This window comes from Quercus lobata, chromosome 8, assembly GCF_001633185.2.
Source record: "Quercus lobata isolate SW786 chromosome 8, ValleyOak3.0 Primary Assembly, whole genome shotgun sequence".
Classification (NCBI taxonomy): domain Eukaryota; kingdom Viridiplantae; phylum Streptophyta; class Magnoliopsida; order Fagales; family Fagaceae; genus Quercus; species Quercus lobata.
In genome coordinates, this window is record NC_044911.1 from 12,080,218 (window position 1) to 12,152,306 (window position 72,089).

A 72,089-nucleotide genomic window follows, 5' to 3' on the forward strand; every position below is an offset into this window, starting at 1 on the left:
TGAGAGTTTGGAAATACTTTAAATACTAGTTGGTCTTTGTAGTAATTTAATACCCAAAGATCTTCTGCCCGAAATTTAGGAAAATTGGCTTCATGGACTATGGGACTTGGATCACAGTCCTATTGGCCTCTAATTCAATTGCTTCTTAATCTTAGACTCCATGATTTTTTGTGAGTTCCGCTAAGGATGCTATGTTATTCATCTATGTGCAATTTCATAGCAGATAATTTTTGGTGTATAAAGTATAAAACGAATTTACGTATTGGTGTTAAATTCTATCTTCTTAAACTCAATCTACTTGCTATAAACAGGCTTGTGTGTGATGCATCATTTGTCACAATTCGATGATATGTTTGACTATAAGGGGTGGACATTCACCTTCATTAGGGTGGCAAAAATGAACCAAAACCCATTAACCCGTCCATGATCCACCTATATTCTAAGTAAATCTTAGCCACCCAATTAAGGAAAAATTGGTTAAATAGGTAAAGATTTATTGGGTGCCCGTGGGTATTAATGGGTAAATTAGTTGGATACCCATCTTTTTTCACCTATGCTAATATTAGTTCAAAAAAAATAAATAACTAAATAAATAAAACTCATGAAATCCAACATTTACATATCTAAACATAAGAGATTGACAATTTTTTAGAAAAATTTTATAACAGGAGATTGACAATTTTGAACAAGAATGAGAGAATTTTGTTGATCTAAATTTGTATATTTACATATTTACAACCAAATCTAAATAGTCCCTTAGTGATTTTCACAATTAAATTGTACTCAGAGAGATTTGGGTGGAACTTGGTGGCACTTCCCTCGATGAGGCCTTGAAGGCGGAGCTTGGTGGCGTTGTCTTCAATCCTTCATCAGATCAATAAAATCTATATCTCCTCCTTCAAGCTCCTCCCTCTCCTCCTTCAACCACTTCACCTTCAACTCCAATGACTTGTACATAAAATTTAAAATAACAACAAAACTCTCATACTTTCGATGCCTAGATCTTCAATGGAAATGAAAAAAGAAAATTATCCAATTACTAAAATTACATAATTGGCCTGGGAGGAGGAGCCTAATGTACTCATGAGTTTAATGGTGGTGGTTAACGTGGTCAATGGAAAAAACTTTGGACATTAGAAATCAAAAGTGTATAAAAAACTTGAGAAAAATACAAATACTAAAAGAGAGTGGCTTAACAAAGGAGAAAGAGGAAATGAAGCTAAAAAGTGAAAAATTGAAAGTGTATCGAGAATTAATCTAACAGGGCCTTGTTTGGTTCCGGAAAAAGTGTGGGATAAATCTATATTTCCAATACTTTCTTTATGATTGTATCTCATTGGTTTCGTAAAATTACTGAGGTATCCCAATTTTAGGTTTATAAATTATTACCACTAAAATCTGAATCTATGAGATTAAATGGGTTGGGTAAGGTTTATATACTATATATTTAAATTGGTAATAGATAGATAAATGGGAAATTTTGTAATTATATACTCAACTTATTTATGATCTAATTTGAAACTCATCCAATCTAGCCAACCCAACCAATTGCCACCTCTGATAGACAAACATGAGTCTCCAAATTAAAACTTTATTAGAACTAGTCGCTAATCTGTGTGATGCATGAGGAAGCTATCGAATGTAATATTCAAAAGATAATATCATGCACTTGAAAAGTTGTCAAATTAAAAAATGTTAAGGATACAATCTTTTTCACACTTTGCAAAGGTAAAAAGTTGTGATCAGAGAAATATCAAATTCATGTAAAGCTACCACTAACATTGCTTCTCTTATGCACCAATCACAAGTTCAGAAGTTTTATATCTTGAAACTTATTGATTGATTTATGTCTACTGCAGCAACTATGCTCAAAAGGAAAACAAATAAACGACAATTCATCCTCATGTTCTCCAAAACAAAAATCACATATAGAACTTGTCGCATAGCATAACACGCAAGCTGTAGTATCATAATAGGTCCAAAGTGATCTTTTGCCACATAGCATTTAGTCCACACTAGCACTTTCCATGACCCGAATGCCTTAAATGACCCCCCTCACATTCTTCTCATATTCCTCCTCTCATTCTCACTCTCCCTTTCTCTTAGGACACATTTATTATAGTTCACAATAATGAAATTGATTCTATCATTAGTGATGGCTTCCATTGCTTCAATGTTTGCACTGCCCATGATCTTTATCTCCTAGCAATCATCATTAGCCTTAGCATTCTTCAAAGTTCTCTAAATAGTTATCATTCAATATTGTTTTTCAAGCCCAATTAGAAATTGTGCAGAGATTTATCATTCAAGGTTATCTCAACAACTATAGCTTATCACATTCCTTTTGATATATATTGAAGTTATAAATTAATCTAGTTCATCCCCCACCCCTACCATATAAATGAAGCAGCCTAAACTTTATCAATATACTAGCTACCTATTTAGTCTCAACGCCTCTGCATACCCAAAACCTACTACTTTCCCTCACCATACCTAATTCTATCCCCATTTAATATCTATAAACATGTGTGATTTCCCTTAACCTGAGACCTGCAATTTTTAGATTGCAAATGTAGCAACCTCAACCTATAACTCCAATTAAACCTTATCCTTGTTTATTACCCTAACACACAGCATTAAATCCATCTATTTTCTTCTCCACATCCAAACCTATATTGGTTATTGACCCAAAACACCTGCTGCAAAATTTGTCTAAAAATTCTAAAACTTAAGAGTAAAATCACTATAACAACATATAAAATTAAGTAAAGAACCATTCCTGAGAGACGCATTTGGCTTACCCTTTTTTGAATAATGAAGACATTAGAGGATTGGACAAAGTCTACAAATTAGGCGTAGATATATTTACTGTGCAACACCTTTGAATTGTAAAGGAAAATTATAATATTAAACTTAAATTTGGCTTACATGACAGTTAACTAGCAACATCCTAAATTTAACTAATAAGTCAAATAACCACTAGACATCATTGAAACAATATCAATTCTAAACCAATCTACCAATCAATTAAATAGCCATACAAATTTAATTAAGGAAAAATCCATATACAAAACACAACCACAACAGAATCATAACCATAAGCAATAATTTAAGAATACCAAAACAAATACTAACCGTATAAGTTGTTCAAAAACCAACAACCACATTTAAATTGTGAGCAAAAAAATAAACAATGAATCAAAGTGCACCTACAAAGCATTAAGAAACCTCTCAAATTCCATAGTGGAGGAATTTATGAAAATCAAATAGTGGAAGAAAGATTCGTCAAAAATAAATCAAGAACCTACAACAATGGTTGAAGCAAAGGAAACCTAGAGGGAAAAATTGGAAAATAACGCCAATTCTCAAACAATTTCGTTAGTTAGTAATGTTTCCAAACTATTTAGGAAACTAACATCTCGAGTGTAAGGAAATCGATTTTGCTCTTAGAACTCGACCCTAACTGACTCAATTTCTTTGAGAACTTGAGCCTAAGAAAGACGGTTTCTGCGTTCTGCAAATCCTTCTTTGTCCTTTATTTTTCTGCGATCTGCGAGTTCTTCTTCTTCCTTCATTTTTCTTTCTTGAAGGACCAAATCAAAGATTCAGAAAAATGCATAAAACCCAATGTCCGAGTTCAGAGAGTAGAGGTTGTTGTCTGGGTTCAATACAAATCATGGGTTGCTTCGCCTGGAGCTTCGCTGCTGCTGCCTCCTCAAACCTTTGCCGTCGCTCCTGGTTTTATTTGGGTTCATGGAACTTCTTTGTGGTTTTTCAATTTGGGTTTTCTGATTTGTTGTTCGTGATTTGGTTTTTCTAATCATGTATTTCTGATTTGTTGTTTGTGATTTGGTTTTTCTAATTTGTTCTTCATGGTTTTTTGGTTTGAAACCTCTTTATGGAACTCGAGTCTTTAAAACTTGAGTTCTAGTGATTGAAATCGAGTCCCTAGAACTCAATTTACTACACCAAAATCAAGTCCAATGAGCTCAAGATGTTAGTTTCCTAAATAATTTGGAAACGGTGCTAACTAATGAAATTGTTTGATTCTGTATGGGTTGAATCCCCAGTCTTCTCCTCCTCCATGCAAAGAACTCCTATGTATGGTAGCAACTTTTATCATTGTCAGAAAGCACTCAAGTGGATAGAAATGTAAATCCCTACACTATATTTAATAAACCCCACACAAACAACATCTCCTTACTTGTTCAACACTTAAAAAAAATTAAAAAAGGACGAAGATTGCATCTTTATCTATTGGTACCATTCACTCCTCTGTATGGTAGCAACTTTTATCATTGCCCTTAGCTTTTATCAAGTTCAGCTTTTATCATTTTGAACAACTTCTACCAGAAGACATTATGATGCTTTGTCAAGCCCATGCATTCTACTATGTTGTCGGCAAAATAATTGCTTGTTAAATATGTTGAATTGTAGTTTGAGTTTCGGGTGCTATAAATAGAAGACCAGTGTATGAAGGAGGGATATAGAGCCTTAGAGTTTCAGAACTCCTTTCCTTCCTCCTTATGTAAAATTCTCATGTCATATGTAACAATCTTTTTCAATCTAATAATATTAGTGAGTTTGTTGTATATAGTATCTTGTTCTATTCCACACCTTCCAGTAATATTGTATGTATTGTTAGCTCTCTACATTCTCAACCAACTTCCATAATAATCTTCTTACACCCCCTTTGAATCTCTGTGTATTTCTCTATATTTTGTGTGGAAAACAACTCTTTCAGTTGAAAACTATTATGGCTACTACATCTTCTGCAGTGAGTGATACCTCTAAATTCCCTTTTGATCCTTCCCTTCGTAAATCTACAGGAAATAGACTAGAATATTTATATGAAATCTCCCATGTCCCAGAAGAAAGTAAAATCCCTATTACTGATTTCCCTATTGTAAATCCCTACACTATATTTAATAAACCCCAATCCTCTTTCAAAAAAACCATAAAAAAATATATTGGTCCTTCTCATCATTCTATTGTAAAATAATATGTTCAAGCCTCTAAGTTTGACTAGTTCAATATTCCAGCCAATGATGGTGAAAACTTCATTACTCTTTCCCTTCCCAGGGAATTTGTTAGCTCATGGCAAAAGCAAGGGTATACTCATCTCCACTTTAGTGCTGTAAAGTTGGCATTAAATTTCCATGGAAGAAAGAGACACCCTGCAGTCTTTAGAATGGCACTTCTTAACTCCAGATTTTTGGAGTATCAACATGCAATTATTGGTACTATCCAGGCAACTCTGAATGTTGGAACTATTTTTGTCACACTATTCCCAAATTTCAATATGCCTTTAAAAGATCTCCATCTTTGTGATGCTCTTAAAGTTCAAGTTCAGATTACTGGAGCTTCTCAAGTACAAGACATTTATGCAACTACACTCCATTATCAACTTGCTTATAGGCCCCAAAATCATGCTTTTGACGTAGAAGTCCCAGAAATTGCTCAAACTGATGATGCATTGCTTATTCAAGTTGATCCGGGATTAACTCTGATGTGTACATTTGTCCCTAGACAACTTACAAGGGACCAGATGACCTCCCTCTTCCTAGAATCATGGATCACGAAGTACGATTCACTTCATCAAGCAGTTCAGCCGATCCAGTCCAATAATCCTTTCTTTATCAGAAAAGAAAATGGAGAAATAGAGACAAGATTCCTGAAGGCTCCACCAAAAAAGAAGGATATAACGGTCTTTCTAACCCAAATGGCAATGTTGCAGCCCGTACCATATGTTGCTAAAAAAGGTCTTGTAATTAAAGCATTCTGTGAAGATGGAAAACCTTGTTATGAAGGAAAATCATCCTTTGGCCATATATGGTGGGATATTTGTGATTGTGATGAATGCAAAGAAGAATCAATTGATGATGATGATCAACCGAGAAGAAGAAACAAAAAATCTCTCCAGAAAAGCTTGAAAGAAAGATATGAAGCTGGTGATCCTGAAGTAGATCTCTTGGGAGAACCTTCTGGAAAATTTAACTATTATGTCTTTTATCCCAAAACCAAAAAACAAAAACCCCAGTCTTATCCTCCTCCATGCAAAGAACCCAAGCCTAAACAAGATCCTAACCATGAGCCCAAACCTCCATTAATTTTGTGTTCTTAGATCTGGATTTGTGTTCTTGTTCAAGACACACTTAGATCTCAATTAATGTAATTTTTTGTTTTTATTTCTGTTTTTAATTTTTTTTTTTTTTTTTATAATTTAGATGCTGATGTGGAAAGCCACGTGGTTTATGTGGCATTATTTTAATGTTCTTAACTTAAGCCGTTTGCTAGCTGTGCAAGTTCCCTTTCTAATGTAACGGGAAGGACGAAAATGATAAGCGTTTTTCAGGATAGGAAATAAAAACGGTCAAAAAAAAAGTTAGGGACCAAAGTGGGAATCACGTGAAAATGTAGGAATGAAAATGGGTTTTATGCCTTTAATTAACCGAGGTGTAGATGTAAGATTTCAAAATATGTGGTGGGTGGAGTATCAACGTGTAATGGTAGGATATGCGGTGGGAAAGAAATATTAAGAGGGCAATGATATTGCTAATCACCAATGACTTTTTGTTATTTGAAAAATGAAAGAATAACTAAAATACTTTTTGTAGTGGGCTTGAATTTGACTGTCTAATCTATATATTACTAAAAGCTGAAGCGTAGCGTTTAATGCTACTGCTCTCACATTGCACCACATCAGCTGCCACGTCATTCCTTTTTTTCTTTTCTATTTTAAAATATAATTTGTCCTACAATTTTAAAATGATTTTTACAATTTTCAGCCCTATAAATGCAGCCCACTACTTATTTATTTACTTCCACTATCACTATATAATAAATTCAGCCCACTACTTATTTATTTACTTCCACTATCACCCTATAATAAATCTATATGATTAATCCAGCTCACCTCTTATTAAATTAGTTTCACTATCAAGCCCAACCCAAAGTCTTTTCAGTTCAGGTTTAGGATTTTGTGTGAGCCTTTTCAGCTTAAAAAATTTAAAAAAAAAAAAAAAAAAAAAAAAAAAAAAAAAAAACAACGTTGAAGCCTTTCAAGCTTTAGGATTTTTTTTTTTTTTTCAACTTTCTTATAATTGTTTTTAACATTTATTTTTTAATATTTACACTTCTCCAACCTTTCTCTCTCCCTTACCATTTCATCTCTCCACTACTTCTTCAATCTTTCTCCCTCCCTTTCCTTTTCATCTCCTCACTACCCTCTACATTAATATCATTCTTCCTTTTTCCCTTCATCTTCCTTTATTTTTGTCTCTTCTTATTCATATCCTCTTACTATAAATTTTTCACTATCTCTTCTATTCTATGCATAGTTTTCCCTCACAGAAAAAAAAGGTTCCCTCTCTCTCTCTCTCTCTCTCTCTCTCTCTAAATTTTGTGGTGATTTTTTTATTTTTCTTGCATCTCTACTTTAAGTTGATAAGTTTTTATATTCTTTAAAACTCTATTTTTGGTTAATGAGATTTAGTTTAGTTTTTTAAATTGTGATTTAGTTTAGTTTTTTAAATTGTTGTTGTTATTTTTTATATTTTTTATTCTCTTTGATTGTTAAATGTTATCTTATTGCGTTCTAAAGAATTAAATATAGCATATAAAAATATAATATTATTCTATTACATAGCATGATTTGGATAATTTGGTATTTATTCTGTTACATAGCATGATTTTTTATAGTGGTCAATTTAGATGTTAAACTATGAGACTTTACTAATTTTTGTTTATTTTCTAATCATTTGTGGTGGATAAAGTACTCTTAATAGTTGTATTAAAAGTACTCTATAATGCCATTTATTTAAAGAAAAGCAAATGTTAGCCAAACGAAAATAATCGGATAGGTGACAAATTTTAACTTTTGCAAATTTATTTTTATTATTATTATTATTTTACAACAATGCATGTATAGAAATTTAATTCTTAGATTTTGCTAATAATTGTTTATTTGATAATATGTTTTGGGTGGCCGAAATTATAATTTCTACAAAGAAAATAACCTTAATAGATTGTCAAAAACAAAATTTTATCCTAATATTGGTTCAATTAATCATTGTTAAGTTTTTTTTTTTTTTTTTTTTAGTTTACATTTTTTTGGTGTTTTGGATTGTTCCTATATTACATTTATGATTGTTCCTATAATAAATGAAAATATAATTATGAAATACATTACTCATTATTAGATTAGTTTAAATTGTAAAAAAAAATTTAATAAAACCACCATAAAAATAATTATCACGCGCAACGCGCGGGTTTGCGGCTAGTATAAAAAATTAAAGTTAAGGTTTAATGTTTTACTATTATTTAATTTAATTTTTTAGTTAAAATGATTAGTTATAAAATTATTTATTTATTTATATTTTATAATTATTAATTAATTATTTATGATATTATCAGTTTGACTATCGGTTCGACCATAAAACCGAGAACCACTCTCTATTCTGGTTCTTTGATCGTACCGGCATTTAAAACCATGGAATTAATCAAAAATAGATGTATATCAAATTAAATCAATCTATAACATTATACGGTTAACAAAAATACACAATTAAGTAAGACAATAAGCAAGAAACTTGTATATATATATATATATATATATTTGATGATCAAAATGAGAAACATGTATCATTTAAAATATATATATATATATTTATATATATCAGAAACATGTTATGACATGTTACCTTTCCTAGTCCATTATTACTTGACTAACAACTGAAAGTTCCTTTAGTTAAAGCCCCTTTTTCAGTTTGGCTCAAGCATTTGGTAGAACACTTTGAGGATGATGGGGTTGGCCTCTCAAAATTTCAACACCCCAAGAAAAATGATTTAGAAAGTAAATTCAACATAACAATCATCCACATCACAACAAACAGTAACAAAATGTGTAAAAAAAAAAAAAAAACATCAAGCAAAAGAATAGAGCACAAAAGAAACTAGGATTTAGAGATACATCAATTGAATCATGCAGCTTCTGTTAGTATTTCTATACTGTGAGGAGAGGAAGCCAGTAAGGAAGGAAGATAGAGGCTGGTGTGAACTAAATGTGAAACGTAGAATCGAAGGTGGGGAAGGGGAAGGAACTAAATTTGAAATGGTGAAACAAAATGTGGGGAGACAGGAATTTGAAACCGTGCAACAAAAGAAAAGGAAAAACAGAAAGTTGAAACCGTGAAAACAAAGGGTTTCACAAAGGGTTTCGGTTGAAAAGGTTTTGAATTTGGGCTTTTATGGTGGAATTAAAGTTATAAGAAGTGAGATTTATGGTGGAGATAGAGCTGAGAATTATTTTATATTTATTAGTATTTTAAAATTGATAAAAACAATTTTAAAATTGTAGGACAAATTCAAAAAAGAAGATGGAAATGACATGGCTGCTAACGTGGCTCAACGTGAGTGTAGCAACATTAAATGCTACGCTTTAGCTTTTAGTATTATATATAAATATAAATTTTGGTATCCTTCAATATCTCAACTAATAGTGCCATGAAATTACCTAATTTTAGATTTTATTTATAAGAGCATTTATATATCCTTCGGAAGGTGTAATACATTTCTAAAAGGCTAATGGTATTTAAAATACTGCCACTACTAATGAAACTAAATCATGTCAAAGTTGTGTTATCCCTATCACACAATATACATGTGAACTTTGAATGGTTTGAAACTGGATTAAAGTAATAGACTTGTTTTAATCATTTGTTGCTCTAATTTGGGAGAAAGTAACTCTTGTTAAATACATATCAAGTCAGTAGTCTTGTAACAAGCCATGAGTAAATACCATGTGATGGTAAAAAGATGTGACAAGAGATACTTTCTCCTACTTTAGAGGCATAGAATCTAATTAATTGGTTTTATGAGATCTCAAACAACTATGTCCAAACAAGACAAGGAGACATTAGCAATTGTTAATGACCCAAAAGTGGAACTTATAATAATTTTGTCACGTTCAGGTAAATCCCTAAAGCAACGATTTTTAGAAATAAATTTTAGTCATGAAATATGAAACGGAGCCACTGTGTGTGGCATGTAACCACATGACATTGAAGTTTCAGGTAAGGTTCTGCTAAAAAAATGTCAGGTTTTGATGGACAGTTTTGGTCTGAGGAAGTTCATGCATTACTAAAGCCTGAGTTTTTCTGGCACCGACCTCCATAGGTAAAGCAACATGCATTTTGCAAGCAGTTAATCTTATATTGAACTGATCAAAAATCCGTTCTTTCAATACTGTACAAGTGCCTGTATTTTGCAAGCAGTTATCAAGAAAATATATTGGATAATTAAGATTTACAGGAAAAATAATCTGGTGTATTCTGTTGTCTGTGTAAAAGTATAAAAGAACACCACAATTTGTTTGAACTCAGTACTACTTAAAATATAGCTCAAGGAGCTTCTTCAAAGTATCAAATACACTTGTAAATGGATTAAATTCAACAGAGCCCTTCAATTCTAGGTCAGGAAATTGGTTTGTTAGAGCCTGTTGCATTCTAGGCATGGACATCATTGCAGCTAACTGACCATTTGACATTACTTCACAGTCTTGTGGAGTATCCTTGATTTTACTTGGATCATACCCAAAGTTTTCCAAATAAGTTTTGTACTTCTCAATGAATTCAGGTCCAGGGTCAGGTGTCCTTGAGTAGATCTGAAAAATATTGATACCAAAGAATATACTTTAAATAAGGAGATTTTCAATATTGGATACCAACAACATTTATTAACATATTGGTCATAAATATTATGAGATCACACTCTAAAATCAATGAGTATACTTTATTGAAATTTGGATGATCAAAAAGAAAGACAAATTACCTATGGACAGTTCTGAAACAAATTACTGATTACATCCATTAGAACACATCAAGTTGACATGTTTGCTACTCAATTCTATTCTAAAGTTATCATAGTCTAGTAATAGCAATGGCAATAGTTGAAATTGCTCAACATTCTCATCAGAGTTTTCCCTCTATAAATTTACATCAACTACTCTTATAACCTTCGTAACTAGAAAAAAGATTCGACTGACTATGAACGAAGTGACAACAATGCGATACTTGACAAATAAACATGACTAACAAGTTCTTGACATTGTCTTGTCCTAATATATAATTACCTGAATAAAGCCTCTGTCTTTTGCTCCTGAAACAAGAGCAAAGTTGTCATAATCAGTAGCAATCACATCATAAGGCTCCTTGGGGATAAATGGTAGTGTTGGAAAACGAAGATAACATTTCTCTTTTATCATCTCCTGCTTTTCTAGTTCAGTTTCATTTTTCTCCAAATCATCCTCTGGAAGGCATTGAACATTTCCCCTGATGCCAGTAATATACCCATTGGGGCCCCCATGAACACAAAAGGTATCAACTTGGATAAAGGGTGACTCCATATCAAATGTATATACACCCTGTAATTTGATAAATAAATATATTTAGCACCTGAACTTTGTAGGCATAAAGTATTGACTGAAAGACCAGTGTAGTATTTCTATTTTATTTTTTTATTTTTTTTAGTTTTATAAATAGGACAAAGAGAGATCCCTATATATTTTAGAGACCAAAATATAGATACACATTTTGGATTCCAATATAACTCTTTTATTGCATCATCCACAACATGAATCCCTGAGCTGCACTGGACGAACAAGTGGTTGCCACTTGAACTAGCTACAGCCCAACATTTCTTTTGTCAACCAGGAAGTTGGAGATTGTTTTACACGTCTTTTATGCTTTCATACAATAATAAATTTAGATATGAAGGGCCAATTTAAAATGCACTAAAGTGGGGAAGAAAATAGGCTTGCAAACCACTATCTCGATAGATAGATGTCTTCAATGCAAGTCACTATCATATATATCCTTAGCATACCTGAGTGCAGTGACAGTCTTCTTGACCTTGTCCAGCAAATCCACGTTTGAGTGAAGCAACCTCAAACCATCTTCCAGAATATCTAATGGGGTCGAAATCCTTGGCTGTCATACCTCTCATCATCATTAGCCTCCCACTTCTTTCATCAGACCCCTCAACAAGTGGGAGAGTTAATATACCATCTGGTGCACTAGCAAGCTGGCAGATATTGGGGTGATAAGATAGATCTGCCGCAATAACCTGCCCACGAAAAATAGGCTGATATAGAATCAGATCATGTTCATCATATGGAGATATCTGCCTAGTTTATTGCAATAATCTTGTATCTCTAGCTCTTGCAACTTCGCTAGCCCATCTAATTTGGTATGAGATTCCCTATCATTATAGAATCAACCCAACTAGAACATCTTCAAATTTTAAGGTTTATATGAAAACAGTACAGAAAAATACCAATAAAATCAGCACTTAAACCAAACTTGAAGCCAGGCTATCTCTTTTTAACAAGCTTCTGAGTATATTTGGAAGGGAAGGGAGAAAAACTATTGTTACCATAAGTAAATTTTGGCCTATAATCTTTGTAATATGGAGCCCATGACAGTAGTTTGGTCCCTCTCTCTATGCCTCTCTTCTGTGCATAGCAACTTATTACATACCAAGTAGTGAAGGAAATACAGGACTTAAGTTAGGAACTCTGCATCAAAATTCCAATCATTCAATGCTAGCTCATACAGTATCTTGTTTACTAACCTGGTTTGTCTGAGATAGAAATATTAGTGAAGCAGCAAGCCCAGATAGTACATGTTTGGTCACAAGCTTACTTGATAAAGTTGGCTCAGGAGAGAACTTGAACATTGTTTTTCCTCCCATTGCCCTGTTTGGGCAGCAAAATATTGTCGTTTCTGTAAATTTTATGGAAAAGAAATAGAGTATATATATCCTAATTGTTCATGAATCAGAAAGTGGAGAGACAATACATGTAATTATGTACTTGGAACTACATAAAGATGGGGAAACATCATGGTTGGCCTGTTGGAGTTCTTCAGTGTCACATGGGAATTACAAGTAAAAGTATGGAGTACACCCAAAATTTATGTGAAAACTTCACACCTTTAAGTGCCACATAGATGGTGCACTCCAGATATCAATCACATTTGACTTGTCACCATTGATTGTGTCTTAGTCCTACCCGGATATCAAAATCTAGTCCACCAAATTCTAAACTACCTTCAACCTATTCCACTTACATAAAAATCAGAAGATTCACCAGCCATCATTAATTGTTTCCACACCAAAATTCCTAAAAATTGAGACTGGGAAAAAGAAAAAACAAAACAGCATTGAAACATAGTCCATACGTATTGATCATCAATACCCAAAACATTTTCCCACATTTACTAAAACGGATTCACAAAAAAAGATGTCTACCCATTTCACATTGCACCATTCCTAACCATAAAGAGTGTAGAGTTTACAACCTTCAACCTATGTATCTTCATTGTAATCAAATTTGACTTATTTTCACAAATTCTCTCTGTTTCTCTAATTTCCTCATATCCAATTTCACAATCTCTTCTCTCTTACATGAACAAAGCACATAAAAATAAAAACAACCCAGAAAAGAAAAGTATAAAATTAACAAAGAAATCAGGAAGAAGATAAGTTTAGAGCATGAAAGTTGCAATTTTTTAAAGCCAAAACTGTTGGATGATTACCTCGGAATGGGAGAAGAAGAGGAACAACATTGGAGGAGTAGTGGTGATGACTGAAGAAGAACTTGTACCATTTCTTTTATTGTTTTTCTTTTTTAAAGCTTCAGAGTCTTCAACATCTACTGTCACAAACTCATTTTTTCCTCAGTTTCTCAGCCTCTCCGTGTGTGTGTGTGTTGTTGTGGTGCTTGTTTTGTCGGTTCATATGACTCATATCTTTGTGGGGTCACATGTCTAGCTGTACAGTGATCTTACATTATATCCACATCCACTATTAACTACCGTTCATGTGACATTACATTCACTTGCATGGCTTCGTGAAGGTATCCCTAGTCCTAAAAGAATCTCCCGTGTCTTATCAAAAAAAAAAAAAAGAATCTCCCGTGTCTGTGACAGATTGGAAATACTTTAAATATTAGTTGGTATTGGTAGTAATTTAGGGGGTGTTTGGTAGATGTGTTTAAAAACATGTGTTTTATTGTTTGAAAATATGTGTGAAAATACATTTGGGTGAAAAAATATATAGAAATGCGTGTAATGTTGTTTAAAACTGAAAATGTGTGTTTGAATGGGTGTACCAAACACCCCCCTTAATACCCAAAGATCTTCTACCCAAAATTTAGGAAAATTGGCTTCATGGACTATGGGACTTGGATCACAGTCCTATTGGCCACTAATTCAACTACTTCTTAATCTTAAACTCCATGATTTTTTGTGAGTACTGCTAAGGATGCTATGTCATTCATCTATGTGTAATTTCATAGCAAATAATTTTTGGTGTATAAAGTATAAAATGAATTTACGTATTGGTGTTAAATTCTATCTTCTTAAACTCAATCTACTTGCTATAAATAGGTTTGTGTGTGATGCATCATTTGTTACAATTTGATGATATGTTTGACTATAAGGGGTGGACATTCACCTTCATTAGGGTGGCAAAAATGAACCAAAACCCATTAACCCATCCATGATCTGCCTATATTCTAAGTAAATCTTAACCACCAAATTAAGGAAAAATTGGTTAAATAGGTAAAGATTTATTGGGTGCCCATGGGTATTAATGGGTAAATTAGTTGGATACCCATCTTCTTTTTTCACCTATGCTAATATTAGTTTAAAAAAAAATTAAATAACTAAATAAATAAAACTCATGAAATCCAACATATACAGATCTAAACATAGGAGATTGACAATTTTTTTAAAAAAAAAATTTATAACAAGAGATTGATAATTTTGAACCAGAATGAGAGAATTTTGTTGATCTAAATTTGTATATTTACATATTTACAACCAAATCAAAATAGTCCCTTAGTGATTTTACAATTAAATCATACTCAGAGAGATTTGGGTGGAACTTGGTGGCACTTCCCTCAATGCGGCCTTGAAGGCGGAGCTTGGTGGCACTATCTTCAATCCTTCATCAGATCAATAAAATCTCCCTCTCCTCCTTCAACCACTTCACCTTCAACTCCAATGACTTGTACATAAAATCGAAAATAACAACAAAACTCTCATACTTTCGATGCCTAGATCTTCAATGGAAATGAAAAAAGAAAATTATCCAATTACTAAAATTACATAATTGGCCTAGGAGGAGGAGCCTAATGTACTCATGAGTTTAATGGTGGTGGTTAACGTGGTCAATGGAAAAAGCTTTGGACATTAGAAATCAAAAGTGTATAAAAAACTTGAGAAAAATACAAATACTAAAAGAGAGTGGCTCAACAAAGGAGAAAGTGGAAATGAAGCTGAAAAGTGAAAAATTGAAAGTGTATCGAGAATTAATCTAACAGGGCCTTGTTTGGTTCCGGAAAAAGTGTGGGATAAATCTATATTTCCAATACTTTCTTTATGATTGTATCTCATTGGTTTCGTAAAATTACTGAGGTATCCCAATTTTAGGTTTACAAATTATTACCACTAAAATCTGAATCTATGAGATTAAATGGGTTGGGTAAGGTTTATATACTATATATTTAAATTGGTAACAGATAGATAAATGGGAAATTTTGTAATTATATACTTAACTTATTTATGATCTAATTCGAAACTCATCCAATCTAGCCAACCCAACCAATTGCCACCTCTGATAGACAAACACGAGTCTCCAAATTAAAACTTTATTAGAACTAGTCGCTAATCCGTGTGATGCATGAGGAAGCTATCGAATGTAATATTCAAAAGATAATGTCATGCACTTGAAAAGTTGTCAAATTAAACAATGTTAAGGATACAATCTTTTTCACACTTTGCTAAGGTAAAAAGTTGTGATCAGAGAAATATCAAATTCATGTAAAGCTACCACTAACATTGCTTCTCTTATGCACCAATCACAAGTTCAAAAGTTTTATATCTTGAAACTTATTGATTAATTTATGTCTACTGCAGCAACTATGCTCAAAAGGAAAACAGATAAACGACAATTCATCATCATGTTCTCCAAAACAAAAATCACATATAAAACTTGTCGCTTAGCATAACATGCAAACTATAGTATCATAACAGGTCCAAAGTGATCTTTTGCCCCATAGAATTTAATCCGTGTGATGCATGAGGAAGCTATCGAATGTAATATTCAAAAGATAATGTCATGCACTTGAAAAGTTGTCAAATTAAACAATGTTAAGGATACAATCTTTTTCACACTTTGCTAAGGTAAAAAGTTGTGATCGGAGAAATATCAAATTCATGTAAAGCTACCACTAACATTGCTTCTCTTATGCACCAATCACAAGTTCAGAAGTTTTATATCTTGAAACTTATTGATTAATTTATGTCTACTGCAGCAACTATGCTCAAAAGGAAAACAGATAAACGACAATTCATCATCATGTTCTCCAAAACAAAAATCACATATAAAACTTGTCGCTTAGCATAACATGCAAACTGTAGTATCATAACAGGTCCAAAGTGATCTTTTGCCCCATAGAATTTAGTCCACACCAGCACTTTCCAAGACCCATATGCCTTAAATGACCCCCCTCACATTCTTCTCATATTCCTCCTCTCATTCTCACTCTCCCTTTCTCTTAGGACATATTTATTATAGTTCACAATAATGAAATTGATTCTATCATCAGTGATGGCTTCCATTGCTTCAATGTTTGCACTGCCCATGATCTTTATGTCTTAGCAATCATCATTAGCCTTAGCATTCTTCAAAGTTCTCTAAATAGATATCATTCAATATTGTTTTTCAAGCCCAATTAGAAATTGTGCAGAGATTTATCATTCAAGGTTATCTCAACAACTACAGCTTATAACATTCCTTTTGATATATATTGATGTTATAAATTAATCTGATTCATCCCCCACCCCTACCATATAAATGACGCAGCCTAAACTTTATCAATATACTAGCTAGCTATTCAGTCTCAACACCTCTCCATACCCAATACCTACTACTTTCCCTCACCATGCCTAATTCTATCCCCATTTAATATCTCAAAACATGTGTGATTTCCCTTAATCCGAGACCTACAAATTTTAGATTGCAATTGTAGCAACCTCAGCCTATAACTCCAATTAAACCTTATCCTTGTTTATTACCCTAACACATAGCATTAAATCCATCTATTTTCTTCTCCACATCCAAACCTATATTGGTTATTGACCCAAAACACCTGCTGCAAAATTTGTCTAAAAATTCTAAAACTTAAGAGTAAAATCACTATAACAACATATAAAATTAAGTAAAGAACCATTCCTGACAGACGTATTTGGCTTACCCTCTTTTGAATAATTAAGACATTAGAGGATTTGACAAAGTCTACAAATTAGACTTACATATATTTACTGTGCAGCATCTTTGAATTGTAGAGGAAAATTATAATATTAAACTTAAATTTGGCTTACATGACAGTTAGCTAGCAACATCCTAAATTTAACTAATAAGTCAAGTAACCACTGGACATCATTGAAACAATATCAATTCTAAACCAATCTACCAATCAATTAAATAGCCACATAAATTTAATTAAGGAAAAATCCATATACAAAACACAACCACAACAGAATCATAACCATAAGCAATAATTTAAGAATACCAAAACAAATACTAACTATATAAGTTGTTCAAAAACCAACAACCACATTTAAATTGTGAGCAAAAAAATAAACAATGAATCAAAGTGCACTTACAAAGCATTAAGCAACCTTTCAAATTCCATAGTGGAGGAATTTATGAAAATCAAATAGTGGAAGAAAGATTCGTCAAAAATAAATCAAGAACCTACAACAATAGTTGAAGCAAAGGAGACCTAGAGGGAAAATTTGGAAAATAACACCAATTCTCAAACAATTTCGTTAGTTAGCAATGTTTCCAAACTATTTAGGAAACTAACATCTCGAGTCTAACGAAATCGATTTTGCTCTTAGAACTCGACCCTAAAAGACTCGATTTCTTTGAGAACTCGAGCCTAAGAAAGATGATTTCTGCGTTCTGTGAATCCTTCTTCTTCCTTCATTTTTCTGCGTTCTGCGAGTTCTTCTTCTTCCTTCATTTTTCTTTCTTTATGGACCAAATCAAAGATTCAGAAAAATGTATAAAACCCAATGTCCGGGTTCAGAGAGTAGAGGCTGTTGTTTGGGTTCAGTCCAAATCGTGGGGTTGCTCGCCTGGGTTCAGTCCAAACTGTGGGTTACTTCGCCTGGAGCTTAACCATCGCTGCCTCTCCAACCTTCACCGTCACTCCTAGGTTCGATTTGGGTTCGTGGAACTTCTTCGTGGTTTTTCGATTTGGGTTTTCTGATTTGTTGTTCGTGATTTGGTTTTTCTGATCATGTATTTCTGATTTGTTGTTCGTGATTTGGTTTTTCTAATTTGTTCTTTTTGGTTTTCTGGTTTGAAATCTCTTTATGGAACTTGAGTCTTTAAAACATGAGTTCTAGTCATTGAAATCCAGTCCCTAGAACTCAAATTACTACACCAAAATCGAGTCCAATGAGCTCGAGATGTTAGTTTACTAAATAGTTTGGAAACGGTGCTAATTAATGAAATTGTTTGATTCTGTATGGGTTGAATCCCATTATGGGGGGTTCTTCTTCAAGAACAGAAACCCCAGTCTTCTCCTCCTCCATGCAAAGAACTCCTCTGTATGGTAGCAACTTTTATCATTGCCAGAAAGCACTCAAGTGGACAGAAACATAAATCCCCACACTATATTTAATAAACCCCACACAAACAACATCTCCTTACTTGTTCAACACTTAAAAAAAATAATAATAATAAAAAATTAAAAATTAAAAAAGGACAAAGATTGCATCTTTATCTATCGGTACCATTCACTCCTCTATATGGTAGCAAATGTTATCATTGCCCTTAGCTTTTATCAAGTTCAGCTTTTATCATTTCCAACAACTTCTACCAGAAGACATTATGATGCTTTGTCAAGCCCATGATTCTACTGTGTTGTCGGCAAAATAATTGCTTGTAAAATATGTTGAATTGTAGTTTGAGTTCCGGGTGCTATAAATAGAAGACCAGTGTATGAAGGAGGGATATAAAGCCTTAGAGTTTCAGAACTCCTCCTTTCCTTCCTCCTTATGTAAAATTCCCTTGTCATATGTAACAACCCTTTTTGATCTAATAATATCAGTGAGTTTGTTGTATATAGTATCTTGTTCTATTCCACACCTTCCAGTAATATTGTATGTATTGGTAGCTCTCTACATTCTCAACCAACTTACATAATAATCTTCTTACACCCCCTTTGAATCTCTATGTCTTTCTCTATATTTTGTGTATTTCTGTATGTTGAATCTCTGTGTCTTTCTCTATATTTTGTGTGGAAAACAACTCTTTCAGTTGAAAACTATTATGGCTACTACATCTTCTGCAATGAGTGATACCTCCAAATTCCCTTTTGACCCTTCCTTTCGTAAATCTACAGGAAATAGACTAGAATATTTATATGAAACCTCCCATGTCCTAGAAGATAGTAAAATCCCTATTATTGATTTCCCTATTGTAAATCCCTACACTATTTTTAATAAACCCCAATCCTCTTTCAAAAAAGCCATAAAAAAATATATTGGTCCTTCTCATCCTTCTACTGTAAAAGAATATGTTCAAGCCTCTAAGTTTGACCAGTTCAATATTCCAGCTAATGATGGTGAAAACTTCATTACTCTTTCCCTTCCCAGGGAATTTGTTAGCTCATGGCAAAAGCAAGGGTATACTCATCTCCACTTTGGTGCTGTAAGGTTGGCACTAACTTTCCATGGAAGAAAGGGACTCCCTACAGTCTCTAGAATGTCACTTCTTGACTCCAGATTTTTGTAGTATCAACATGCAGTTATTGGTACTGTCTAGACAACTCTGAATGTTGGAACTATTTTTGTCATACTATTCCCAAATTTCAATATGCCTTTAAAAGATTCCCATCTTTGTGATGCTCTTAAAGTTCAAGGTCAAATTATTGGAGCTTCTCAAGTACAAGACATTTATGCAGCTACACTCCATTATCAACTTGCTTATAAGCTCCAAAATCATGCCTTTGACGTAGCAGTCCCAGAAATTGCTCAAACTGATGATGCATTGCTTATTCAAGTTGTCCGGGATTAACTCTGATGTGTACATTTGTCCCTAGACAGCTTACAAAGGACCAGATGACTTCCCTCTTCCCAGAATCATGGATCACGAAGTACGAGTCACTTCATCAAGCAGTTCAGCTGATCCAGTCCAATAATCCTTTCTTTATCAGAAAAGAAAATGGAGAAGTAGAGACAAGATTCCTTAAGGCTCCACCAAAAAAGAATGATATAACAGTCTTTCCAACCCAGATGGCAATGTTGCAGCCCATACCATATGTTGCTGAAAAAGGACTTGTAATTAAAGTATTCTGTGAAGATGGAAAACCTTGTTATGAAGGAAAATCATCCTTTGGCCATATATGGTGGGATATTGTGAATGTGATGAATGCAAAGAAGAATCAATTGATGATGATGATCAACCGAGAAGAAGAAAGAAAAAATCTCTCCAGAAAAGCTTGAAAGAAAGATTTGAAGTTGGTGATCCTGAAGTAGATCTCTTGGGAGAACCTTCTGGAAAATTTGACTATTATGTCTTTTATCCCAGAACCAAAAAAGAGAAACCCTAGTCTTCTCCTCCTCCACGCAAAGAACCCAAGCCTAAACAAGATCCTGACCATGAGCCCAAACCTCCATTGATTCCATATTACCAAAATATCCTCCCTCAATTACATAAATATCATCCTCCTCCTTTCCCACAAACCCTATATGAAATTGAGGGAGGATATTTTGGTAATATGGAACCAATGGACGTTTGGGCTTATGGTTAGGATCTTGTTTAGGCTAGGGTTCTTTGCATGGAGGAGGAGAAGACTGGGGTTTCTATTTTGTGGTTCTGGGATAAAAGACATAATATTCAAATTTTCTAAAAGGTTCTCCCAAGAGATCTACTTTAGGATCACCAGCTTCATATCTTTCTTTCAAGCTTTTCTAGAGAGATTTTTTCTTTCTTCTTCTCAGTTGATCATCATCATCAATTGATTATTCTTTGCATTCATCACAATCACAAATATCCCACCATATATGGCCAGAGGATGATTTTCCTTCATAACAAGGTTTTCCATCTTCACAGAATGCTTTAATTACAAGACCTTTTTCAACAACATATGGTACGAGCTACAACATTGTCATCTAGGTTGGAAAGACTGTTATATCCTTCTTTTCTAGTGGAGTCTTCAGGAATCTTGTCTCTACTTCTCCATTTTCTTTTCTGATAAAGAAAGGATTATTAGACTGGATCAGTTGAACTTCTTGATGAAGTGACTCGTACTTCGTGATCCATGATTCTGGGAAGAGGGAAGTCATCTAGTCCCTTGTAAGCTGTCTAGGGACAAAGATACACATCGGAGTTGATCTTTTCCAGAGACCCATATGCTAAGATCCCAATTGGCTTAAAAATAGCAATTACAATCACAAAGTTTATATTTTTTTTTTTAAAAAAAAAAATCAAAGATTGTTTCTAACATGCACAACTTTCTTTCTTTTTTCTTTTTTTTTTCTTTGTGTATATTATATTCAGGAAAAAAAAAACAAAAAACGAAAAACAAAAACAAAACAAAAAACAGCTTTTCATTGATCTTTTTCACCTGTAGAGGGAATTCTTGAAAGGAAAAAAAAATAATAATAAATATTTTTTTTTTGAAACTCATTATCAAACCTGATTTAGCTACCTTAAATGAGTGAGAACTTGTGTTAACAAAATTTCAGGGCCCGTTTGGTAGAGGAGTTTGAGTAATATTATTTATAGTTTTTTGAAATACGTGTGGATGAAAAAGTGTGTAGAAATGTGTGTAATGTTGTTTAAAAACTGAAAATGAGTTGTTTAACAACTCTACCAAACGGGGCCTCAATATCTTTTTTTTGCCCACAAACTACAAATACTATCCCTTTAAACAAATAGAGAAATAAGGAATTAACCTTGGTTTTAAAACCAGATCGAATCGGCCGATTCGACCGGTGGTTTTAAAAATCAGACTGGATAGGCTAGTTCGACCAATTCAACCGGATCTTATTTGGTTCGGTTATTATTAAAAACCGGAAGTTAAGAAAAAAACAGAAAAAATGGAAACTAGTACAGTCAAACCGGTTTTAAGCTGCTTTGCTCATTACACTTTAGCCACTGTGTTTTTGACAAAAAATAAAAAAAGATAGAGATTTTGTTTCAAATTCGAGAAGAAGAGAGATTTTGACTTTGAAGATGCTGTCAAGTCTAAAGCTGTGAAGCCTAAGGCGCCCACATTGACACCAAAAACTTCAAATTTACTATTTATGAGTTGACACAATTGAGGAAGAATCGAGGAAGCCCAAACCAAGTCCGCTTCAGTTTAAGAGCTTTGCTTGTTGCTCTTGCAGACTTGCACATGCACTGATGCACACATATTGACGAGAGAGAGAGAGAGAGAGAGAGAGAGAGAGAGAGAGAGAGAGTATTGAAGGCAAAGAGATGAAAAATTAGAAAAAAATGAAAGAAGAAACTAGAAGTACAGTGCTTTTAATTAACCGAGGTGTGGATGTAAGATTTCAAAATATGTTGTGGGTGGAGTATCAACGTGTAATGGTAGGAAAGAAATATCAAGAGGGCGATGATATTGCTACTCAACAGTGACTTTTTGTTATTTCAAAAATGAAAGAATAACTAAAATACTTTTTGTAGTGGGCTTGAATTTGGCTGTCTAAAATATAAATTAAAGTTAAGGTTTAATGTTTTACTATTATTTAATTTAATTTTTTAGTTAAAATGATTAGTTATAAAATTATTTATTTATTTATTTATATTTTATTATTATTAATTATTTATTTATGATATTATCAATTTGACTATCAGTTCGACCTCGGTCTAACCATAAAACTGAGAACCACTCTCTATTCCGGTTCTTTGATCGTACCAGTTTCTAAAACCATGGAATTAATCAGAAATAGATGTATATCGAATTAAATCAATCTATAACATTATACAGTTAACAAAAGTACACAATTAAGTAAGACAATAAGCAAGAAACTTGTATATACATATATTTGATGGTCAAAATGAGAAACATGTCTTATTTTTTTATTTTTTTTTTTTAAATCAGAAACATGTTATGACATGTTACCTTTCCTAGTCCATTATTACTTGACTGACAACTGAAAGTTCCCTTTAGTTAAAGCCCCTTTTTCAGTTTGGCTCAAGCATTTGGTCGAACACTTTGAGGGTGATGGGGTTGGCCTCTCAAAATTTCAACACCCTAAGAAAAATGATTTAGAAAGTAAATTCAACATAACAATCATCCACATCACAGCAGATAGTAACAAAATGTGTAAAAAAAAAAAAAAAAACTTCAAGCAAAAGAATAGAGCACAAAAGAAACTAGGATTTAGAGATACATCAACTGAATCATGCAACTTCTGTTAGTATTTATATACTGTGGGGAGAGGAAGTCAGGAAGGAAGGAAGATAGACGCTGGTGTGAACTAAATGTGAAACCGTAGAACAGAAGGTGGGGAAGGGGAAGGAACTAAATTTGAAATGGTGAAACAAAATGTGGGGAGACAGGAATTTGAAACTGTGCAACAAAAGAAAAGGAAAAACAGAAAGTTGAAACCGTGAAAACAAAGGGTTTCACAAAGCATTTCGGTTGAAAAGGTTTTGGATTTGGGCTTTTATGGTGGAATTAAAGTTATAAGAAGTGGGCTTTATGATGGAGATAGGGCTGAGAATTATTTTATATTTATTAGTATTTTAAAATTGATAAAAATTATTTTAAAATTGTAAGACAAATTCAAAAAAGAAGACGAAAATAACATGGCTGCTGATGTGGCTCAACGTGAACGTTGCAACATTAAATGCAGTATTATATTATATAAATATAAATTTTGGTATCCTTCAATATCTCAGCTAATAGTGCCATAAAATCACCTAATTTTAGATTTTATTTATAAGAGCATTTAATATCCTTCGGAAGGTGTTATACATTTCTAAAAGGCTAATGGCATTTAAAATACTGCCACTACTAATGAAACTAAATCATGTCAAAGTTGTGTTATTCCCCTATCACACAATATACATGTGAACTTTGAATGGTTTGACATTGGATCAAAGTAATAGACTTGTTTTAATCATTTGTTGCTCTAATTTGGGAGAAAGTAACTCTTGTTAAATACATATCAAGTCAGTAGTCTTGTAACAAGCCATGAGTAAATACCATGTGATGGTAAAAAGATGTAACAAGAGATACTTTCTCCTACTTTAGAGGCATAGAATCTAATTAATTGGTTTTATGAGATCTCAAACAATTATGTCCAAACAAGACAAGGAGACATTAGCAATTGTTAATGACCCAAAAGTGGAACTTATAATAATTTTGTCACATTCAAGTAAATCCCTAAAGCAACGATTTTTAGAAATAAATTTTAGAGTCATGAAATATGAAACGGAGCCACTGTGTGTGTGTGCATGTAACCAAATGACATTGAAGTTTCAGGTAAAGTTCTGCTAAAAAATGTCAGGTTTTGATGGACAGTTTTGGTCTGAAGAAGTTCATGCATTACTAAAGCCTGAATTTTTCGGGCACCGACCGCCATAGGTAAAGCAACATGCATTTTGCAAGCAGTTAATCTTATATTGAACTGATCATAAATCCGTTATTTCAATACTGTACAAGTGTCTGTATTTTGCAAGCAGTTATCAAGAAAATATATTGAACAATTAAGATTTATAGGAAAAATAATCTGGTGTATTCTGTTGTCTGTGTAAACTGTAAAGTATAAAATAACACCACAATTTGTTTGAACTCAGTGCTACTTAAAATATAGCTCAAGGAGCTTCTTCAAAGTATCAAATACACTTGTAAATGGATTAAATTCAACAGAGCCCTTCAATTCTAGGTCAGGAAATTGGTTTGTTTGAGCCTGTTGCATTCCAGACATTGACATCATTGCAGCTAACTGACTATTTGACATTACTTCACAGTCTTGTGGAGTATACTTGATTATACTTGGATCATACCCAAAGTTTTCCAAATAAGTTTTGTGCTTCTCAATGAATTCAGGTCCAGGGTCAGGTGTCCTTGAGTAGATCTGAAAAGTATTGATACCAAAGAATATACTTTAAATAAGGAGATTTTCAATATCGGATGCCGACAACATTTATTAACATATTGGTCATAAATATAATGAGATCACACTCTAAAATCAATGAGTATACTTTATTGAAATTTGGATGATCAAAAAGAAAGACAAATTACCTATGGACAGTTCTGAAACAAATTACTGATTACATCCATTAGATCCATCAAGTTGACATGTTTGCTACTCAATTCTATTCTAAAGTTATCATAGTCCAGTAATAGCAATGGCAATAGTTGAAATTGCTCAACATTCTCATCAGAGTTTTCCCTCTACAAATTACATCAACTACTCTTATAACATTCATAACTAGAAAAAAGATTCGACTGACTATGAACGAAGTGACAACAATGTGATACTTGACAAATAAACATGACTAACAAGCTCTTGACATTGTCTTGTCCTAATATATAATTACCTGAATAAAGCCTCTGTCTTTTGCTCCTGAAACAAGAGCAAAGTTGTCATAATCAGTAGCAATCACATCATAAGGCTCCTTGGGGATAAATGGTAGTGTCGGAAAACGAAGATAACATCTCTCTTTTATCATCTCCTGCTTTTCTAGTTCAGTTTCATTTTTCTCCAAATTATCCTCTGGAAGGCACTGAACCTTTCCCTTAATGCCAGTAATATACCCATTGGGGCCCCCATGAACACAAAAGGTATCAACTTGGATAAAGGGTGACTCCATATCAAACGTATATACACCCTGTAATTTGATAAATAAGTATATTTAGCACCTGAAATTTGTAGGCATAAAGCATTGACTGAAAGACCAGTGTAGTATTTTTTTTATAGATAGGACAAAGAAAGATCCCTATATATTTTAGAGACCAGAATATACACATTTTGGATTCCAATATAACTCTTTTATTGCATCATCCACAACATGAATCTCTGAGCTGCACTGGACGAACAAGTGGTTGCCACTTGAACTAGCTACAGCCCAACATTTCTTTTGTCAACCAGGAAGTTGGAGATTGTTTTACACGTTTTTTATGCTTTCATACAACGATAAATTTGGATATGAAGGGCCAATTTAAAGTGCACTAAAGTGGGGAAGAAAATAGGCTTAATTTTGTCATGCAAGCCACTATCTCCATAGATAGATGTCTTCAATGCAAGTCACTATCATATCTATCCTTAGCATACCTGAGTGCAGTGACAGTCTTCTTGACCTTGTCCAGCAAATCCACGTTTGAGTGAAGCAACCTCAAACCATCTTCCAGAATATCTAATGGGGTCGAAATCCTTGGCTGTCATACCTCTTATCATCATTAGCCTCTCACTTCTTTCATCAGACCCCTCAACAAGTGGGAGAGTTAAATGTACCATCTGGTGCACTAGCAAGCTGGCAGATATTGGGGTGATAAGATAGATCTGCCGCAATAACCTGCCCACGAAAAATAGGCCGATATAGAATCAGATCATGTTCATCATATGGAGATATCTGCCTAGTTTATTGCAATAATCTTGTATCTCTAGCTCTTGCAACTTCACTAGCCCATCTAATCTGGTATGAGATTCCCTATCATTATAGAATCAACCCAACTAGAACATCTTCAAATTTTAAGGTTTATATGAAAACAGTACAGAAAAATACCAATAAAATCAGCACTTAAACCAAACGTTAAGCCAGACTATCTCTTTTTAACAAGCTTGAGTATATTTGAAGGGAAGGGATAAAAACTATTGCTACCATAAGTAAATTTTGGCCTATAATCTTTGTAATATGGAGCCCATGACAATAGTTTGGTCCCTCTCTCTATGCCTATCTTCTGTGCATAGCAACTTATTACATACCAAGTAGTGAAGGAAATATAGGACTTCATTTAAAGTTAGGAACTCTGCATCAAAATTCCAATCATTCAATGCTAGCGCATACGGTATCTTGTTTACTAACCTGGTTTGTCCGAGATAGAAATATTAGCGAAGCAGCAAGCCCAGATAATACATGTTTGGTCACAAGCTTACTTGATAAAGTTTGCTCAGAAGAGAACTTGAACCTTATTTTTCTTCCCATTGCCCTGTTTGGGCAGCAAAATATTGTCGTTTCTGTAAATTTTATGGAAAAGAATAGAGTATATATATCCTAATTGTTCATGAATCAGAAAGTGGATAGACAATACATGTAATTATGTACTTGGAACTACATAAAGATGGGAAAACATCATGGTTGGCCTGTTGGAGTTCTTCAGTGTCACATGGGAATTACAAGTAAAAGCATGGTGTACACCTAAAATTTATGTGAAAACTTCACACCTTTAAGTGCCTCATAGATGGTGCACTCCAAATATCAGTCACATTTGACTTGTCACCATTGATTGTGTCCTAGTCCTATCCGGATATCAAAATCTAGTCCACCAAATTCTAAACTACCTTCAACCTATTCCACTTACATAAAAATCAGAAGATTCACCAGCCATCATTAATTGTTTCCACACCAAAATACCTAAAAATTGAGACTGGGAAAAAGAAAAAATAAAACAGCATTGAAACGTAGTCCATACGTATTGATCATCAATACCCAAAACATTTTCCCACATTTACTAAAACAGATTCACAAAAAAAGATGTCTACCCATTTCACATTGCACCATTCCTAACCATAAAGAGTGTAGAGTTTACAACCTTCAACCTATTTATCTTCATTGTAATCAAATTTGACTTATTTTCACAAATTCTCTCTGTTTCTCTAATTTCCTCATATCCAATTTCACAATCTCTTCTCTCTTACATGAACAAAGCACATAAAAATAAAAACAACCCAGAAAAGAAAAGTATAAAATTAACAAAGAAATCAGGAAGAAGATAAGTTTAGAGCATGAAAGTTGCAATTTTTTAAAGCCAAAACTGTTAGATGATTACCTCGGAATGGGAGGAGAAGAAGGGGAACAACATTGGAGGAGTAGTGGTGATGACTGAAGAAGAACTTGTACCATTTCTTTTATTGTTTTTCTTTTTTTAAAGCTTCAGAGTCTTCACATCCACTGTCACTAACTCATCTTTTTTCCTCTGTTTCTCTGACTCTCCGTGTGCGTGTGTGTGTGTGTGTTGTTGTGCTTGTTTTGTTGTTCATATGACTCATATCTTTCTGGGGTCATGTCTAGTTGTACAGTGATCTTACATTACATCAACTATTAATAACTACCGTTCAGCTCTTTCTTCAACCAGATACTACAAATCAAAAATGAAATCCTTTGACACATCATCGTCTTGGTCTGACTATTCCTACGTCGGCCAGGCCCTTAAACGAACATACTCATTCAACAAAGTTTGGCTACACGACTCTCAAGGAAAATATTAACATTTTTTGAAAATCTTGTAGTTGAATTTTGTATTTTTTATGTTTTTAATTTGTATGTTAATTTTTACGTCAATCAAATATTATTTATCATTTAATATATAAATTAGTTTTTTATGCATAATTTTATGGTGAAAATATCATTTCGGTTTCTATATTTTAAGATTACAGTCAATTTGGTCCCTACATTTTAATAACAGTTAATTTGGTCCTACTATTAACTTACTAATGAAAAATATCTACATGACAAGAGATTTGCATGACAAAAGATTTGCATTGTTGATGTACACGTGGCTAACATAATACATAAAATTAAATATTTAAAAAGTCACATAAGCATTTCAATTTAAAACAAAATCCATGTCAGAAAAAAAAAAAAAAAAAAAAAAAAACCTGAAAAGATTAATTGAAAGAACAAAAATAAAGAAACTAATTTTTTTTTTTTTTTGTCTTGAATTTCTTTTATTTTCTTCCCCATCCTTGCACTTCCTTAGATACCAAACACAATATCCAGCAACACCACAATCTGAAACCAAACAATATAATCTTCTTTGCCCCTCTCTCTCTCTCATTCTCTCTCACATACACTCAGAAATCCAAATCTATTTCCAATCACATAACCTTCCCCGCCCCTCTCTCTCTCTCTCTCTGCAGAAATCCAAATCTTTATTTCCAATAACCATGGCTGAGCATGGTGGAGCAAGAGGAGACATCAATGGCTTTGTGCAAGGCTTCGGCAGCAGATGCCTCAAGTGGAACTGTGGACGTGGAGAACGCCGCCGTGAGCGACGTGAGGAGGAGAAGTAGGTTTTGTCCATTCCAATAAATCACCAGAATAGATCTACCTCCACTCACTCCGTGATGGGTGATTCGGATTCGAATCTAGGCCTTGCAGATTTGAATGTGTTGCAGTGTTGGTGGATTAGAAATAGCAAAATTGATTTCTAGTGGTTGTGGGGTTTCGGCCTTGGTGGTTCAACTTTCAATGGTTTGGATGTTAATGGTGGCTGTAAATGGTCTAATCTGTGATGGTTTTGATGGCTGCGTGAAGTTGCTAGGAAAATAGATAAAAAGAGAAGAACGTAAAAGAAAATTGGTCTACATAACTTTTTTTTTTTATAATAGAGTTAGGGTCCGTTTGGATACAGCTGAAAACTGAAAACTGAAAAACACTGTAGCGAAATAATTTTTAAATGTGTGAATAGTATCGTGGGACCCATTTTTAATGAAAAAGTTGCTGAAAAGTGAAATTTGTGGGTCCGTGAACAGTACACGATGTGCTGTGATTGGTCCAAAAAAATTTGAAAAGTCAAAGTTTGCGGCTAAAACGCCCAATCCTGCGTCTACGTTTTTTTTTTTTTTTTTTTTTTTTTTCACGCGTTTTGGGTTTGCGGCTACTGTTCATGCACTGTTCAATGAACAGTAGCCGCAAACTTTGACTTTTCAAATTTTTTTGGACCAATCACAACACATCGTGTACTGTTCACGGACCCACAAATTTCACTTTTCAGCAACTTTTTCATTAAAAATGGGTCCCACGATACTATTCACACATTTAAAAATTATTTCGCTACAGTATTTTTCAGTTTTCAGTTTCAGTTTTCAGTTTTCAACTGTGTTGTGTTGCTGGGAATTATGGTTGGTAGCTAAGAAAAGTTTTGAGAATACAGAAGAAAGCATAAAAGAAATTGAGGATTTTATAAAATAAAAAATAAAAAATCATTTTTTCTTTCAATTCATCCTTTCATATTTTTTTTTTTTTTGGTTTGACATGGATTTAAAAAAAAAATTAAAATGCCTAGGTGGTTTTTTAAATATTTAATTTTATATTATTATTTTAATCATGTGTGCGTCAACCATGCAAACCATTTGCCACATAAACATTTTCTGTTAGTGAGTTAACGGTAGGAACCAAATTAACTGCTACTAAAATACAGGGACTAAATTGACAATGACACAAAAATGTAAGGATCAAAATGGTGTTTTCGCCTAATTTTATATTACAAAATTTTGAAATTTAAACATTTAATTAATGATATATTTATGGGATAATTACACTTTACCCACCTGTGGTTTACCTCGAATTCTAAGTGCCTACCCATGGTTTGAACTTTGACACTTTACCCACCTGTGATTATCACCGTTACCCAGTCGTAACCCACCTCTCCAATTTCCGTTACTCTAACACAAAAAAGGTAAAAAACAGAACCCCAAATGGATCAAAACTCATTCTCTCCCAAAACTCACTCACTCTCATCCAACGCAACGAAGATCCACAACAAACAAGGACGAGTACTATACTAGTACCTGCACTTCTTGGCTATTACGATGAGGCCACATGTACCAAAGCCATCGCAACAAACAAGGACGAGTTCTTTGAAGGAAGGGAAATACTCAGCAAGATGTTTCAGATCTTCGTTGGTGACTGACATGCGTTTCAGGTAGACTTTTTTTGAGCCAAGGATAGGCAGAGCTCAAGGCGGCGACCCACGGCGCGAAGTGGGCCCCCCATTCCAGCGGCATGAGGTTGAAGTCGACGAACCTCGATCTGCCCTTGATGGCCACGGCCTGAACCCAGGGGAACCGGGACATGGCCCATCTGGGCGAGACGAAGTAACAGTTCCCGATGAAGAGCTCGGATCGGGTCAGGGCCTCGACTTGACACCACGACTTGCAGACTAATGAGGCGGCGTTGCGGTCCTGCTGGGAGCTAAGGAACTGGAGCACGTTCTTGAGGACGTTCTAAACTCAAATTGACTTCTAATTTAAGCCAAAAAAAATACCCATAAGAAATAAAGAAAAAATAAATTCAAATTATTAACCTTCATACACCATTCAGATGCATTTGAAGTGATTTTTCTTATCAAAATTAGAGGGTTTGAAATTTAAATTTCAAAACAAAAACATGGAGGTGCAAGTTAAGAGATTGGGCCTGATGCTGTGTATATTTGGATTCAAGGTTTAACATCACTTGGAATTTTCCAGTGGGTTTAGGTGGTGCTCAATACTTGGTTCGATTGCATTTATATGATATTGTTAGTCCTGCACTTAACTTGCTGTACTTCAATGTATATCTCAATGGGTACCTTGCTTATGAGGATCTTGATTTGTCAGTACTTACGTCCCATGTGCTTGCATCTCCGATCTATATGGATTTTGTTGTGGATCTTCGTTGCATTGGATGGGAGTGAGTGAGTTTTGGGAGAGAATGAGTTTTGATCCATTTGGGGTTCTGTTTTTTACCTTTTTTGTGTTAGAGTAACGGAAAATGGAGAGGTGGGTTACGGCTGGGTAACGGTGATAATCACAGGTGGGTAAAGTGTCAAAGTTCAAACCACGGGTAGGCACTTAGAATTCGAGGTAAACCACAGGTGGGTAAAGTGTAATTATCCCTATATTTATTGATTTTTTATCATTTAAAAATTTTGTAAGCATGAAGAATGTAAAAGGAAAATGTAATCTAATAATGGATTTATCACATCTAATAAAAATATATTGACTCCTTCTCCAAAAAAAATATATATATATACATATATATATATATATATATATACATACATATATATATATTAATTACAACTAAATTTATAGCCAAATTTTATCCATACTTTATTTATGTACAACTCAAACCTATATAAAAATATAATAGATAGTTGATGAATTTAATGTTAATTATCAAAATAGACACATAAATGGATAAATCAATGATAAAAAACACTTTTTCTATTGTCATTATTAAAAGAAAAAATCTTCCTAACTAAGTTAGAGAAATCTCCTCTTATTACATGTCAGTTTATAAGACTGTTTACATGTATAAGAAATTACGATTTATTAAATTATTTAAGTAAGTCACATGACTATTAAATAAGTCATGTTACTAAAAGTATAAGTGAATAATTTAGGGGGTGTTTGGTAGAGTAGTTTGAGAAAGATTGTTTGTAGTTTTTTGAAATATACGTGAGTGAAAAAATGTAGAGAAATATGTGTAATGTTGTTTAAAATGTAAAAATGTGAGTTTGAGATGATAGACCAAACAAACGCTTCATTTTTAAGTTGTCACCTAATAGGATAGAGGAACTTTCCTCCAACCTAGTTTGAAAGAAAACTTTGTCCTTTACTGAACGGTTTTATAATTTGTTGAGTCACCTCACTACCTCAAATAGCCGTCACAACTACTTTAATTTAGATTTTTATAATGTTTTGTTTTGTTTTCTTTAATTTATTTTAATTCATTTACTTATTTTATTGAGGAGGGGGTGGAATGGTGCTTCTATGCCTCGTAATGATTAGATGCACACTTTTATATGGGAAATATACACTCTTTTAGGTTCAACAAAGTTGTCACGTTTCCAAAGGATTGTGAATTAAAAAATAAAAGTTCCCTTTTAAAATTTTCAATATTGATCCAGTACTAATTTAATACACCGTTTCAAATCCAATGTTTCTTTTGGCACAAACATCCAATTTAAAAAGAACGTGTATATTCCTTGGATCTAACCTAAGACTTCTTCAGTTCTTCCAGTTGATACAAGAAAGATTCTTGAGATCAAATAAGTCTACACATATGTGAAAAATTATTTTTTGCATAGGAAGAAATAAGCCATACTTTTTTTTCTTTTTTCTTTTTTTTTTTTGGAGAAACAAATAAGCCATACTTTAATATTAAATTTGAGATTTCTTTAGAATTGTGCAGTGTCTAAATCAATGAATATTAAAATTGACTTCCAAGCAAAATATTAGGCAATTCTTGAGAAGATGGCATTGGGATTTCTTTAGAATGCATCCCCCTACCTTAAAGACAAAGAATAATATGGAAAGAATAATAGATAAGATTATTTTCAATAACAAAATTTCCTGCTAAGCTGATTAATAACTAAAAGAGACTATCTTCCAGTGATGATAATAATAATAAAAAAAAAAACTAGAAGAGACTGTCCTTTAAACTTCCACCAGTGAGCAAACTGAAAAATGGATCTTCCATTTTATCAGTATTAGTTTCGTTTTCCTTGAAGTCAAATGTGGTAATATTGGTGGCTGATAGTGGAGGATTTTTCACATTTGGGGTTGATGCTGGAGGATTTTTCACCGACACAAATGCTACTTTTCTTGATCCGGACTTAGATTTTAACACATTTGAACTTGTAGAGGTCTTTGTGGCTGTAAGCAAACCATCTTCCGGTGGAAATTTCTTGCTTGGGGCAGCTGCAATGCCTGAACTGTCTCCTACTTCTGTATAGCTTTCATTTGCCTTCCCATCTCCGACTTCTGTACAGCTTTCAACTGCCTTCCCATCATCACTCTCCAGGGAAGAGCCTGTCAGTAAATCAGTCTTGTTCTCCGTGATATGAGATGGATCTTTTTTGTCCATTTGGGCTGCATCAACCCTAATGGGAACAACTTCATCGTCTAAAAAAGAGCCATTCAGGACTTTTGTAAAAAACAATAGCAATAAGATCCCATAAAAAAGCAGATAGCAGGAAACCAGCTGTAGAAAACTAAAAATTATAGACAGAATTACATTCTATTTAGTAGTATATTTATGATAGACTAAATTATGATTCATGATTACAAGTAATAATATTTATCTGGTTCCTACCCTACCAAATGGATAGACACACATGGAGATAGTGTTTGAGTCTGTTGACAATCCAATTGAGCCCTAGGACCTCACTACATTAAATAAACCCAGGGAAACTGTAACCTTGAGTATGTGGAATTCCTTTGGATCTTGTACACAATTTATCAGACCCTGGTAAATCACTCTTCAGCAATAGATATTAAAATTATTCAATGAAGACACATTTCACCCAATGAATATCCAGAGTCAATTATAGCAGGGACAGCCACTGTTTGTGATTACTTGATGAACAAATTCAGCAGCAATATCAATCTTATTACATCAGAATAAAAAAAAACATAACATGTAAATGATATAGATGAACGAACAAAGAATATTCTTGCTCCATAGGAAGTTGTAAGACGTATAGAACATGCAATTACACCTGAAACTAATTTTTCTAGAAAAGAATAAGGAAAGAGGGAGGGGGTGAGGACAAAAATAAAGGAGGGAAGCCATGAAAATGCTTACCTCCAAGAAAAGACTCAATACTTTGATACTTCACAGCAGATGCTCCTAAAGAAATGTCTTCTATGAGATCCCCGTCCTGACTTCCAGTCTTGCTCTTATGTGCCCTCTCAAGTAATACAAACTTATCTGATTTCCATACACACTCTAGGGTAGCAAACTCCTCATTGGTTGGGTAATATTCCCTGAAGACCTGCAAGGGTCATATCAAGACAAGAAAAAAAAATTAAGGTAAGAAAACAAGAAAAGAAATTCATATGCAAAAAGGCATCTTAAAAGAGAAAAAAAAAAAAAAAAATTAACCAGAAGAATTCATAGCACGTACACAGGTACCAACCTCAATTCCTTCTTGGGAAATCTTTACTGATTGCTTCTTCTGGGCAAGAGAAGAAACCATTTTGAATACTGAAACAACATCAAGTAGTATCTGTAAAAGGAACACAAGTAAATTGGAAAACACAGCTTAGTTACACGCTAAGAGCAGGAAGCTCCAATACAAATCTAAGAACTTCAACTCCAAAATAATGAGCCACTGAAATAAAAGACTGCACTAGCTAGACATTTTTAAGGAATTAAACGAGCTACAAGATGGATCTTCTGACATTCCTTGTATATAATTGGAAGGTTACTTTTAAGTGGTCATTCATTCTATAATTTGCTACTGCTAATTCTTAAGTAGTGTCATTTTTGTTGGTCCCTCTCAAGTACACAGGTTGTGTACTTTGATGTGCTCTTTCACTACTTTCAATAAAATTCTTACTTATTCATTAAAAAAGAGAGAGTGAGTGAGAAAGAGATAATATACCCAAATGTATTAGATCGTGTATCCATAAAGATAATAAAAAAAGGATAGTGCCACAATTTCTAGAAAAGAGCCCATCTTTTTTAGTTTTTTTGTTTTTTTTTTTTTTTTTAACTTTTTATAATTCAATAGTTGGAGAAGAGGAGGATTTGAACCCTGGACGTCTCCAATGGAAACACCAGAAGGTACTAGTTGAGTTACAAGGTTCTTGGCAAAAGATCCCATCTATAGATGGGTAACAACTATGTCCAAAGTAGTAACTTCCTTTCTTAGTTGGGTGCAGGGATCCTTGCCTGATAAAAAGCCTAGTTTCATTTAATTTCATTTTCTAACTGCTGCTGGAAGATACTCTGTTTACCCATGACAAGCATCTATGTCTTTTTCTTCACATATAACATCCAAATTTCTTACGTTAGGAATTTGGGTATTCTAGATGGGACTCTTACATAAAACAACTTGATTAACAAGGTTGTATGCCTCAAACCAACACAATGTGGCTTGAATTCTCCAGAGAATTGTCAACTCTGATTCAGTTTTAGATGAAGAATAGAAACTTACTTGTTGAACCAAAACTCGAAGGCGTGCAAGTAGAGCCAAAATGGTCAGAGAAAATCCAATAAAAAAGGATCGAGCAAGCAAGATAGATATCTCACTTAACAATAGTCAAGGATGAAAACATTACATAAATTTTTTTAAATAAATATTATGCAAGTTGGAAACTTACTATTGCATCATCCAGCTAATAAACTGTTTTACAAGTATCAAAGTTATAGAGTGCATGCCAAAACAATGGCACAATTAAAGGTGCCAAAACAAAAGAAAGGGAAAATATTTTTCTTTCATGATGTGTAAAAGGGAAATTAGTTATTTCATTTCTATAGATACTTGATTTTAAATAAATAAAAAGACTTGGAAGTTGAAATAACAGCCAAAAAAGCCCAACTGTGAGTAAAACAGGGCAACTTTCAACAAAGTATTTTCTATTTTATAAACATACAACATGTACAAGTAACTATTTAATCAATAAACAAAGGATACGTAGCTGCTTTCAACATTGGCTCAACCATCTGCAAAAGAAACACAGCCTATATAAGTATATCAATCAAGTAATCCAAGTTAAACTGGTCCATTAATGCACTCATTAAATCGTATGGTTAGTTGCAGCATGAAATACTGTAGAAGCATTATTCAATTTGTTCGCCTCCCAAATAGTTAGAAAGCCAAGGAGCTGACCCCAATTTAGTTAGGAGTAAGGCTTTGTTGGGTTTGCTTCATATTTTTCATATTAAACTGTTATTTGATGTATCAAAACTTCTATTAGACACCATAATTACGTTTTTTGAGGCTAATTTTCACAAGAAATTAATGTAAGCTGATGGCTTGAATGATCATTGAGTGCACTCATAATAGAGTTGCCTAACCATTAAACTTCACAAACTGATGACAATCACATCTTCATATGGTTCAAAAGAAAAGATTTAGATCTTTTCAAACAAAAACACACAATTGGATAATTTGGATTGGGTATTTTATTAATAAACAAAGACAAACATCTAGCATAAAACATTTATTTCAGTAGCTTGAGTATTTGAGAGAGAGAGAGAGAGAGCGTGCTATCCATGTGTCATTATAAGCTTGCTATTAAAAAAGGCAGTAATGAGAATGAACGATAACTGCACAAAACGCTAAGTTCAGAGAAGAAAAGAGGAATTATAAGTGAAAAGCAAGACCAAACCTGTGATAGCAGGCGTGCAGCTCCCAGAAGTCGTTCCATAAAATTATATTTTCCACCATCACATTTTCTTCTCTTTAAACTGTGATAAAAATGAATCAATAACTAGAAACTAACATGTTACCTATATGAGCAAACCTATGAACATTTTCCATTGAAAAGTACATATTCAAAACTTAAATATGGGAGTAAATTTTACTATTAGGCTCAATGGAGCATGAGAAACTTTACCTTTCTAATAGATGCACCTTTTGTTTAGGTCTCTTCCCAGTGATAACCAGAAAGCAAGAACCTACTAACTCCTCCAACTTAGCTGATTGCAAAAGTCTAATATCCCTCCTCACCTGGCATCCAAAACAAGTAAGGTCAAGTGCACAAACCCATTAGAAATCCATTATTGCCCAGGAACCAAAAAGAAATAAAATTTTAATTCCTACATTGTTCATTATATGCTACCTAACAAAAACCCACCAGTAAACTTAACCAATTTACAACAAAGTCACAAAATTTCTTCTAATTTCTTGTCTTTTCATCAGTTTTCACATCAACCAAACAAAGGGTAAGCTTTCTTAAAAGGAAAGTAAAGAATTATGAACCTTCAAAAGATACTGGAAATACAAGCAACGCCTATGCTGGTTCTTGTTCTTATATACCATTCTTTCAAGAATGCCACACTCTACTTGAAGCTGCCCAAGCATAGATGTTAACCTCTGCTCAAGAGTTTCAACTTCTGAATCCATAGAATCCATCTGTACATGATTGTTACACACACATACATTGCTCAGTATTGTAACAAAACCCACCAAAAAAAAAAAAACACAATGTGACTAAAAACATGTCAAAAGCACAAAAGAACTAAGCAACAGTTCAGTCGGGCATTTAATCAAACAGGTTATGTGCAAAAAAAGAAAAAAGAAAAAATCAATGAGGGCTCGGCGAATGGTTTTGCATAGCAATTATGGTTTACCTGATGACCAGAGAGCCACTGACTGACCCCGAAAACGCTATGGTTGATTGAATATCGTAGGGGTTCGAAATTTTTGTTTTTTTAAAAAAAATTAAAATTTTAAAACTCAGCCTCTAAGTTTCACTATTTTTTATTTCAGTCCTCGAAGTTTCAAAACATCCCAATTCAGCAGCAGCAGCAACAGCGGCTATGGAAGGAAGCACAAAGATTTTCGATGATAACAAATACGGAAAATAGCTCCCTGGAGCCGCCGTAGTCGATTTGTCTTTGGGTTTCCGAAAATACCTCTCTCTCTCTCTCTCTCTCTCAATCTCAATCTCAATCTCAATCTCCTTCTCCCTCACGATCTCAATTTCGGTCTCCTTTTCTTCCCTCTTTCTCTCTCAGTCGAGTTAGGGTAGGGATTTTGGGGATGGGTTTTTTTTTTTTTTTTTTTTTTTCAAATTTCTGGATATTTTTTTAATTAACGTTTTTTAGATAATAATATAAAAAATTTAAATTTAAATTAGGGGGGAAAAAAAAAAAAAAAAACAATGTAATTTTGGTAATTCAACGACAGCAGTGGACTAAACAGAAGTCTAAATTTGGGGTTTTGAAATTTAAAAAGACTGAAATGAAAGAAAACAAACTTAAAAAAATTAAAAGGTAAGTTTTAAAGTTTAGCCCCAACCAAAGATTTTGTATCATATGTGACTGTGAGAAAGTTGGTCAATTAAGAATGTGATACAACATTATCAAAATCCAATGAAACAAGAAACATGTTTGCACAACCAAAAAAAAAAAAAAAAACCACTCATTAATACATATCTTTCATTTATTAGTAGGATAGTTATTTTTGACAGACATATCTCTCATTTATTGAATTTTGAAACCACGGATACCAAATACATTTTCATCATTCACAAATTTTTTAGGGGGGTTAAATTACACTTTTTCATTATCAACTATCACCTCAATTAACACCATGAACCATCAAAATGCACAGTTAAAACCCCAAAGTTATAATTATATTTCAATATCTCCTATTGTGTATTTTGGTGTTAAATATGATGAAACTTAACATTAAAAAGACTAATTTACCCTCTTTATATAATTTTAAAATAAAGGGGGTTAATTGTGCATTTAGATAATTTAGGGAGTTAAATATAATTGGGGTGGAAAAGTGTAATTATACACACACACACACACACATAGAGTAGTAATTCAAATCTTTGACATTCACATCATGATAAATTTTTTTTTTTTTTTTATCTTAAAATCTAAGACACTAATTGATTTTTAGTATAAACAAAGATTAAAATACATATCTCTTATTTGAAAATAAGAGACTTTATCAGTTGAATTAATTAGAACATTTACTTAGATGTGCATGTGAGGTTTAATTTATTACTTTTTAATTTATCAAAAAAAATTAATTTTTAAAACTATAGGTTTATATATATATATATATATATGTATGTATGTATGTATGTATGTATATATTACTTCAGGGTTTCATTTCTGACGACCTTAAAGTATAGGATTTAAAATGAATTTACCCAAATCTATAATTTGATCTCTAAAATTTTTGTACTCTATTTCAAAAGGTCATGCTCAATATTCAAAACTCTTAATTTTGTATGGTTTAGGAGATGTTATTGATGAATAGTTTTATCCCCACTTTTTTTTTTTTTTTTAAAGAGACTAATTGTGTGTTTGGGATAAGATTATAAGCCAGTTTTTTTATTTTTAGCTTTGTTTTTAAAACTTCAATTTTTCTTATATTTTCAAAATACAAGTATACTTTAACACACCTTTTAAAACGAACACCAATTTTCAAAATTGAAACTGCGATCTATCACTTTTGTTAAAAGACACTTATCTATGATTGCACCAAATCACAACCTATGATATTCTATCATTCTGTCCATTCTTTGTTGCTTACTCTTTTGATTGTGTTAATCCACGTGCTAATAGAGCTGCTTCTATAATGGCATATATGCGAAAGGCAGAATTTCATAAGTGTGGCTTGAATGGCCTCCTTTCCCTAGGTCCTTTCGTCGTAAGTCATAACTCAAAACAATGTATAAGTTTTTCCAACCTTATGAAATTCCACTGCTCTCTTATCACAAACACTCCTATATAGTAATTATTGGTTTGTTGTATCAAGTACAACTTGGTATGCTTGTCAAGAGATACTCAAATATTTTTACAACCCATCTTTTTAGGCCTCTTGGGCCATTCCTATAACCAGGTGGAGACTGAATTTAATTAGCAAAAGTCACCAATAATTACAGCTTGAGATACAGGTGGAAAAAAAAAAAAAAAAAAAAGTAAGTTAAGCTATGAATTTAAATTAAAACCAATAACAACTTATTATTTATGATCTGTTGTGAGAGTATTTTTAAAATACACAATTTAAGGTAGTTTCTTGACATCTTATGAGTTTCTGTTTTTCTAATCACATGACTTTTGGTGTTCAATTATTCTAATTAACTATCTTATTCATTTGTTTCTCAAAAAAAAAAAAAAAAAAAAAACTATCTCATTCATTTTTTATTAAAATCATTAACTAAAAGTAGTTGCGGGGAAAGACACACTAAAATGCTATAAATTTATTTTCATTTGAGTAGTCTTTATAATATTTTGATGGGAAGGGGATGAAAGCAGTTGATTAGAACAATTGGATATCATGTAATTGAAATTTTAGAATTATATATATATATGTTATCTTTAATTTTTATTTATTGTTGGCAAGGCGATTTGGGTTGAATGGGTTTGAAACTTTGTGTGGAGTACTTTTGTTGCAATTATCTACTAGGTAACGTGTAAAATCCATTGTTAATTAATCTTTGCTTGCAATTATTGCTATATGATAAATTCATGTTTAATCTTTATGTCTTGTCTCTTTGACCTTGATTACTCATAGTCATATTATGAGCATAAGGAGATCCATATATGTGTTCTGTTTTAGTTGTTTTTTGATAAAAGATAAAATTTCTATTATAATCTAATCTAAGTGTATATATGTGTGAAGTTCCTTTTTAGAGACTTGAATCCCGGTCCTTATCTTTCACACTCACAAATACTTATACTTATGAAGTAACCACAGTACCAAAGGTGCACGGTGGTAAGAAAAATGAGTTTGGTTTTAGTTGTTAAGCATGGGTGATGAGGTTAGACCCATTGATTGATAGAACGGCTTTTAGGCTTATTGGTTATGGTCATAATCATGCACCAACTTTTGAAAACCTTCCAAATAGATAACAAGATTCGTTTGCTCCAAACAGCTTCTGAATCTCTGGTCACTCTTGCAATTTGCAATGCATGTCACAACTTCTAAAGGACCCATGCAACATATATATATATATATATATATATATATATAATTGTATATTAGCAAAAAAGAAACATTATACTTTTCATAGAACGTTAAAAAATAAAATTTGTTACATCAAATTTTGAATGCTCTTCTTCCCAAAAAAAAAAAAAAAGGATTTTGAATGCTTTTACTTCCTCATATTAGCATTTTAATCTTCAGAGAGTGTTAACTAATTATAACTTAACTTTCACAAATGTTATTAGATTAAAACAACTCAGCAAAAATAAATTTTGATTAAATTATTTTATGTAAACAAAATTTTTCAAAATTAAATTGAGCCTTTTTATTTTTTCACAAATCCTCTTATTTGGTCTTTAGTTTATTATATTTATTAATTTAATGTGATTTTAAAAAAAAAAGGTTTATTGTACATTGCTTAGTCAAAATATAATGGGTAATTTTTTATTTTTATATAGAGTTTCAATCTATGGGGTTCGATCATGATATTTTTTCTTTATTATCCGATCAAGATACTAATTAATTTTTTTATATAGGTGAAGATCTTCCAAAATTTTTATTAAATAATAAGAGACTTTATAATTATCATTAATTAAAGTTTAAACTAATTAAATGGAACCCAATGTAACGGGCCTTCTAAAGTTTGAAGTGTTATTAGGTTCTCGATTCTCGAAGCATAGCAATATCTTTTTTTGGGAGACTCAAAGAAAAAGAAGCTTTTGTCTAATATAAATATATATATTTTGATAAGAGAGCTTTTGTCCAATATTTGTTTTTTCTTTTTGTGTTGGACCTGTTGGTAACGTAATTTATATGCTTACTGCCAAAAGCAAAATCCAAATTCTATACGTCCAACAAGCAAGAGCCAAGAGGTGATACATAGGTAACATAGCACCTATCCTAAAATCTTTAGCAAATTAACATTTATCCAAACACGTGTGTGTGTATATATATAATATATAGCAACCAAAAGAAGTCAACAAACTAAGAAATGAGAACATATAGTTTATATGATAAAAAATTTTTAAATGGGAAAATATTCAAAAATATTAGTTTTGAATTTCCGCTTTCCCTAACTTAAGGTCAAACACTCACTTTAGGCCCAAAAAAATAAAAGAAAAAATAAATCACTTTTTTGACCCTTAAAGTTTAAGGTTATTTTCCTTTTGATTCTATTAATTTTTATTTCATATTTGAATTGTGGTTTCATCATATTTGTGACTAATTATCTCTCCTTTTGTGCCTCAAAACGCAAGCTTCAATAATAGCTTGTCTAAAGACTAGATGTTTTTCTCAAAAAAAAAAAAAAAAAAAAGAAGAAGAGAGAGAGAGAGAGAGAGAGTAAAAGTGAAAAAAAAAATCTCAAATTTAATTTATTAAAATAAAATAACCCTAAACTTTAAGGGTTAGAGTGTAATTTAGTTTAAAAAGTCCAAAACAAACACAAATAAAGAAGTAAAAATCATACACTTAAAACCATTCAATACATAGTGTGGGAGGAACGAATCTTCCCCAAATCCGTGAGGGTCACGTACACTTAAACCCAAACCCAAAGCAGACAATTCCTTCTTGGGGTAGATTCATTCCTCTCACAAAAAGGCACATTTTGGGGTTTAAAGGGAAACCCCCACCTTCCCTCTTCTACTTTTGTAGCATTGAGCCTAAGCGAAGGAGTGCATAGTGCATGCGTGCGCAACTTTTGAGACTTGCTCACATCACACACACTATGGTACACCCTTTCTTAGGCCAAGTGCTTATAAGGCAAGGGTGGAATGCGTCTCTCCCCAATGTAGGATTGAGCAAATCCGTGAGAGTTACACCTAAACCCAAAGCGAATAATTCCTTCTTGGGGTAGATTCGTTCCTCCCACACATAGAATATTTACTACAACCATATTGGACATTTTAGGACGTCAGTTTTACTAATATTTTAATAACATAAATCATTTTAATTATAAAAAAGGGGATAAATTACACATTCTCCATTTTTTTTTTTTTTTGAGAAACTTACATTCTCCATCGATGTTTCATGAAATAAACTTGCCCAAATTACGGATGAAATGACACTTCCCTTTGATGTTTGTATAAATGTATAAATAAGTTCATACCTTATTTTCCTATTTGAATATTCCATTTTAAAATTTTTTTAAAAAAAATCTCATCCAAACTACCAATAAAATAACATCCCCCTTTGATATTTGTATAGATGTATTTATAAATAAACATAATTAGGTATTGTAAGGACACGATTCCTGCGCGGCCCAGTGACATTTTTGGGTTCACGCGGGAGAGATCCCTCACAATACGATTTGTAGAGAGTGGGCTTGAAAAGCTTGGGCTTGGTCACGGGGCGATGGTCCGGTCTGGATTTCAGAAAGGTCCCTGTGGAAAATGGACTGGGCCTAAACGTTTAAAGCCCCGCCATGCTGCCACTTCTGAGAATGGGCTCCTCGGACTTGATCCGAGGACCCTTGTGATCCTTTCCGGCTGTCCAACGGAGGACCTTCTCCGTTCCGTGCATGGATCGTTCCGGCGATCTTATTCATGAAGTCTTTCTTTTTTCTCCTCCCTTTACTAGATTCACTTACTTCTCCTTTTATACTAGCGTGCATTCGATGTCCTTCGTCCACGTGTAGGGTCAGTCTTTACAAATACTGACATTGGTCCCATCAGTCTAATCCCGGAATTGTTGGGGATGACTTGATAAAGCTGCAGAGTACGGTTCTGTCAGGCATTGGGCCTTATCCAGAAGGGTATTTAGGGTAATCGCCCCAAGGTATTTTGGATTTCCTTACGAATTTATCCCTTTATTCTGGGCGGATTATGGGCCTGCCGAGGACTAGACTGTCCTCGGCTGCCTCCCAAAATTGGTCTGTGCTCTGCGTCATGGAGCTTGGGCCACAGCTCTCCTCGGATTGGGCCCTCGGACTCTCTAAGGGCAAATGGGCCTGGTCCACGAATTGTTGGGCCCCACAGGTATATATTAAAATTTTTACCTAAGTTGAATACTACTAATATTTGTTTTATATTTTTGTCAACTCTTAAAAAAAGTCACGTAAGGATATATTTGATAGAGTATTTAATTAATTTATTTTAGTAAAAAATATTTTAGTAAAAGTCACGTAATTTTGTTGTTGTGATGCAATAGATAATCTTATGCATACATTTTTTTTTAAAATAAAATATGAATAACCAATTTCATAGAACATGACATACTTTTTCATTGAAATTTATATTTGCACCAATAATAAGACTTTTTAAGAAAATAAAGATTAGTTTTAAATAGACTTAAAATAGTTTTGAATAGGTCAGAAGGTTCGCATTTAAAGTTTTACATAGTAATATAATAAATATTTTAATTTATTATATTACTACTAGTCTCATCATACGCGTTTTGCGCATGCAATGGTTTTTTTTTTTTTTTTTTTTAATATGGTCTAGTGTCATAATTTTTTTTTAAAATTTTTTGGATAAGTTTGTTTTCAAAACATATATTAGTAAGAGAGTGTCCTATTTTGTTTGCATTTTAAATGGAATTGGAAATATATTTTTACTGGGTTGTCCTCAAGTTTTTCCCGGTTAAAAGTAAGGTTTATAGATATTTCTGAACCAAATAAAAGTTTAGTCCAAAGAGGAGAATCCTCTTATAAATAGTATAAATATACATAAACTTATTATATTACTATGTAAAACTTATTACAAATTTATTATATTGACACTTGACATAGTAATATAATAAAATTTTAATTAAGTCTTAGTAAAATTTATTATTTTACAAAATTTATTATAATACTATGTAAAACTTATTATCCAACAAATACATTATAATTGAGATTTGAGAGACCATTTGGCCAAGTATGGACAATGCCAAATAATTTGGCATATATATATATATATATATATATGTGGGGCCCAATAATTTGTGGGCCAGGTCCATTTATTCGTGGGGGTCCAAAGGCCCAAGCCGAGGAGGGTTATGGCCTAAGCTCGATAATATAAGTACAAAATAGTCTTGGGATACAGCCGAGGACGATTCAATCCTCGGCATGTCCGAGGTCTCACAGGAAGGAGGGACAAAAACGACATAGAGACAGCTTAGGGAAAAAATCTAAAATATCTGCGTCAATAGAAAAGGGTACGCTGGGAAGTATAACGACCAGGGAAAGCTGCCCTTACTGCCATTCAATACTCTGCACCTGACAAAACCATACTCTCAGGCTTTTACAACCACCCCCAACCACTCTGGGTATGGGCTGATGGGACAAGTATCCGTCTTGGAATGTCAATCCTACACGTGGACGAAGGATAAAAAAACACAGGCTAGTATAAAAGAAAAAGAAAGCAATTCAAAGAGGGGGCTGGGAAAAATGGCCAAAAACCAGAGCCTCCCAGCCCGCCTCCAGGAGAAAAACTCCTAGGGCGAAGACGACTTAACCATGTATGGATATCACGAAAAACCCACCGTTTGGTGACTAAGGCCTAACCTTTCAAACCCACGCTCTACAAATGATATTGTTTGGGCCTTTTTACGTGCGAACCCAACACTGTTACGGTTCGTTACGAATCGTGTCCCTACAATTGGCGCCGTCTGTGGGAAAGGCTTGTGTGTTGGCATAGACGGTAAGTCAAGACAGTTCCCTTGTCATTTCTAGCAGCCAGTTATAGCGTTCTAGCATAGAGTTCCACTAGGGGCTATGATTCTTGACTAGGGGCTACGCTTTGTAGCGTTAATCGCATGGATGATTCTAGGGGCTTGGCCAAGGAGCCAATCCCCCTAAAGCCAAGGCCCCATGCCAAAAACTAAGTTTTGGACAGAACCAAGGTATTGTATGGTCCTCGGACTCAAACCTATGGGGAAACCAACTACTTAGATGAGAAAATTGAGTTTTGGATAGAACCAAGGTATTGTATGGTCCTCGGACTCAAACCTATGGGGAAACCAATTACTTAGATGAGAAAACTGAGTTTGGATAGAACCAAGGTATTGTATGGTCTTCGGACTCAAACCTATGGGGAAACCAACTACTTAGATGAGAAAACTGAGTTTTGGACAGAACCAAGGTATTGTATGGTCCTCGGACTCAAACCTATGGGGAAACCAACTACTTAGATGAGAAAACTGAGTTTTGGACAGAACCAAGGTATTGTATGGTCCTCGGACTCAAACTTATGGGGAAACCAACTACTTAGATGAGAAAACTGAGTTTTGGACAGAACCAAGGTATTGTATGGTCCTCGGACTCAAACTTATGGGGAAACCAACTACTTAGATGAGAAAACTGAGTTTTGGACAGAACCAAGGTATTGTATGGTCCTCGGACTCAAACCTATGGGGAAACCAACTACTTAGATGAGAAAACTGACAGTATTGTGGACTCAAACCTATGGGGAAACCAACTACTTAGATGAGAAAACTGAGTTTTGGACAGAACCAAGGTATTGTATGGTCCTCAAACTCAAACCTATGGGGAAACCAACTACTTAGATGAGAAAACTGAGTTTTGGACAGAACCAAGGTATTGTATGGTTCTCGGACTCACCAACTACTTAGATGAGAAAACTGAGTTTTGGACAGAACCAAGGTATTGTATGGTCCTCGGACTCAAGCCTATGGGGAAACCAACTACTTAGATGAGAAAACTGAGTTTTGGACAGAATCAAGGTATTGTATGGTCCTCGAACTCAAGCCTATGGGGAAACCAACTACTTAGATGAGAAAACTGAGTTTTGGACAGAACCAAGGTATTGTATGGTCATCGGACTCAAACCTATGGTAAGGTCGGCTACTGAATAAAGATTCTAAGTTGCTCAAATCCTCGGCTCAAATACCATAAAAGGTTAAAGCTATTAAAGTTGTTAGGAAGATGGTAAAACACTCTATTACTCAGCAACCTGGAGGGGCTGTTCATTTCCGGGTTATATGTTTTCGGATGATTACCTCCTGCACCGCACCTAGCATTCAGTTGTCATCTCGGCTATTTTGGGGTAAGTGTTGTTTTCACAGGTCGGCAGTGTTGTGCCAAACAACTTTATTAAATTCATGATAATATCTTTTCCTTAGCAAAAGTTTTTGACCTTAAGTGTCATTAGTTCAAGTCTGTATTATTGTGCCGAACAGCACTCGTAAGTTCATAATAGCGCATTTTTCCTTGATAAGGGATTTCAGCCCTAAGTATTGTGCTCTAAGGTCGGCGGTATTGTGCCAGGCCGACTCAATAAGCTTATCATAATGTCCTTTCTTTTTCTTCCTAATAGGGGTTTCAGCCCTAAGTATCACTTGTTCGATTCAGTATTATTAAGTCGGATAGTTTCTATAAACACAGAGTAAGATCTTTTTATTAACTAGGATGTCGGTCCTAGACGTCGGTCAAAGTGTAAAAATAAAAAGAATTTACAAGATTGTATGTCTATTCACGACGTAATCATTTCGGAAATAAAGAGATAGAACATGTGAAATAAAACAATAACAACTTTTATTAATATAAAGAAGTATTACAACGTACAAATAAGAGCTTAAACAAGCCTATACAGAAGGTGGATTACAAAAATAATAAAAGGAAAACAACAACAATATAACAAATAAACAGTCCGATGTCTTTTTAAACTTGTCTCCGAAATCCTTCCAAACTCTATCCCAGTAGCGCCCATATTGAGAGGAGGACCTTCTTCAGAAAAAGATGGAGGAGATGAAGAGAAAGAAGGAGGAGAAGAAGAGAAAGAAGGAGGAGAAGAAGAGGAAGAAGGAAAAGCGCCAGGATGGATCTGGCGGTGGAAAGAAGAAGAAAGAGAGGCAAAAGGAGGCACCAGTGAAGGAAGAGAGGAAGAAGCAGGGACACTTTGTCCCTGCGTCAGTCCTGACTCCTAACACGCTGGTGTCATGTTAGATATGCTCATAAGAGAGCGGCTGGTACTGATAATGGGCGACCCCAGCTCAGTCGCGCCGAAAGTTTGACGTGACGAGCCCTTACTTCGGATTTTGGCTAAAAGGAAGGTAAGAAGGATCTTGAGTCTCCACCATCCCTACCCTGACCGAGCCATTTTGAACTTCATAACAATATGGTATTTCTGGGAGAGGTATGGTTCCTTCATTACTTATTCCTATCTCAAACGTATCATGATTTAGGGTGTAACTAGCAAGTAAAGTAAACTCTAAAGGAGGATAAGGGTATCAGATTTCAGAAGGGTGAAAAGGGTCTCTGTATAAGAGAAATAGCCTCCTGCTTTTCTTTTTATATGAAGGGCGAAACGGAAGATATTTAATCTGTTCAGATTTCCAAGAAAATCTGTAAACGAGAATATACCCGTTCCACTTCCCCACATCGTCAAACAAACCGTCGAATTTAAATAGTCTCGTAAATGGAAGTCATTAAAGGCGCGTTTCGGATAATCAAACGGCGAGAACGCGTCATGAGTGAGTTCAGAGGAATGTCTCATAGACCGGTACATTTCCTGGGCAGATGAAGAACCGCCAACATTAATGAAAGACTGAATTAAATGAGTCGTAATAAAGGCTTGGTGTTACCAAAACCCCCTTCTCCGACCAAGAGGTCAAACAGCAGGGTTTTGAGGGGCTATTGTGGGGCCCAATAATTTGTGGGCCAGGTCCATTTATTCGTGGGGGTCCAAAGGCCCAAGCCGAGGAGGGTTATGGCCCAAGCTCGATAATATAAGTACAAAATAACCTTGGGATATAGCCGAGGACGATTCAGTCCTCGGCATGTCCGAGGTCTCACAGGAAGGAGGGACAAAAACGACATAGAGACAGCTTGGGGAAAAAATCTAAAATATCTGCGTCAATAGAAAATGGTACGCTGGGAAGTATAACGACCAGGGAAAACTGCTCTTACTGCCATTCAATACTCTGCACCTGACAGAGCTATACTCTCAGGCTTTTACAACCACCCCCAACCACTCTGGGTATGGGCTGATGGGACAAGTATCCGTCTTGGAATGTCGATCCTACACGTGGACGAAGGATAAAAAAACACAGGCTAGTATAAAAGAAAAAGAAAGCAATTCAAAGAGGGAGCTGGGAAAAATGGCCAAAAACCAGAGTCTCCCAGCCCGCCTCCAGGAGAAAGACTCCTAGGGCGAAGACGACTTAACCATGTATGGATATCACGAAAAACCCACCGTTTGGTGACCAAGGCCTAACCTTTCAAACTCACGCTCTACAAATGATATTGTTTGGGCCTTTTTATGTGCGAACCCAACACTGTTACGGTTCGTTACGAATCGTGTCCTTACAATATATATATATATATATATAAATTTTTGGGAAAAGTGCCATTTTGACAAACTTTAAGAGAGAGATTAATGAAATTTATAATAAAAAATATAGATAAATATACAAATCACATGTCATGACCAACAACGTAAAAATCAATTAGGGTGTGCATAAGCTGGGTTGGGTTTTATTTCATATTTTGTCAACTCTTAAAAAAGTGTCAGACTGATATATTTGATAGAGTATTTAATTGATTTATTTTAGTAAAAAAATATTTTGTTACTTTTGAACTTAATTTTGTTGTTGTGATGCAATAAATTATTTCATGCGTACATTTTTTAAATAAAATATGAATAACAAAGTTTATTAGAACATGACATACTTTTTCATTGAAATATATATTTGCACCAATAATTAGTTTTTGAAAGAAAATTTAAATTAGTTTTAAATGGACTTAAAATGGTTTTAAATAGGTTAGAAGTATCTCACATTTAAAGTTTTACTTTTACATGGTAATATAATAAAAAATTTAATTTATTATTACCATGTAAAACTTAATTATTACTAATGAGAATTTATTATATTAACACCTGACATAGTAAAACAATAAAGTTTTACATAGTGATATAATAAATTTTTAATTGAGACTTTGTAAAACTTAGTATGTTACAAAGTTTATTATATTACCATGTAAAACTTATTATTCAACAAATACATTATGATTGAGATGTGAGAGACCATCTGGCCCAAATAATTTGTCATATATAATATAAATGTTTGGGAAAAGTACCATTTTGATAAACTTTAAGAGAAAGTACCACTGCATACTCGTAGTGCGATAGTTACTCTATAATTATAAGTATTTGTGGGGTGTGAAGGGGTAAGAACCAAAGCTTAAGCCTCTAAGAAGGAGTTTCACACACATATACACTTAGATTAGATTAGAGTAGATTCTAAAAAAAAAAATTAGATTAGATTAGAATTTCTATCTTGTATGAAAAAAAAAAATTTAGTGATATATATTTATAATAAAAAATATATATAGATAAATATAAAAAATCACATGTAATGACCAACAATATAAAAATCAGTTATAAAATACTTATTAGATAATTAAGTATTTTATAAAACAATGAAGGAAAAAAAAAAAAAAAAAATCCTTTGAAACTACTTCAAAACCAACCAACCAACCAACCAGAAAAGAAAAGCTTTACTATTCAACCATTTTGAAGCCATTCAAAATTGACGCATGGCACAGTCTGACTCAAAACTTTCAGAGGAAGAGGAACCATCACGCAATTGCATGCCTTGTGCTTGTGCTTGTGCCACCATCATTGAATTCCTTAAGCTTTTCACCCTCTTTTGATGTGTCAACAAATCAATGTCTGACACGAAAAAATTGAAAACCATTTTATCATGATCATGATGAAGGACTATACCTACTGATACTTATTTAATGTGTTACAATAGAAAATTCTTAACCAAACTGTTGATTAAAAAGCACAATCATAATTATGTATAACTTGATAAGATTAAGTTCCCTATATATTTTAATCATTGCAGTTTGGAAATGCCTCTTTCAGTATTCATATACCTACCCAGCAGATTTCCCACATAGCAAACAAACTGGTATATGAAAATGATGAGTTAGGTGGAATTTTATTCCAGATGTCCCATTGGACCTTGCCTATATATGGGGGTCCTTTTCCACCAAATACAAAACACCAAACCAATAGGGGTTAAAGTGTTCGATTCAATAAGGGATGGTAAACCCTGATTATAAATTATTAATGAGTTCTTGTATGGACAAACATACTTTTGTATGCACTTTGTTTTTGACATAATTTTTACATTAATTAATGCATGAACAGATAATGTTATTTACACGTAAGTCCACTGTTAGTGGTTATGAAAATTGATTCAATCACCACTTGACATGTGTATTAATTAGTTGTGACAAAATATGCGTTTTTAGACTTTTTTTTTTTTTTTTCTACTAATCAAAAAAATTATGTATGCACATACTGATTTAAGATATGTGACTTTTTTTTAATACACCTTGAACTTGAATGCGATTGAATAAACAAAGACGGATGTGGACTTAACTTTTTCAATTTTAAAGGGAAGGGGAGGTGTTTCTAATTTCTATGCATGCAAATGGCTGCTATGCTATCTGCCTATCTCTCTAAAGGAAAAAAAAAGGGTGCTCTCTCTCTCTCTCTCTCTCTCTCTCTCTCTCTCTCTCTCTCTCTCTATATATATATATATATATTATTTAAAGTAGAATACTTTCATTTGTGATGAGTAACAGTTCTTTTTTTGAAGAGGTGATGAGTAACAATTCAGTTGATATAAATTATACTATATAATATAAGAGCATTATCATGTGCATATGGCTATTTTAGCTACACACGTTCAAATTGAGCTTCACCCCGAGTATGTATTGCTAAAAATTTTTAGCAATTGTGAACAGTACATTTGTATTTATAACAACTACTTTAGCAAGTTTGTATTTATTTTTTTATTCATTTTTATTCTCACTTTTCTCTCATCTCTCCTCTCTGACTCTCTTGTTCATTTTTTATATTTTTATATTATTGATTGTGTAGTTTATATTATTTTATTGTATTGTATGTAAAAATTAAAAATAAAAATAAAAAATTAGATGTTGGGTGTATTGTTAAATTTTTTTTTTTTTTTTTTGAGAAACCAAAAAGGGTGGCTCACGTGTGATATCACAGCCGACCACACCCCACAGATACATCGCCTGTGAGTACCACCAGCACATAATGGTGCCCGCGACTTGGACTCCACCCATGCACTTTGTTTTTTTTTAGAAACCAAAGTCCAAACCCCACACCTATGGGGTATGAGGACTCGAACCCGTGCCTGGCACAGCCATCAAGAAGGGGGCAACCACTAAGCCACACTAGCTGGTGGTGGGTGTATTGTTAAATGAATTGGTAAAATAGATATAATAGTTTTTTAGATTGTAAATAAATATTTTTTTTAGAAACCTGAATGTGAATACTTTAAGAGATAGGTAAACTTTTTATATATATATATATATATATATCTATCCCACCAAACCAAAACAAAAATGGGACTATTATTTTTCCCCCTAATTAAGATGGTTGAGGGGATCATTCATAGTCGTTCTACTTCTAGGTAGACATGATTTAGTGTAACTCCTTTTACTATTGAGAAATCAATATTTGAGAGTGTAGATGGTGGGAATAATATTTAAGTATTACTAGTCGCTAACCCGTGCGATGCACAGGATAATTAAACAAAATTTATACACATTCACTTTTATTGGTACAATCATTTGAAAATAATTTTAACTAATACCCAAATGTAAGAGACACATTGACTTACTATTTAAAGTAGCCTTCTGAAGAATTTACACATATTGTGCAACTAAGCCTTAATTTCTCATCAACAATAAAAACATGGAAAGAAAATAAAAATTACAACAATTAATTCCATTATCTTTCATGCTATACTTTGTAATTGTACGGAATTAAGTCAATTCAATTTAAGTAGTTGTAATAAAATTGGCTTCTACTATTCTCTATTCCATAGAGATATGAACATATTGGATTTCTCAAACAATTACCGGTATTGCAATAAAATGATTTATTATTGAAAATAAGAAACAAAGAAAATCTGTCTATAGCTTAAGAAACACAATATAATAAAATTAAAGAGATAAAATTTTCGGAGGACAAAATATTATAGATAATTTTAGAAACAGATTATACACTTAAAAGGGTTAGTAATTTATAGCACTTACCTCCCACCATTAGTGTACAGATACCAAGTGCGATCGTCGTAACCCTTTGAAAGAACCTTCCCCAATTGGACCCTATAAAAAAAAAAAAAAAAAAAAAAAAAAAACACCCAATTAACAAAATTGATCCAAAAGGGTCTAAAAAGCACACAAAATCAATTCAAAAAACAAAAATATAAGACAAAGTAATTACTTTCCGCTGCCAATGAAATCGTCTTTTGTATTGCTGTTCCAAACTGCAACACTTATCTCTCTAAGGCCTTCAATTAACGAAAATACAAACTTTTCTTGGAATACCGGAGTATTATGACCATCTATACACAAAAAAAAAAAAAAAAAAAACAAAAAAAACAAAATCAGCATAACTCACTATAACTCTATAGAAGCCTCAAAAATATAAAGAGAAATTAAAGGGGTTGAATTTGATATTTACGTTTGGAGAGAGAGAGTTTGCAGAAACTGTGGTTTTATATTTCTTAACTTGAGAGAGGGATAAGGTTGCTAGGGTTTTGAGGGTAAGGTTGCTAGGGTTTTGAGGTGTTATAATGTTTTTATTTTTATTTTTTATTTTTTAAATATTGTGCTGACGTGGAAAATTGTGGTGCCAGCAGAGGTTTCGGTTTTATATATATATATATAGACTATTAAAAAAACCTATTTCCATAAAAGCAAAGGCCCTAACACTAATTAATGGGTGCACCTAATGAATACTAGTACTAACATCTCATAAAGTGTGAAGAGGGACAGAACAACAGCAATAGTATAGAGGTTGATATAATATCACATATTATAAGAGGGTTAATGGGGCCGGTAAAGAACAAAGAAATTAAATACCATACTGGTTAGTTGAAGATAAAGATCCATCTCTTACCAAATCAATGAAAGAAAATTTAAACAAATATTTTTTTATTTATTTTACTCATATTCTTTATTGAAAAGGAAAAAAAAAGGTGAGGGGGGAATGTGTAATTGTGTTAGCTAGTGCTTACAGCTTTGGCCTTTTAAATCCAAAAGGGTTAAAATTCTCTTGATCTAGATCCACCAATCAACTGTGAGACCATTCTGTGAAAATGTTCATTTCATCATTAATCACGCCATAGATTAACTATTTAACGTGGGAGATATTATCAAAATCCCATTTCATCCCATCAATTAATAACTATTCAATTTTTGAAACTTTCAGAAGTCAGTAGATTTAGAAACCAAAAACTCCAATGTTCTTAGCACTGTAATGTAATGGGATCTTTAATCTTTATATCAATTATTGAAGGTAGAAATGAAACTTACTAATTCTTTCCAAATGTAGATTTGCATCGGCTTATGAAAATCATGGAATACAATGAAAATAAACTATGAAAATCATGGAATACCAAATAGACTTACAAATTTAGGAAACTATAGTATTTTATATGCCTCTGGGAAAAGACATGCAAGTAGATTTTTTTTTTTCTTGAATATAATAAGAGTTGTTCAGTACATCATTTTAAACACATATTTTCAGTTTTTAAATAATATTACATACATTTTTATACACTTTCTCACCCATACATATCTTAAAAAAACACTAAAAACCGATGTTGAAATGCCGTATCAAACAGCTCATGATGCAAAGAATTTTTTTGCATAGCATCTCTATCTCAGACAAAAAGACTGCACCGTACATGATTCCTGCCTGTTATAAAACTTATATTCTTTGGGGCTTCTTATCTAGGCCACATCACAAAGATGCTTGGGCTGTGTGCTTGTCGACAAAGTTTTATCACTTTAAAAAAGCTTATATACAAACATCTTTCACCACTTCAACACGCATGTGAAATTCCCAAACAGCCCTTCTGTATGAAATGACCAAAACACCCCCTCACACCATATATCCAAAAAAAAACTTAAACTTTCATACCTTGACCCAAAACAAGCCAATTCTACGTAGAAACCCACGAAGCCGGCAAGTTGGACTGTATTGGAAATCCACAAATATTAAAAATACCGGTCAACCGCCCCCCTATAAACACAGTAACCTCCCCATCAGCCTTGTTAGTTCAAAAAACATAGTACCACATTTACAACAACATTAGAATACACACTCAAAAACAAAAACAATGAGAGAACAAGAAGGTACCTACAATCTTCATGGCCAAGTTTATTCATGGTGCAGCTAGAAAGATGACACAACTTTGTCGAAAAGTTGTTCATGTCAATATCCGGTGGAGAATAGTAGAAAGGGTCTCGTTTATTAGGCAATTTTTTCGATTCATTTGGGATAGAATTATAGTTTGTTCAATAGGGAAGTCGACTCAGTACCGGCGGTTGTCCAGCCGGGGTTCTTATGCGCTGCCGCCGGAGGCCGTAGAGGCCGGTTTGGGATTGGATGAACAAGCCAGCACCGCATGTAGTGAGCATGACTTGGATTCGGATTTGGTTACCTTGAAAATCAGCTTGTTGGGTGATTGCCAGATTGGTAAAACTAGTTTTTTGGTAAGTAGATTTAGTATTTAGTGATTAGCTTCATGAAATTTTAGCTTCAAAACATGATTTACTCCACCTAATATGATTTTTTATTTTTTTTTTTTATTTTGTTGAAGATCAAGTATGTGGGAGATGAGCAGGAAAAGAGAAACTTGGAGATGGCAGGATTAAATTTGATGGATAAAACTTTATCCGTACAAGGTGCCCGGATTTCATTGGAAATATGGGATGTGGGAGGTATGTTAATTAATTTTACTAATCTTGTTTGATTTTTATTTTTGGTGATTATATAGTCATATTTTATAACTTCAAGTAATATAATTTTTTGGTATATTTATTTGGATGTAGGTGACCACAGATCACTGGACCATGTTCCAATGGCTTGTAAAGATGCAGTAGCAATTTTGTTTATGTTTGATCTTACTAGCCGGACTACACTAAATAGGTATGCTTTATAATTTTTCTTATTCTTTTAAATGAAAAATAAATCTCAATAATTATACTAATATTAGTAGAAGCTTGTGTTTTTGTTCATTTGCAGTGTTATTGGGTGGTATAATGAAGCAAGAAAATGGAATCAGGTATGTAAGGAAACATTAATTCTGCATTAGTAGTTACTATCAGTTATTTAATATTGAAAGGTTGTTGATATAGCAAAGACTATAGTGAGTAGTGACCACTCCGTTAATGTTAATGAGGCTTCAATTTCTTCTATATGCCATTAATAATTGACATTTTGAAAATAAATTGCCTGATTGAGGAAAGAGAAAAAGACATGAAGTAAGATACAATAGTTTTTCTGTCATCATATAAATGTGAAAATGATTCTCCCCACAAAAGAACTTTGATTTCAAAGCTGATACCTGTGGCCTGCAAAATCAGTGCCTATGATTCCTTTAGTTGTCTTTTAGAGTTAGTGGAGCCCCAAAGTTCATGATTGAGCACTGTTATGAATATTGGATATGAATTTATATCTAATTTATATTTTCTTTTCTTTTCTTTTTTTTGCAGACTGCAATTCCCATAATAATAGGAACAAAATTTGATGATTTTGTTAGGCTTCCCCCGGATTTGCAATGGACAATTGTGACTCAGGTAATTAAATATTTCCCACAAAATTGTTTCATTAGATAGTTTATTTTGGATATCTTTTCTAAAGTGGGATCCAAGTCCAACCCAATTTAACAAATGGGGTTTTGATAAGTTACATTAAAAAAAATGCACTTGATTAAAAAGTTAAAAAAGCAAAAAAAGTAAAGTGAGTCCTTTAGTTAATCTTCTTGAATAAGAAAGGAATAATTAGTAAATTAATGTTGGCTAAACACTGCAGTAGCTTTAACATTATTGCAGATAATATGTGATTATTTTCAACCCATATTCCACGTCCAAGTAGGAATATGAGAATGTTCTAGGAACATAGGTGAAGACTTAAAAGTCTTCCTTTGTCAATCTTTGAGAATTGGAAATTTGACATTTGCCAAACCCTATTTCTCTCTCCGCGTTAGGGAGGGCCACATGTTTTGTAAAGTCGTGTCAGAATTTAAGCAAATAATTTTGGTTATAAAGTTAATTATAGGTAGCTTCTATCAAAGTTTATATATATATATATATATATATATGATATTGATGATTTAATATACCTACAGGCCAGGGCATATGCAAGGGCAATGAAGGCGACACTTTTCTTCTCAAGTGCAACCCACAACATCAATGTGAACAAGATTTTCAAATTCATTATGGCCAAGCTCTTTAACCTGCCGTGGACGGTAGAGAGAAATTTGACTATTGGGGAGCCCATCATCGATTTCTAAGGTCTATTTTTGCACTGACCCATGTCTGTACATAGCTGATCAACAAGCCCAAAAAAGAAAAAGAAATAAAACTCTGTTAAATCCAAGCAGATTGTCTCCGCTCTCTAGGGCTGACCACCTATTTGTCTTTTTTCGTTTGTTTTTTTGTTTTTAATTTTTATTATGAAAAGGAGGACGGTGATAGATTTTTTCTCCTTACTGGCAGATATAGGTGATAATTCTCTATGTCTGAGAAAACATTATGTTACTGGTTGTAGTAGTACTTTTTAACAAGCAAAGAAATACAAAGATCAGACTATTAATTAGATCTCTCTTTTCTACCTGTCAACTTGTTTCATATTTTGCTTTATCCTTGGTAGAGGGGCATCTTCTAATGGCACATGAATCAAATCTAAGTGTTAAAATAAAGGAAGAAAATAAAAGATTATTGAGAGAAGAGAGCGAAAGTAAGGGTTTTGTGATTCAACTAATGACTTACATTTACAAGGGAAACCCTTAGTGACTATTGACTACAATATTTTTACCATACAAAGGTGAATATTACAAAAAAAAACTAAAATAACATATACATACACATAATGGTTAACCTATATGAGCCATTGATTATACCTTATTCAAAGATCATTGATATGCCTTGATTCAAGGTATAGTAAGGGGCCATGACTAAGACACACGCACATACATAGAAATAGAGGGCAAATGCATTAAATCATATGAACATGTGAGTATACGAATATTCCTTCTCAAACAACCCAAGGTGGATTCTTGAGTTTGGAATTGTATTTTCGTGGAGAAAAACATAACCATGAATTTCTGGATTGGATGCAATTAGATTGAGCATATTGTGAAATGAACTATGCAAAATACTAGTCATGGCAACAAAAAATGTCAATCAACGACTAGAGAATGGTTGTACCACACCTAAAAGTGGCTACTATGGTAAGAGAATGACGCTGTACTAGTGGCTTGGAGAATATTAGCAGAGGAATAAGTCATGGTGAAACAAATGTGAGTTGGCGTATTTCACATAAATTGAACCCAAAAAAAAAAGTGATACACCAATTAGTGTGACGCAAGAGTCTCAAATGGGAAAATAGACCCTAAAAAATCGAAACCTATGCGAAAACGTAAGTCCAAAAGCGCCATACTCGGAGAGAAGTAGTTATGTTGAGACACTAATCAACAATAGTGTCCAAATGATGGTCAATGATTTATGATTCTAAGTAGCCTAAACGATGGTCAATAGTGATTGAGCTAAGCAGTGGTGGACATAGACTACTTGAACCCTTTTGAAGTCCACATAATGGCTATGATGCCATGTCAAAACAAAAGGGGGGAAAATTAGAAAGAGAAGATGAGAGCGGAAGCAAGGATTATAAGGTTTGAACTTGATGAACAACATCCACAGACACACACACACACAAAAAAACCCTTAATTAATGGTTAGATTTTTACTATTCTAAATGATATATTACAAGAATCCTCTCTCTCTCTCTCTCTCTCTATATATATATATATATGTACATACATAATGGCTGACTTATATTGGCCATTGACTGTGCTTGAATTAAAGATACTGGATATATCTTGATTCATGGCATAATAAGGGTCATAACTAAAATACATATACATTAAAACATATAGGATAGATACTTAAGTCATATAAAGCATATGTATATACCAACACCAGAGTAAGTTTACATTCCACAACATGACATAAAAAAATTTATTAGGTAGGATTGTCTCACACTCCCAATGTCCACACTTTATACACACCAAATAACCAAATACTATTGTATTAAGTGTTGACATAAAGAATCCACATTTTTCAAAATAATGTCCAGAGTATGGAGTACGGACATCAAAAGTATGAGACAATAAGTTTCAAAATTTATTTTCATGTTTTTATTATATATATATATATATATATATATATATTCTATTTAGCACTTAAGTATGACTATGCTGGGAGGTGCAAGCATTTAGAATGGAAGAACACAACTATGATTTTCTGCCACAAAAAATAAAGGACAATATTTGTAAAAGCTAAGACTTTAATGTCATAGTTTGACGGTAGAGAAGTGTACACGGCACTTTTAAGACGTGCAAAATTTAAAACACAGCAACATCCTTTGGGCGAAAAGAAAGTATCTATTAGTCAATTTCCACTCTCAATGGGAATTGAACATGGTAGGTTCAGTTACCTTCTATATTTCATTTCATAAAGCTGTAAATTGTAATGGAAAATTCAAGAACCAATACATTCATGATAACGCAACCTGGTCATATACTCATATAGCACCTGTTCAACAATCTGTACATGCATCAAAAAACTCCTATTAATGCGTGCATCCATGAACATATATACAAATGCTCACACAGAATGCAAATTTTTTTGGAGAGGAAAAGGTTCCCGTTATTCATATAATTAAAGTTGACCAAATAAACTAAAGCAACCAAATTGTATATATATATAGAATATCACAATCTCACAATGGCTTAAAAGCAACATAATTGATAAGTTTCACAGCAGTTTACTTGCATATACATTACATCAATATCTTAGTTCATTCGAGTTCCACATATGCTATATATAAACTAAGAGCTGTTCATTTAAATATTAATAGCCAATAGTAGCAACATAGTATAATCTGAATTTAATGAGAAATATATAATATGGACACAACATTTTTCATAATTGTTGACATAATTTGTTATGATTGGAACAACATCACTTTCACTTGTATTTATCACTAACACCACTTTTATATGCACAAATCATAATAAGCCATGTCAGAAGTTATGTAATGTTGTCCGTAGTACTTATTGTGATTTAATTGATTGATATTTGCAGAGTTGAGGAGGCTCTTGGGAATGCCAGCATCCCATTAGCTCTTGCTCGGTATAAGTTCTCATTTCCACCACTACCATCCTCTTCCTTTGAAACAGTAACATACATGTGTTGCAAGACCTTACCATAGATAATCAAGCGGCCTAGCAAGCACAGTTCATGCAATGTCCCCTTAAAGCCTTTTACCTCCACAATCTTGAGACTTTTGACGACACATGTGTATCTGATGGAGCGCTCAAGCCAGAACCTATCAAGGTTTTCGCCCTCGACTGGAGAGGAGTAATCCTAAAACAAAGGAAAATTATACGTCAAGATTTAAGTTCGAGGTGAAAAATATGTATGTCGTGTATATATTTGAACAATCTTATTGATACTCACATAAAAAATTCTTCCCGGGCCTATATCCAATGTAAGATTCTCCAGATAAGGAGAGCTGTTAAATAAGAATACGATTCCGAAGAATTCATATGGATGCATAGAAGTCTTCAATATCAAGTGTCTTATGTTCATGTCATATTCCATCCGCAGTGGTTCATCTCCATGGGGAATAAGCTGTAGTAAATGCACATATGGAAAAGGGTTGTTAGTTAATCAACTTTCACATTCTTGTTTACCTTCTGCTTTTGCTTTTGCAGTTTTCGCAGAAACTCAGCCTCCACACTATTTAACATAAGCCTCTACCATGTGAACAAGTTGAAATACTATGTTCCATAGTAGCTATACCATTTTTATTTTGTTTATGATTGATGTAGAAACGAAAGAACAAAATTTTGCTAAATAGAGATATCGTGAAAACAATATACAAGAAATTCTAAAAGTAGTACTAGAAATTATTGTAGCAAATAATAAAATCATATGAAATTTGGTGATGTAAAAGGAATCGCTGTGAGGATCACAAGATTTGAAACTCATCGCCTTGCGACATGAAGACATATATTGTATTTCACTCAAATTCGTTTGGTTAAGCTTTCAATTAGCCAAATTTGTTATTTATGATCATTTTAGTTTTTGTTACGATTGTTAATTAATTTAAAAGTCATAATTTGGTCACATTTGTTCTCAAACATTTCTCAAAATTTTCTTTTTTGTCAAATTTTCCTATTTTCTAGCTTAATCGTGCTTACTACGAATTAGGATTTTCTAAGGACCTCCTAGCGGCCCTAAGATTTATTTAATGTTTATATTGTGAGTTGTAGTGTTCTAGGCAATTTGAAATTTGGTCAATAATAACTTTAGAGAGGTTTTCTTCTTTTCTTCCAATAGTATTCAAAAAACCACTTATGGATTCATGAGTTATTCATGAATTACTTTTTAAGGGAGATGTTTTTTCGTTTTTTAAGATCGACTTTCCGTTTTCATCAGTTTAGTTTTAAAAACCTAGCTAAAAATTGATTGCCACGTACTCAATGGCAACTTTAGCAATTATTATCTTTATTTTAGGATACGTGATCATTTGTACTCTCTCTCTCTCTCTCTCTCTCTCTTTAATATTCATTTTTCTTTAATATCTTTTTATACCATGATACTTGGAACTCAACAGACAATTTATAGTATTTTCAATGAACATGTCTAGTGGTCAAACCCCACTCCCATAACTATTGAATTATCGACAAGGAAAAGAGTGCCTTTGTAAAATTTATTATTTCCTTTAAATTTAACTAGCCTTCCTTTTGTAATATTTTGAACTTTCAAGTATGATACGACTTTGAGTCATGATGTTCTTGTATTTTATTTGTCACCTTTCTCTTTCCCTCCTCTCTTTTTCTTCTTCATTTTCTTTTATTGCCTATTGCAAGAAACGAAATAATCTCTATTAGGTTAGAGTTTATGCAACAATTTCACTTGAAAAGGGATAACCCACCTCTGTCCTATTACTTGCAAATAAAATACCGGAGGCTACCAAATGAACAGACAAAGGGCTTCTAGTTAAGACGGAAGTAAGATATACAGATGTTCAAGCAATGGAAATAGATGTGTAATTCCAATTGTTTTATTTGCATATATTGAATGAACAAGTTGATAGTAGACTACATATATAGAGATGCCAAAAAAATGAATATTAGTTTTCTCACAAAATCAAAATCAAAAGAATATCAAGTCAAATTCATGATGCCCTATAGAGAGATACATTTGAGGTACTCCTACCATACACCAGGTATATATCATATGCTTAAAAGAATAGATAATTTGAAATAATAAAAAAAAAATTGAATGTAACTGCATATTACTGTTCAATAGTATATATTAATTTATGTAAAGAGATAAAACCTGAAGCATAAAGGTGCAAATAGTCAAAACCTTGATTGGATAAAGTTGTAGACGGAGTTTATAGAGATCATATCCTATAGATTCATCATAATCCAACTCCATCCCAAAGCTTAGATCTGCTTCTTCCATATGGGCTGGGTGTATTTCAAATTCAAAATGAGGAATTGTCCAAGAATATTTGAAGAACCTTAAATTTGGCGCTTCAATGACAATCTCATTGGAAATTAGAGAACAGTTATCCGCAACAAAACATTTCAGCCTCAAATTTGGTCCACTGATTTCAAGATGATCCAAGTTCCAACACTTCTTCAAACTCAAACTCTCTAGCAAGGGACAATTCCTTAACAAGGCTTTAATAAAACTCAGTGATAATTCCAGCCAACCGAAAGAGACTTGCTTCAGTGCTGCAAAGTTCATGAAGTCAGAGTTACGAAAATTGCAGGAGAACAACTTTATAGATTCAAGAACTATATGTCCAAACACATTTAATGGCAAATCAAACAACGCTGCATGATTATCAAGGTTATCTTCTGCCCATGTTGGGTCAGAAAAATCAAGGCCTAAACCTTTCACATTATGTATGATGGCAAATGAAATGCAACGTTGTATATCCCCATTAAAATTTTCAGGCTTAGATAATGTGAGTTGAAACTTATCTATATCACGTCCTTGATAGTTTTGGATCCGTTGTAGTGCAAAATCCATGAAACCCCTTCTTTGAGAGGCTTGCATTTCTTGAGATTCACGAACATCTACAAAGGCTCTCTCATCAAACTCAATGTTCCTTGTTTCATGCCATATGTAACGCCAACGCTTGGACAAAACGCTAGTCCTTACGGCTTCTTTGAAGGGAAGGAAAGAGATGATGATCAGGATCAAATGCTCACTCAACTTTCTGAACATGTCCAAGTTATCAGCCATGGCTGTGGAGAGATCAGTGTGGATGCTGTGATGATGAGTTTCTTAGATAATATCCAAGAAGTAATTTGCAAGAAGGGTTTGAAGGGATTTGTATCGTTAAAGCCAGAGACCAATGGTTGCACCGTTTGGATTATAGTGGGCTTTGGCGAAAGGTTTTTATTTTTACCAAACCAAAGAGCATGTATGGAAGATTTGAGGCGTGTAATTGAAACAGAAAGAAATGCGTAGAAGATTTTTTTTTTTCAATTGATCTCTATTAATCCAAATGCAATTTTTACACAAATATCTTGAAATACTAATGCATCAAGTTTTCAAAACAATACAATTTGGGGGGCACTACAAAACACGTGGGTCTATGGTCGTGTTTTTGAAAAACGCGGCTATATCTAATCTATTGACTTAAGTGGTTTTAGCTGTGTTTTTAAAATGTGGCTATAAGGTAAGTCTATAGTCGCATTTTAAACGTGGCTACAGACTTACAAAAAAAAAAAAAAAAAAAAAAAAAAAAAACACCCATAAAATGGGTTCAACACTTCAACGTAAAGGAGATATGGAATATGCCATGGAATATTCCTATGGCATATTCCAAAAAAAAATCTGAGATTTCAAAATATGAAATCTCAGACTTAATCACTCGTATGGTCCTAGCAAAAAGAAAAAAAAAAAAAAAAATGCTCCCTCACAGTCTCTCTCTTTTAACTCTCTCACAAACTTAACCACTCGTATTAATCTCAAAACTCTCTCAATCTCTCTGTTTCTTGCTGATGCTGTATGAATGGGTTTGTGAAAATATGGAGTTTTGTTCATTGTTGTTTAAGTTTTGTTCATTTTTTTTCCCTTTAACTTTCTGTCTCTCTTTGCAGTAGATCTGAAGATTGAGTCTCTCTTTGATTTAGATTTGAAGATTTTGAATCAATGAAGCTAAAGTGCCTCAAAAAATTATCTCTCTTTGCTTTATTTTTCTTTGACCCATGGCCGAAAATTATTTTCTTTTATTTGATTGTGTTTTGATTAATTTTTGGTTTGAGCATATGGACTCTTTTTGGTTGTGTTTTTGTTATGGGGATTTTTGTATTTTTGAGTTTGTGCTTTTGTTTTCCTTGAATATTTGTGTGTTCAGTTTGGGTTGATTTCATTGAAGGAGATGTTCTATTTGTGTTCTTGTACTGTTTTCTTGTATTTAAGAGCATGTTGTGTTTGTATTGTAAGCATGTTGTGGTTGATTAATTTTGAAATTTTCTGGGTTTTTGTTTGAATTTGAATTTGCTAGGTTTGTATTTTTGTTTTGAATTTCTTAATTTATTTAAAATTGAAATTTTAAAGTTTGAAAGTATTAATTTTAAAAATTTAATTTAAATTTAAAAAAAAAAACTTTTGTTTACCGAAAATTAATTTTTGGTAATCAAAGTTTTTTTTTTTTTTTAATTTATAATTTAAGGGTATATAGCCGCGTTTTTTAAATGCGGCTGTAGATTGAGGACTTATAGCCACGTTTTAAATGCGGCCATTGGTCCGATCCTATAGCCACGTTTTAAACACGGCTATAGGTCCTAGTCTTAGGCCATGTTTTAAACGCGGCCATAGGTCCTGGTTTTAGGCCGCGTTTGAAAAGTGCAGCCATAGACCCCCTCAGGCCATAGTCATAAGGTTTAGGCCACATTTCAAAACGCGGCCTAAAAAAACGTGGCTATAAGCCAAATTGTCCTATAGCTACGTTCTTCTGACCTATAGCCGCATTTTAAAAACATGGCTACAGGACCTTTTTTTTTGTAGTTGGGGGGCGGGGGGGGGGGGGGGAAGTAGTAAATTTGTTTAACCAATGATTTTTTTTTTTTTTAACAAGCCTAATTAAGTGTATATGTTTGTGAAGGTTCTTTCTGAAAATTTGAACTCGGCCCTTACTCTCACACCTCACAAGTACTTAGTGAAGGTGCACAGTGATACGTGGTACAAGTGAATGTTAAACTCAAAAGATATTTTTATATATAATTAATACTTTTAAAAAAGAAAATAAAATTGTTAACTATGCTTAGTATGTTTAATAAATAAGTAAAAAGTCACCACAATAGTGTTTAGAAAACAACTTGTAAATGACTTAACATTACCCTGAGTAGAGTTTTATTTTTTTATTTTTTATTTTTTTGTAGTAAGAGATAGAAAATTTTAGGTATACTTTATGAAATGTCTTTCTATTAAAACTTTATTTCCTCTTCTTTATATGTGTATTTATTTCTTAAAACAACTCGTAATGACTCAATACCATATATCTGTATATAAGTATGGAGTAATATTTAGTGGTAATTAATAATAGGATACAATCAATATCTAGGTGTATTTAGAGTTTTACCATTTCTACTACTAGACAACGAAAACACAGAGGCAAAGAGAGTGAGATTTAGTGTCTGTTTGGTATCAGTTTATTTAGTTTTTTGTCGAAAATGTGCTAAAGTATACTTATACTTCAAGAAAAAAAAAATGAGGTTTTAAAAAGCTGTATATAAAAACTAAAAACTGAGCAAATAAACTCAAGTTGAAACAACACTTAAATTGAGATTAAGAAAACTTATATGAGGCACTCAAGCATCATGTTTCTGCACCACACTTGTTTGGTGTGCTCTTTGAAAGCAAGAACCATTGTTAAAATTTATGGTCAGGTTTAGAAATGCAAATAGGGTGGGACGCTAATTAATTCAAATTAAAAAAAATAAAAAAATAAAAAAAAAAACTTAAATTTTTGTTTATAATAATTGAAAATATTTATTTATTAAAAAATAGAGTCTTTTACATTGGTCATTTGCATAAATTTGTTTCTTTGGAATTTGCTATTTGTATTTGTGCTAGAACCTCATTCTTTCTTTCTTTTGTGTGTGTGATTATTTCCTCCATTAAAAAAAAGTCATGATATTTTTTTGACATAACAGATTGCCATTTTTCTCTCAAATCTCAAGATACATTGCCAATTATTACAATAATTTTAAGGAAACATATTAAATACGTAGTTAGCCAATTAGTCTTACTTATTAGGACAAAACTTAGATACAGTACCTTAGATGTTGTTCCTTAGATTCTCCTCTTAAGATTGAGTCATGTGGCTACTTAACTAAAAAAATACACTTCTATCCCATAAGAAAAAATCTATATGGTAGAAACTTAAAAGGAGAACCTAAAAAATATAACCTAAGTACTGTACTTAAGTCTTGCTCTACTTGTTATCCAAATTTTAAAACCAAAACAATTAATTACTTGGGTATAATATCAACATTATTCATGAAATGACAACTATGCTTTCATTTCACAATAAATGCCACCTTTAATATAAATATATATATTTATATATTTATATATATAAATATATATATATATATATATATATATATTTATTATCAATGCCACTTTTAGTATGCCTCTTTAATATCAAATCACTTGTATCCTGGTCTTATAATAAAGTAGTTGAGTTGGATAAGGATGTTGCTCAAACATCAAGTTTATGATTTTTTTTTTTTTTTTTTTTTTTTTTTTTTTTTGAGGGGGATGCTTATGATGCTATTGAAACATTATGTTTATGCATAATGCTCCCCAACATATACTCTATCATGAAACATGTTAATTTGATCTTATTCATTTATTATTTGGACAGTTTTTGCTAAATAATGCATTTTGAATTTACATGAGAATATTGCCTTATTTTAATACTTGACTCCTAAAGAGTCAAGTTCCACTTCAAACCCTACTCTTGCAACTGATGTGGCATTTTTTTTTTAAATTTGACCCTACTTGGAACTCGAGTTCCACTTGAAACATTACCTTACCCAATATCTCAAATTAGTCGTGTCTATGTCACTTTCTCTTATTTATATCTCTCTAACTCTCAAACCCTTTGTCACTCTCGTCTTTGTCTCTCTCACTCTCAAATCTCCCTTTCAATTTCATACCTCCCTCTTGTCTCTTGTTTCTCACTCTTTTTAAGTAACCAACGATGATAGTCCCAAAATCCACATCATTGGCACTCCATCTCACTAGCAATTACTAGCCCTTCTCTAGTTGCATGTCAATCTTCATTTGCTTTTTCAAGGGTTATAGATTTTTCCAAAAAAAAAAAAGAATTGGTAATTTGTGTTTGCCCTATTTGATTTTCTATGTTCCTTGTACTTTAGACATTTAGTTCTAAAATGAGGGGAATTGTGCAAAACTTTCCAAAATTTTGTGAGAAATCTTCATGTGGTTTTTTCCTTAATCATTGCATGGAAAACATACTTGTTTGTGAAGTGTTTAGTATATGATTATATGTCATGGGTTTTTGGATAAAATTAGGTTTTTAATTGAAATGGGGATATGAGTTAAGTAGTAAATAGTGCTTTTGTTTTGTTTTGTTTTGTTTTTTTTTTTTTTTTTTTTTTTTTTTTTTTTTTTTTTTTTTTTTTTTTTCATGTACTTACCTTTTTATTTTAGTGAAAAGTTAACGGATGCCTTCAGACATTGGTTTAGGAAATTTTTTTAAAACATTTATGGGAAAAGAAGAATGCAACTGATTTTTTTGACTGCTTTTTTACATTTCCCCTGAAAGTGGATATCAAAACTTTCCTAAAATCGAAGATGAAGAATTTGCAACTAGATTGCGATTAGCTCGCGAGTGCCAACTTGCAAAAGGTCACGTGAGAAGTATATACTAAAATTTGAAGAGTCTGTTACCCAAGTTGGATTTCGTGAGTCACTTCGCAACTCAGGCTAAGTCGCAAGTGACTCACAAAACTCTTTGCTTGGAGCTATTTGAGTGTGCTTTTTCTCATACCTTTACCAACACTATATATGTAACATCCCGTGGGTTTAAAAAAAAAAAAAAAAAAAAAAAAAAAAAAAAGGTAAGTCAGAATTTTTTTTGTGGACCAATGTGCCCCCACCTAACCCCACTACCCATCACACAATCCACTCCCTCTTTTCTCTCTTTGGCCGGCCACTCCCACTCTTATTCTCCTTTTCTTTTTCTTTTTTCAGTCAACACAACACACATAAACACACTCCTCTCCCTCACCCTCCCACCGGTACATTTCTCATCCTCACCTCTACCATTTTTCCCGGCAAAATCACTAGAAAATCCTCAAGAACATCACACCTTCACATAAGTAAATTGAGGTTAAAGTTTTAATCTCTTTTGATGAGTATTATGTTCTTATTTGAGGTTATTTTACCCAAGCTTTAATGATGATTTTCATGTGATTTAAGAGCTTTGGAAATGATATTCATGTGTTATACTTATGGGTTTTGGTCTTGGTGGATGTAATTGTTGAGTGAGTTCATGCTTTTTACTATGTTGGGTATCTAGGGCTTGTTATGGTGAAAATTTAGGGGTTTTGAGGTATATCTTGTGAAATGAAATTGTAAATATAATTTTATGGTTTATTTGGAGCTAGTTAAAGATCTAAATTGGTTGTTTGAAAGGATATTGTGATTTTGGTGTCATGGGTCTCTTGATGATGTTGTGAAAACCATGTGGAAACTATTTATAAATTATTGAGGTTTTGATGTTAGAAATAATACCTTGTATGATTCATAAGTATAATGGGAGTCTATGTCTTGTAAAGTAATTGGTTGAGAAACTTTGGAGATGGAAAATATTATTTGTGAGGCTAAATCTAGGCTTGCCTAATTTAGTGCCTATTTGGCAATTCCTAATATGTAGCTAGATACAATTTCAAGTTTTGTGCTCATTGTGATAGATTTGCTTGACATTGTTTAGGTTCTAGCTAATCTCCCCTTGGAGCTTGGAGAATTAGGATTTTGCGGTTGCTAGGTAAGTAGCTTTTTAATGGGTATTTTTGAAAAATAACCATATCTTATAAATATTGTTTTTGGGTCAAACACATTTTGGAAAATTAATGGTGGAACTATGTTTTTCTAAAAGGTGTTGTGTTATGACCCTACTATATATATGATTATATATGAAAATGCATATTCTTATTGCATATGGGGGATTTGCATGATTTGTTAGCAAAGAAAAGACTAGCATCTTTGATTAAATTCTAGAAAATGTGTATTATAGATTTATTGCATTATTTGCAAAAATATAAAGATGCTTTATCTTGGCCTATGTTATTTGGGAAGTTAATACAAAATCTCTTTGGCAAGAAATAAGTTGAAGGCATTGAAAACCTTGTGAATATCTTGGGCATTCAAATGTTTTATGAAACTACTTAGAAGTGAAATTATGTATTTTGAATTAAAGTTATGTGAGCTCTTTATGTTCTACCCATGTGCTGTGACATGTGATTATTCGGTGATTACCTTGCTAGATACTATAGTCTGTGTGACATTAGTATCTTAGCACCCGTCTTTGTGATGGTTATTAGTTCCGGCTTTGTGTCGACGATGAGTTCCGGCTTTGTGTTGGCAGTTTAGTTCCGGCTTTGTGTCGGCAATGAGTTCCGACTTTGTGTCGGCGATTATCATGTGGCCTTAGGTTAGATTTTCTAGTTTGGAACGGTGTGTTATTGCTCACAGTATAGTAAGTAGTTTCATGTTAAGATATTTTGAGGAATATATAGTATGTAATCTCATGAGAACATTTTGAGAAGCTTTGTGCTGTGTCAATTTATCCATTATTGTCATATTATTTTTGAGAAATGGTTTTGTAGAAACTATTTGGAAACTCCCGAATTAAAAGCATGATTAGTAAATTGTTACCGTCATGAAACTTGCATTTCCCCACCCCCTTTAATTATGCTACTTACTGGGCTTTGTCTCATTCCATTATTTTTTATAATTTTTCAGAGTAGGCAACAATATTTTGAGACAGCTTTTTGGTGGCTAATAGTAGTTAGACTAACTACTAATGGAGGTTGAGTTTTTGTGTATTGGATATATTAGATGGTGTACATCTTAGTTTAGGCTTGACTCATTCTTTTGTATATTATAGTGGTTATGACTATATTTTCCACTGTTGGGACAAGCTGTTGTTATGTAATGGTTGTTTTCAGACCTCTATTCTTTTGTGGCCTATGATCCTTGTAATTAATGCTTAGAGCTCTGACTTACTCTGAAAAGTATATTCTATGGGATGATTAGGATAATTCTTGTTGTTGGCACTTGATAATAATTCTGTGGATTGAATTGTCAAGAAGGAAAAAAAAAAATTTACAGGTACTTGAGACGTCTCTCTCATGTTTTGGACCCTTTGGGGTTTGGGGCGTGACAATATAAGCCCTCATTACCCACGAAATTGTAAGGAGTTTTTCCAAGAAAATTTTGTGAGAGCAAACCCTAGCTAAACACTTGAGAGTTAGAGATTGTATACCTACAATCATCTACACTATTTCTCTAAAGTTTTCTTTTACTCCTACCTCTCCATCTACATATCCTTGAGAGGTTCTTAGCCCAAACACTTACCTCACCCAAGCTAAGTGTTGAGAGAAGTTTTGGTGCATATGGGAAGCATTGGAAGAAGCCTTTGAGTGGCGGATGCAGTTTGGAGCTAATTGTGGAATCTGGATAACTAGTGAAGACATAGCTCCATGAAGCCCGTTGGTAGCTAGAACTTGGAGGGTTCAAGTACATTGGGTAGATTAGGCTTGGAGGGATTTTTTTATATTCGTGTACTCTAACTTTATTCACTAATGGATCGATTTCGGATTGGAGGGCCACGAAAAGGTTTTTTACCAGGTACTTTGGTTTTCTCTTTGATAACACATTGTTATCTTGTGTTTGCATCTCTCTTCCCTACTCTTTAAACTTTACATTTATCTTTTATTGTACATGCTTATGCCTTAGAGTAGTGTTCCGGTTTTATTACAACTCATTTACTCTTGTTCCCCACTTAGTTAAGTTAAAGTAAAAGTAATCAAGTCGTAATTTAAAATTGGGGGTCTAAATTAGCTATAGTGTTTCACACTATTTGAGCTTTTAAAATTGTTGTAGAGACTTTGTATTGAGGAAGTCATTATCGTATTGTACCAACTAGGTGGCCAATACAACAAGTATTTCTCCAAGCAATCAATCTACCAATACGAATACACATTCAAATTAATTGTACCGCTTTATATACCAAACTCACTCGTGAAAATTGCTCATTCTAGCCGATAAATCAATATTGGATAGATAAAAAATAAATAAATAGAAAAAAAAGAAAAGAAGAAGAAGTTAACCTCTGATCATAGTTGTCACCACCGCTTACCACTACATCGCCAGCACTACCACGACACCAATCATCCTCTCCCCAATGCTGATTCTTCTTTTTCTACTTGTCACGTCTTGTCCATGTTTCTCTGTATTCTATTTATTAAGTTTTTAAACTTTTGTTATAATGTCTCTCGATGTGAACAATGTAAATAA

General features: G+C 33.3%; 4 protein-coding genes and 1 pseudogene across 5 annotated transcripts; 1 reads left to right on the forward strand and 4 right to left on the reverse strand.

Annotated features, from left to right (window-relative positions):
- Window positions 1-10,274: 10,274 nt before the first annotated feature.
- LOC115958413 (chloroplastic lipocalin-like) lies at window positions 10,275-13,836 on the reverse strand. Of its 2 annotated transcripts, none has more exons than XM_031076831.1 (5): window positions 13,596-13,836; window positions 12,631-12,754; window positions 11,884-12,141; window positions 11,132-11,422; window positions 10,275-10,663 (listed from the first exon to the last, which is right to left on the reverse strand). In XM_031076831.1, exons 1-5 carry the CDS (start codon window positions 13,664-13,666, stop codon window positions 10,385-10,387), a joined length of 1,023 nt encoding a protein of 340 aa, XP_030932691.1. In that variant the 5' UTR covers window positions 13,667-13,836; the 3' UTR covers window positions 10,275-10,384. The 2 variants fall into 2 exon arrangements, with proteins under 2 accessions (XP_030932691.1, XP_030932692.1); XM_031076832.1 differs by having other exon boundaries at window positions 11,884-12,123; window positions 13,596-13,832.
- Window positions 13,837-24,813: 10,977 nt separating this feature from the next.
- LOC115955008 lies at window positions 24,814-28,421 on the reverse strand (annotated as a pseudogene).
- A 4,852-nt stretch (window positions 28,422-33,273) lies between these two features.
- On the reverse strand, window positions 33,274-38,548 carry LOC115954418. Its single transcript, XM_031072269.1, has 9 exons — window positions 38,116-38,548; window positions 37,745-37,897; window positions 37,380-37,492; window positions 37,152-37,230; window positions 36,455-36,483; window positions 35,975-36,068; window positions 34,952-35,041; window positions 34,618-34,807; window positions 33,274-33,935 (listed from the first exon to the last, which is right to left on the reverse strand). Exons 2-9 carry the CDS (start codon window positions 37,895-37,897, stop codon window positions 33,451-33,453), a joined length of 1,233 nt encoding a protein of 410 aa, XP_030928129.1. The 5' UTR covers window positions 38,116-38,548; the 3' UTR covers window positions 33,274-33,450.
- Window positions 38,549-55,341: 16,793 nt separating this feature from the next.
- LOC115954804 (septum-promoting GTP-binding protein 1-like) lies at window positions 55,342-58,040 on the forward strand. Its single transcript, XM_031072744.1, has 6 exons — window positions 55,342-55,925; window positions 56,033-56,153; window positions 56,265-56,361; window positions 56,458-56,497; window positions 56,928-57,011; window positions 57,563-58,040. Exons 1-6 carry the CDS (start codon window positions 55,581-55,583, stop codon window positions 57,725-57,727), a joined length of 852 nt encoding a protein of 283 aa, XP_030928604.1. The 5' UTR covers window positions 55,342-55,580; the 3' UTR covers window positions 57,728-58,040.
- A 2,520-nt stretch (window positions 58,041-60,560) lies between these two features.
- LOC115956395 (F-box protein At3g62230-like) lies at window positions 60,561-63,767 on the reverse strand. The gene is made up of 4 exons (XM_031074791.1): window positions 62,847-63,767; window positions 61,193-61,255; window positions 60,957-61,130; window positions 60,561-60,863 (listed from the first exon to the last, which is right to left on the reverse strand). The coding sequence occupies exons 1-4, from the start codon at window positions 63,765-63,767 to the stop codon at window positions 60,561-60,563; spliced, it is 1,461 nt and encodes a 486-aa protein (XP_030930651.1).
- Window positions 63,768-72,089: the final 8,322 nt, after the last annotated feature.

Coding starts and splice junctions, on each gene's coding strand:
- LOC115954804 (XM_031072744.1), top strand. CDS start 55,581: ATGGCCAAGTTTATTCATGGTGCAGCTAGAAAGATGACACAACTTTGT. Junction 55,926..56,032: donor TTGGTAAAACTAGTTTTTTG/GTAAGTAGATTT, acceptor ATTTTGTTGAAG/ATCAAGTATGTGGGAGATGA. Junction 57,012..57,562: donor AATGGACAATTGTGACTCAG/GTAATTAAATAT, acceptor ATATACCTACAG/GCCAGGGCATATGCAAGGGC.
- LOC115958413 (XM_031076831.1), bottom strand. CDS start 13,666: ATGGTACAAGTTCTTCTTCAGTCATCACCACTACTCCTCCAATGTTGT. Junction 11,423..11,883: donor AAGACTGTCACTGCACTCAG/GTATGCTAAGGA, acceptor ATCAAATTACAG/GGTGTATATACATTTGATAT. Junction 10,664..11,131: donor AAGACAGAGGCTTTATTCAG/GTAATTATATAT, acceptor AATATTTTTCAG/ATCTACTCAAGGACACCTGA.
- LOC115954418 (XM_031072269.1), bottom strand. CDS start 37,897: ATGGATTCTATGGATTCAGAAGTTGAAACTCTTGAGCAGAGGTTAACA. Junction 37,493..37,744: donor ATTTCCAGTATCTTTTGAAG/GTTCATAATTCT, acceptor TTTGGATGCCAG/GTGAGGAGGGATATTAGACT. Junction 37,231..37,379: donor AAGGTGCATCTATTAGAAAG/GTAAAGTTTCTC, acceptor TTTTTATCACAG/TTTAAAGAGAAGAAAATGTG.
- LOC115956395 (XM_031074791.1), bottom strand. CDS start 63,767: ATGGCTGATAACTTGGACATGTTCAGAAAGTTGAGTGAGCATTTGATC. Junction 61,256..62,846: donor TTTGCACCTTTATGCTTCAG/GTTTTATCTCTT, acceptor TTCACATGGTAG/AGGCTTATGTTAAATAGTGT. Junction 60,864..60,956: donor GCCCGGGAAGAATTTTTTAT/GTGAGTATCAAT, acceptor CCTTTGTTTTAG/GATTACTCCTCTCCAGTCGA.